Source organism: Pecten maximus, chromosome 18, assembly GCF_902652985.1.
Source record: "Pecten maximus chromosome 18, xPecMax1.1, whole genome shotgun sequence".
Classification (NCBI taxonomy): Eukaryota; Metazoa; Mollusca; class Bivalvia; order Pectinida; family Pectinidae; genus Pecten; species Pecten maximus.
In genome coordinates, this window is record NC_047032.1 from 3,496,621 (window position 1) to 3,568,709 (window position 72,089).

Here is a 72,089-nt window from a genome sequence, read left to right on the forward strand (position 1 = left end):
TCTTACAAGCGTTTAATTGTTATATTTACATTAAGATACGTTAAACTTCACTTTCTCTTTGCTAAATCTGGGGTTTAAGTTCAGCTATTCCCCTGTTTGTTCAGTTGAAAGAACGGCACATATGGAATCGATTTCATTGTAGTGCTTGGTTTGCATTCAAATTGATGTGAAATACAAAGCCTCGGCGTGACCATGATCAACAAAGCACCAAAATGACGTCATAATTACGCTATTGTTCTAAGTCGAAATCCTAGCTGGGTTTGATTCATCCGCAACGCGTTGCCAAACATTTTTTTTGACGCTGTCGGAAGTGACGTCATGTGATCTGGGCTGCATTTATACGATAATCAATACCATCTGGTTTAACACAGGAGTAATGGGAGACTGTCAAACAGAATGTAAATATCAATGCTTCAATGAAGCAAAGAGTTTGAACTTATCTGAATGTAAATATTGAAAGATAAACTGCAGAGTTTTTAATGCTGGTGGTTATAATGTAAAACTGCTGGTAAAAGAAAATCCCGAAATAATGCGTTTCAGCACGGATAACAAAATTATATCCGTTGAATATTTTTGGTGATAATAAGACTGCGTTTGAATCAGGAATATAATTGTATCAATGTCATTTGAAAAGATAATCTAATTATTCAGCTTGCATTCAATCTTTGTTTCGTTTTTAACTGCATATCTGTATTCACCGCTACATTGACCAATCACATACTTCATCTTGACCAGTAACGCCACCTGTCGCGTCATATCCAGGGCCAAAAGAATATTATACGGCAATGCCGAACAATATTAAATATTTGAATATGACATCTAAATCACCGAAGCTCCTTGTTTCCACGTCAGCATCCCCTGTATGTGTGACTCCCTGTATTACGAAACCTTAAACATCATTTTCAGATTGGTAAAAATAATAAACGTCAAGTTTCATATAGCAAAACCAGCTGGAAATAATTCACGTTTGGCATAACGACCACTATATTGATGCGATTTATTTGTACTGATTTTTGGTGGCGGGTAGAATTTCATTTTTACCTAAAATGGCTTAAAAGTCACCGCACAGGAAACGCGGCAGGAAAAAAGGCTGCGTGTGGGACTTTTTTCTTAAAATTAAACAGGCGCTTTTTATCCCTTACTTTCCCCATTCTTTCTTTGTCCTTTTTCGGCATTCTTTTGGCCCCGGATATGACGCGACAGGTGGCGTTACTGGTCAAGATGAAGTATGTGGTTGGTCAATGTAGCGGTCAATGCAAAATGCAGATATGCAGTTAAAAACGAAACAAAGTTAAGATTAAATGCAAGCTGAATAAGTGGATGTATCCTTTCAAATGACACCTTGATAAAATTGTATTCCTGATTCAAATGCAGTCTTATTAACCAACCAAAAATGATTCAAAAATGATATAAGTTTGTTATCTTTGCTTAAACACATAAGTTCGTTAATTTATTGCACCAGCAGTTTTACATTATAACCACCAGCATTAAAACTATGCCGTTTATCTTTTTCAAAGATATTTCTTGTTTCTATCTCCTCTCTATCATCTGCTGTCATCCCAGTGTCTGTGTCCTTAATATGATAATTCCCCGAAATTAGAAAACAGGTTAACTGCTGTAAAATAAATGACATTTTGGGACACATTTCAAAATGATTTGTGACGTTTTTAATTGAACGCTCTCATTAATATTGATATACCTGATATTATATATATATCATCTTTCCTACTATACCACATTACTCATTTCGAGTGTCATTGAGGTTCCCGAAGGGGGCGTGAAGATGATCAATTCGACCTTTACGCATTAGCACGCTGCGGTCGACGGAAGGTTAAAGTTGTCTCCTAAATTATGAAAACTAGATTTTTCTCTTTAAGATCTCTTCAGAGCATTGCATACACACATTATATGAAATAAAACCCCATTGTTGTGCAGTGCCGACTTTTACATCATACATTTATATATATATATATGGCTTAATTATTTCATCCCGCCAGACCCACACCTTATACTTTTAGGAAATTTCGAGCAAGAAAACGAAACTATTTGCCAATCCACCCAACGGTTTATTGAAAATACCATTAAATCTTAATTATCTTGCATGCTATTGCTAATTTATATCTAGAACGGGCTAAGTACATCTGTGTATAGACATGTATTTAATATGCAAATAAGCTCTGTTTAAATCAATATAATTCAACATATTTAACCCATGCGCCATGATTTAGGTACGTCGGTCCTTAATCAATAAGTTGTCACTTGTCCTGAGTAACAAACACATATGCATAATTAGAATTATGAAATAGAAGACCAAATGACAATTGCATAATTAATGATTTTTAATTGCTTATAGTGTCGACGAAGAACGACCCCTGCTTACATGCGTAAACTTATTTACTCTGAGAACCGTAGTTCTCCCTATTAACACACACCATGAGTCGACCAGAACATGTTAACTCCACAGATAGGAGAGGCAGGCATGATACCATCAAGAAATGGGAAATTAGCAATTGGGAAATTGAAATGATTACATTCCCTGATGGTTACTATGGAAATAAAGATCGATATGAACGGCTGATTTTTTAGGTTCTACAGAGTACATCCGATCGACTTGTTCAATAAAGATTTTTGTTTTATCATACGTCGTTAAGCCCCAGTCACACATGGGCGCGACCTTTGGCGAATGTTTTACGAACTACGATTCGCAGTCGATCGCGAAGTTGTCTCGGAATGTCGTATTTTTGTCTTAAAACATTCTCCAAGGTTCGCTCAATGATCGCCATGCTTTGCGATTTTTTTTGACTGCCAAAAAAATTCGTTAAATAATTTTTGTCGTAAAGTGTTCTCTAACGATTCTCCACTCTGTCGTATGTAATTGAAAAAGAGTTGTAACTTGTCTTAGCGATTCGCAAAGTATTCTCTTTGGCGATCATTTACAACAGATTTACGAATTGTTAACGAACCAAGTACGAACGACTTGCAAACTGTTAGCGACAATATACGACATGTTTGAGACATATGTCGATACAGACTTGGACATTTACAAACACATACGACCTTTTGGCGAATAATAACGATTACATTAGCGACCGTTTGGGACTCCTTTGCGTTATAATTACGACTGTCAACGACTTTTGCGAGGAGGGTATACATACGGTTAGCCTATGTGTAGGGTGCATCCAGTTTCTTTATTGTTCTTGAACAAGACAGACCCAAAATATGGCCAGGACTGTAGTCTATGATCTCGTTTGCTACTTCAAGGTCATCCCGTAGCATATCTTGGTCAGCTAAGAGAAGCTGTTGCAACTCTCTGAGTCTCCTTGGAGCCAGTAACATATTGTCCTTTGCTTCAGAATAAAGCTGACTGAATGTTAATTGCAAAACTACATCTGTATTTATACCAAAATCTCATGACATTCGTAATCATTCGCAATCAATCTCATCATAATCGCTAATTGTTGTAATTAATTGCAAACATGTCGCAATCTGTCTCAAACGATTGTAAGTGATCTTACACGCTGTCGCGTTCAGTTGTAAATGTGTCGTAAAAAAGTCGCGCCCGTGTCGCTAATAGGGTCGCTTACAATCACTATCTGTCGCAAAAGATCGCCATGTTCGCAAAATATTCCTGGTGTCAAATTGTTTTTTCGTAAGAAGTTCGTCTATTTGTCGTCAAAGTGTTGCTAATAATTCTCAAAGAGGTTGCAAACAATATTTTAATTTAAAAGTTTGCAAGAGTTCGCTGTCAAAATTGATCGCAAATGAGTCGCCTTGATTCGCCGTTATGTGTGACTGGGGCTTAAGCTTTTGTGTGAAATTGCAGGATTTTGAAAGGTCTCTGTTACTTGTTCTGATGAGCTCTTCAATATAATTAGCCTCGTACGGAAAGTTAAATAGTGTGCTTCTTGTAGTCTTTGATAAATAACTAACTCGAGTGAAATGAATACTAAATCCAACAAACAGGAGTTGTGTACCCCCCTCTCTGTCTGTCTGTCTCTCTCTGTCTCTCTCTGTCTCTCTCTCTGTCTCTCTCTGTCTCTCTCTCTGTGTGTCTCTCTCTCTCTCTGTCTCTCTGTCTGTCCCTCTCTGTCTCTCTCTCTCTGTCTCTCTCTCTGTCTCTCTCTCTGTGTCTGTCTCTGTCTGTCTCTGTCTCTCTGTCTCTCTCTCTCTCTCTCTCTCTCTCTCTCTCTCTCTCTCTCTCTCTCTCTCTCTCTCTCTCTCTCTCTCTCTCTCTCTGTATGTGAGGTATGTGTGTGTATGTGAGGTATGTATGTGTATGTGAGGTATGTGGGTGTATGTGAGGTATGTGTGTGTATGTCAGGTATGTATGTGTATGTGAGGTATGTGTTTAGGAGGTATGTATGTGTATGTGAGGTATGTGTTTAGTGAGGTATGTGTGTATGTGAGGTATGTATGTCTGTATGTGATGTGTGTGTATGTGAGGTCTGTGTGTGTATGTGAGGTATGTGTGTGTATGTGAGGTATGTGAGTGTATGTGAGGTATGTATGTGTATGTGAGGTATGTGGGTGTATGTGAGGTATGTGTATGTATGTGAGGTCTGTGTGTATGTGAGGTCTGTGTGTATGTGAGGTCTGTGTGTGTATGTGAGGTCTGTGTGTGTATGTGAGGTCTGTGTGTGTATGTGAGGTATGTGTGTATGTGAGGTCTGTGTGTGTATGTGAGGTATGTGTTTAGTGAGGTATGTATGTGTATGTGAGGTATGTGTTTAGTGAGGTATGTGTGTATGTCAGGTATGTATGTCTGTATGTGAGGTGTGTGTATATGAGGTCTGTGTGTATGTGAGGTCTGTGTATGTATGTGAGGTATGTGCGTGTATGTGAGGTCTGTGTGTGTATGTGAGGTATGTGTGTGTATGTGAGGTATGTGTGTGTATGTGAGGTATGTGGGTGTATGTGAGGTATGTGTGTGTATGTGAGGTATGTGTTTAGTGAGGTATGTCTGTATGTGAGGTCTGTATGTCTGTATGTGAGGTGTGTGTTTAGTGAGGTCTGTGTGTGTATGTGAGGTCTGTGTGTATGTGAGGTATGTGTGTGTATGTGAGGTATGTGAGTGTATGTGAGGTATGTATGTGTATGTGAGGTATGTGGGTGTATGTGAGGTATGTGTGTGTATGTGAGGTATGTGTGTGTATGTGAGGTATGTATGTGTATGTGAGGTATGTGTTTAGTGAGGTATGTATGTATGTGAGGTATGTATGTCTGTATGTCTGTATGTGAGGTGTGTGTTTAGTGAGGTCTGTGTGTGTATGTGAGGTATGTGTGTGTGAGGTATGTGTGTGTATGTGAGGTATGTGTGTGTGTATGTGAGGTCTGTGTGTGTATGTGAGGTATGTGTGTGTATGTGAGGTGTGTGTTTAGTGAGGTCTGTGTGTGTATGTGAGGTCTGTGTGTGTATGTGAGGTATGTGTGTGTATGTGAGGTATGTGTGTGTATGTGAGGTATGTGTGTGTATGTGAGGTATGTGTGCGTATGTGAGGTCTGTGTGTGTATATGAGGTCTGTGTGTATGTGAGGTATGTGTGTGTATGTGAGGTATGTGTGCGTATGTGAGGTCTGTGTGTGTATATGAGGTCTGTATGTGTATTTATAACTACTCTTTTCTATATTGTATTTAATTATATGTCATGTATATACTGTATATATTTATACTGATAAACCGTAAGGTTTAAGGAAATAAATGAATTGAATTGAAAATAGTCATGCTCAAAACCATAAATTATTTATTTATTTATATTGTAGGACATCAGTCGAGATGCCAAGAGACATGACGACAACTGGGATGGGGTAAAGGTTTTTTCCGTGATCGTCAAGGTAAACAGGTTTACATAATGCTCTTTATTTAATATCTAGAATTTATGATTTAACATTTGATGAAGATCATTTGAACCGTCTTCTCTTCTACACTATTACACATCCTTCCCCTACCATTACGAGTTTTACCTACACTGTACATAAAGATTCTATCGTGTTTTTTTCATGTTTCATAATCTGTTTGATGTACCGTTTTATTTAAATGATTTGGTTTCGGTTGATGAAATGTTCTTGTTTTTATTTAAAACCCCAAAAATACTTTATGTTTGTAAAAGATCAGATTATATATCGGGATTCTACAATTAAGAACCTTCCGAAACAACTATAAGGTCAGATACAGAAGATCAAAATTAAATCAAACTGCACCATACAGCTATATCGTCCTTCTAGAACTCGTCCGTGATATTAGGGACATCATACAGCTGTTTCGTCCTTCTAAAACTCGTCCGTGATATTAGGGACATCATACAGCTGTTTTGTCCTTCTAAAACTCGTCAGTGATGTTAGGGACATCATACAACTGTTACGTCCTTCTAGAACTCGTCAGTGATGTTAGGAACATCATACAGCTGTTTCGTCCTTCTAGGACTCGTCAGTGATGCTAGGGACATCATACAGCTGTTTCTTCCTTCTAGGACTCGTCAGTGATGTTAGGGACATCATACAACTGTTACGTCCTTCTAGGACTCGTCAGTGATGCTAGGGACATCATACAGCTGTTTCTTCCTTCTAGAACTCGTCAATGATGCTAGGGACATCATAATCTGTTTCGTCCTTTTATGACCCGTCCGTGATATTAGAGACATTACATTATACAGCTGTTTCGTCTTTCAAAGACTCGTCAGTGATGTTAGGGACATCATACAGATATTTCGTCTTTCAAGAACTATGAGGGGGGGGGGGGGGGGGGGGGAAGACCTTTTATCTTGATGGGAAGGAGCAAAGGACCAATAATCTTGATAAAGTCAATAATTTTCACTCTTGGATTATACAATTTTTTTTTGTATATAAGACATCGCAAATAAGATACATTCGAATGCTACAATACTATTTCCTGAAAATTGGGTCGGTGAAGACGACTTATAATTTATACGACATATTTCTCGTTAACTAAGTATAAATTATGGATAAAAGTATGGCCCAGATGTACTTAATCAGTCAACAATCATGCTTTGATATACGAATGTCACAGGTTCATACAAACATGTCAACAGGTGTGTGTATGTGTGTCTAGACTGTTGTACGGGTTATCTTAGAAGTCCCTTTAATTGTATTTATATGAACGTATCACATATACAGGTAGCTTATTTATGGGAAAGTAGGTCATAGACTAGGTAAGTTCGTCTGTACTAAAACATGGAATTGTATTTATAGGAAAGTAGGTCATGAACCAGGTAAGTTCGTCTGTTTTAGAACATATAATTGTATTTATAGAAAAGTAGGTCATAGACCAGGTAAGTTCATCTGTACTAGAACATATAATTGTATTGGTAGGAAAGTAGGTCATGAACCAGGTAAGTTCATCTGTACTAGAACATGGAATTGTATTTTTAGGAAATTAGGTCATGAACCAGGTAAGTTAAACTGTACTAGAACATATAATTGTATTGGCAGGAAAGTAGGTCATGAACCAGGTAAGTTCGTCTGTACTAGAACATAGAATTGCATTGGTAGGAAAGTAGGTCATGAACCATGTAAGTTAATCTGTACTAGAACATAGAATTGTATTGGCAGGAAAGTAGGTCATGAACCAGGTAAGTTCGTCTGTTCTAGAACATAGAATTGTATTTATAGGAAAGTAGGTCAGGAACCAGGTAAGTTCGTCTGTTTTAGAACATAGAATTGTATTTATAGAAAAGTAGGTCATGAACCAGGTAAGTTCGTCTGTTCTAGAACATAGAATTGTATTTATAGGAAAGTAGGTCATGAACCAGGTAAGTTCGTCTGTTTTAGAACATAAAATTGTATTTATAGAAAAGTAGGTCATAGACCAGGTAAGTTCGTCTGTACTAAAATATATAATTCTATTTATAGAAAAGTAGGTCATAGACCAGGTGGAGTTCATCTGTACTAGAATGAAGAATTGTATAGATAGTAAAGTAGTAGATTTTATGACTAAACATGTTTATTTCAGATATCAAAATGACGCCTCGGTTGTGGTTAACCCTCCTATTGCTATTCCTATACACACCTACCTTACACTCCGCCAATCACAGCCCATATACTAACCGGATACTTGACAGGATCGCAAACTTTATTGCAAGCAACGCATCTAACGAATCTAAAGCGAAACTGTTAGGAGTTATCATGAATGTAAGTATACATTACAATGGAACTTTTCAAATGCATTGTTATATAACTCAACGTATATATAATAACAATATTTACACTTGCGATGTCATTGTCAATAGATGAAGTTTATCAAGCACCAATTTTTTATAATTACGCACGGTGATTATGCTCGCGCATTGATATCGGGCGGCCTCATTACGCACTTGTCAAAGTATAACTGCGCAGTGGTAAATTATGAAATTATGAATATATGCAATAAGATCAAAGACATATATAATAATGATGAATTGTCTGTTTACAAAAATAAAAAAACAATGTGTTTGCTTAAATATTGTAAATCATGTTGATTGCACTGTTTTCCTTCCGAACTATTTTGTTTTACTGTCTTTCGTCAATGACACCACGGCTGCGCTATCTGGTATTTTCCGATTTATTTGGCTGTTCTATTAAGCTGACTGGTGTTCCAGCGATGTGTATAAAATGATTTTTTTTCATTGAAAAAGATGTCATAGTGATCAAGTGTAAATATAAGGATTGTTTATAATCATTATTATTTTATAATAATTTTTGAAGCTGCATCGAAATGTATTTACACTGGGGTAAGTATATGTTTAACTTGTTGTGCTTTCGCGCAACAAGCAATCCTTACATAAATATATATATATATACATGTAATATGTGGGCATACTGTGATTTGCCAAGTAATTGTTCTGTTTTAAGAGAGATAACTCTGTCGGTACTAAACAAAGGTCTATCTTACTTGCTTATGCGATTTGCATAATCGGAATCAGTCACGTGAACAATATGAATAATTACTAAGAAATCACGAGATTAATAACCTCCAGCCATAACATCTGTCATAGTTATGAAGTCATCTCAATCACTCAATGTTTTGTGTTCAATATTTGACAGCAATGATACCACTTATTAAAGTACTGAAACGTAGCTCCAAAACAAGAAATATCTTTAAAAAAGATAAACGGCATATTTTTAATACTGGTGGTTATAATGTAAAACTGCTGGTGAAATAAATTAACGATCTAATACGTTTCAGCACGGATAACAAAATTATATCAGTTTTAATAATTTTTATGATAATAAGACTGTATTTGAATCTGGAATATAATGTTATTGATGTGTCATTTGAATAGATACATCCACTTATTTAGCTTGCATTCAATCTTAACTTTGTTTCGTTTTTAACTGCATATCTGCATTTTGCATTGACCGCTACATTGACCAATCACATACTTCATCTTGACCAGTAACGCCACCTGTCGCGTCATATCCGGGGCCAAAAGAATATTATACGGCTTTGCCGAAAAAAAAATTTGTTAGTTCCTTAACCTCGCTCGATAACTATGATAGGTCAATATGGATTTGCAAGGCGGGTGTCTTCAATGAAGTTCAAAAAACTATCAATCTAACCGAACACATGGTCGTGTGTCCTTTTAAAATATGTCGATGTTTTGTCTTCCGTTTCTCAATTCTGAGTGGTGAGATTTTGCGTTGATGTTGTTCTATGATTTTTCGGCATTTCCGTATAATATTCTTTTGGCCCCGGATATGACGCGACAGGTGGCGTTACTGGTCAAGATGAAGTATGTGATTGGTCAATGTAGCGGAAAATGCAAAATGCAGATATGCAGTTAAAACGAAATAAAGTTAAGATTGCATTTAAGCTGAATAAGTGGATGTATCTTTTCAAATGAAACATTGATAAAATTATATTTCCGATTCAAATGCAGTCTTATTATCACCAAAAATGATTCAAACTAATCTAATTTTTTTTATCCTTCCTGAAACGCATTAGTTCGTTGATTTATTTCACCAGCAGATTTACCTTATAACCACCAACATTAAATCTATGTCTTGTTTATTCTGTAACCCTGTGTAATGAACCCCTGTGTAGTGAACCCCTGTGTAGTGAACCCCTGTGTAATAAACCCCTGTGTAATGAACCCCTGTGTAATAAACCCCTGTATAATGAACCCATGTTTAGTGAACCCCTGTATAATGAATCCCTGTGTTATGAACCCCTGTGTAGTGAACTACTGTGTAGTGAACCACTGTGTAATGAACCCCTGTGTAATGAACCCCTGTGTAATGAACCTCTGTGTAATTAACCCATGTTTAGTGAACCCCTGTATAATGAACCCCTGTGTAATGAACCCCTGTGTAATAAACCCCTGTGTAATGACCCACTGTGTAGTGAACCACTGTGTAGGGAACCCCTTTGTAATGAACCCCTGTGTAGTGAACCCCTGTGTAATGCAGCCGTGTATAATTAACCCCTGTGTAATGAACCCCTGTGTAGTGAACCCCTGTGTAATGAACCCCTGTGTAGTGAACCACTGTGTAGTGAACCACTGTGTAATGAACCCCTGTGTAGTGAACCCCTGTGTAATGAAGCCGTGTATAATTAACCCCTGTGTAATGAACCCCTGTGTAGTGAACCCCTGTGTAATGAACCCCTGTGTAATGAACCCCTGTGTAATAAACCCCTGTGTTATGACCCCCCCCCCCCCCTTTATAATGAACCCCTGTGTAGTGAACCCCTGTGTAATGAACCCCTGTGTAATAAACCCCTGTGTAGTGAACCCCTATGAAATGAACCCCTGTGTAATGAACCCCTGTGTAATAAACCCCTGTATAATGAACCCCTGTGTAGTGAACCCTTGTGTAATGAAGCCCTGTATAATGCACACCTGTGTAATAAACACCTGTGTAATGAGCCCCTGTGTAATGAACCCCTGTGTAGTGAACCCCTGTGTAATGAAGCCCTGTATAATGCACACCTGTGTAATGAGCCCCTGTGTAATGAGCCCCTGTGTAATGGACCCCTGTGTAGTGAACCCCTGTGTAATGAACCCCTGTGTAGTGAACCCCCGTGTAGTGAACCCCTGTGTAATGAACCCCTGTATGTGAACTCCTGTGTAATGAACCCCTGTGTAGTGAACCCCTGTGTAATGAACCCCTGTGTAGTGAACCCCTGTGTAATGAACCCCTGTATGTGAACCCCTGTATAATGAACCCCTGTGTAGTGAACTCCTGTGTTATGAACCCCTGTGTAGTGAACCCCTGTGTAGTGAACCCCCGTGTAGTGAACCCCTGTGTAGTGAACCCCTGTGTAGTGAACCCCTGTGTAATGAACCCCTGTATGTGAACTCCTGTGTAATAAACCCCTGTGTAATGAACTCCTGTGTAATGAACCCCTGTGTAATGAACCCCTGTGTAATGAACCTCTGTGTAATGAAACCCTGTGTAATGAACCCCTGTGTAGTGAACCCCTGTGTAATGAACCCCTGTGTAATAAACCCCTGTGTAATGAGCCCCTGTGCAATGAACCCCTGTGTAGTGAACTCCTGTGTAGTGAACTCCTGTGTAGTGAACCACTGTGTAGTGAACCCCTGTGTAATGAACCCCTGTGTAATGAACCACTGTATAGTGAACTCCTGTGTAATGAACCCCTGTGTAATGAACCCCTGTATAATGAACCCCTGTGTAGTGAACCCTGTGTAGTGAACCCCCGTGTAGTGAACCCCTGTGTAGTGAACCCCCGTGTAATGAACCCGTGTAGTGAACCTCTGTGTAGTGAACCCCTGTGTAGTGAACTCCTGTGTAATGAACCCCTGTGTAATAAACCCCTGTGTAATGACCCCCCCCCCCCCTTTGTAATGAACCCCTGTGTAGTGAACCCCTTTGTAATGAACCCCTGTGTAATAAACCCCTGTGTAGTGAACCCCTATGAAATGAACCCCTGTGTAATGAACCCCTGTGTAATAAACCCCTGTATAATGAACCCCTGTATAGTGAACCCTTGTGTAATGAAGCCCTGTATAATGCACACCTGTGTAATGAGCCCCTGTGTAATGAGCCCCTGTGTAATGGACCCCTGTGTAGTGAACCCCTGTGTAATGAACCCCTGTGTAGTGAACCCCCGTGTAGTGAACCCCTGTGTAATGAACCCCTGTATGTGAACTCCTGTGTAATGAACCCCTGTGTAGTGAACCCCTGTGTAATGAACCCCTGTGTAGTGAACCCCTGTGTAATGAACCCCTGTATGTGAACCCCTGTATAATGAACCCCTGTGTAGTGAACTCCTGTGTTATGAACCCCTGTGTAGTGAACCCCTGTGTAGTGAACCCCCGTGTAGTGAACCCCTGTGTAGTGAACCCCTGTGTAGTGAACCCCTGTGTAATGAACCCCTGTATGTGAACTCCTGTGTAATAAACCCCTGTGTAATGAACTCCTGTGTAATGAACCCCTGTGTAATGAACCCCTGTGTAATGAACCTCTGTGTAATGAAACCCTGTGTAATGAACCCCTGTGTAGTGAACCCCTGTGTAATGAACCCCTGTGTAATAAACCCCTGTGTAATGAGCCCCTGTGCAATGAACCCCTATGTAGTGAACTCCTGTGTAGTGAACTCCTGTGTAGTGAACCACTGTGTAGTGAACCCCTGTGTAATGAACCCCTGTGTAATGAACCACTGTATAGTGAACTCCTGTGTAATGAACCCCTGTGTAATGAACCCCTGTATAATGAACCCCTGTGTAGTGAACCCTGTGTAGTGAACCCCCGTGTAGTGAACCCCTGTGTAGTGAACCCCCGTGTAATGAACCCGTGTAGTGAGCCTCTGTGTAGTGAACCCCTGTGTAATGAACCCCTGTGTAATGAACCCTTGTGTAATAAACCCCTGTGTAATGACCCCCCCTTTGTAATGAACCCCTGTGTAGTGAACCCCTGTGTAATGAACCCCTGTGTAATAAACCCCTGTGTAGTGAACCCCTATGAAATGAACCCCTGTGTAATGAACCCCTGTGTAATAAACCCCTGTATAATGAACCCCTGTGTAGTGAACCCTTGTGTAATGAAGCCCTGTGTAATGAGCCCCTGTGTAATGAGCCCCTGTGTAATGAGCCCCTGTGTAATGGACCCCTGTGTAGTGAACCCCTATGTAATGAACCCCTGTGTAGTGAACCCCCGTGTAGTGAACCCCTGTGTAATGAACCCCTGTATGTGAACTCCTGTGTAATGGACCCCTGTGTAGTGAACCCCTGTTTAATGAACCCCTGTGTAGTGAACCCCTGTGTAGTGAACCCCTGTGTAATGAAACCCTGTGTAATGAACCCCTGTGTAATGAACTCCTGTGTAATGAACCCCTGTGTAGTGAACCCCTGTGTAATGAAACCATATGTAGTGAACTCCTGTGTAATGAACCCCTGTGTAATGAACCACTGTGTAATAGACCCCTATGTAGTGAACCCCTGTGTAATGAACCCCCGTATAATGAACCCATGTGTAGTGAACTCCTGTGTAATTAACCCCTGTGTAATGAAACCCTGTGTAATGGACCCCTGTGTAGTGAACCCCTGTGTAATGAACCCCTGTTTAATGAACTCCTGTGTAATAAACCCCTGTGTAATGACCCCCCCCCCCCCTTTGTAATGAACCCCTGTGTAGTGAACCCCTGTGTAATAAACCCCTGTGTAGTGAACCCCTATGAAATGAACCCCTGTGTAATGAACCCCTGTGTAATAAACCCCTGTATAATGAACCCCTGTGTAGTGAACCCCTGTGTAATGAAGCCCTGTATAATGCACACCTGTGTAATGAGCCCCTGTGTAATGAACCCCTGTGTAATGAACCCCTGTGTAATGAACCCCTGTGTAATAGACCCCTGTGTAGTGAACCCCTGTGTAATGAACCCCTGTATAATGAACCCCTGTGTAGTGAACTCCTGTGTAATGAACCCCTGTGTAATGAAACCCTGTGTAATGGACCCCTGTGTAGTGAACCCCTGTGTAATGAACCCTGTTTAATGAACTCCTGTGTAGTAAACCCCTGTGTAATGACCCCCCCCCCCCCTTTGTAATGAACCCCTGTGTAGTGTACCCCTGTGTAATAAACCCCTGTGTAGTGAACCCCTATGAAATGAACCCCTGTGTAATGAACCCCTGTGTAATAAACCCCTGTATAATGAACCCCTGTGTAGTGAACCCCTGTGTAATGAAGCCCTGTATAATGCACACCTGTGTAATGAACCCCTGTGTAATGAACCCCTGTGTAGTGAACCCCCGTGTAGTGAACCCCTGTGTAATGAACCCCTGTGTAATAAACCCCTGTGTAGTGAACCCCTATGAAATGAACCCCTGTGTAATGAACCCCTGTGTAATAAACCCCTGTATAATGAACCCCGGTGTAGTGAACCCCTGTGTAATGAAGCCCTGTATAATGCACACCTGTGTAATGCACACATGTGTAATGAGCCCCTGTGTAATGAACCCCTGTGTAGTGAACTCCTGTGTAGTGAACTCCTGTGTAGTGAACTCCTGTGTAATAAACTCCTGTGTAGTGAACTCCTGTGTAATGAACTCCTGTGTAGTGAACTCCTGTGTAATAAACCCATGTGTAGTGAACCCCTGTGTAATAAACCCCTGTGTAGTGAACCCCTGTGTAGTGAACCCCTGTGTAGTGAACCCCTGTGTAGTGAACTCCTGTGTAATGAACCCCTGTGTAGTGAACCCCTGTGTAATGAGCCCCTGTGTAATGAACTCCTGTGTAGTGAACCCCTGTGTAATGAACCCCTGTGTAGTGAACTCCTGTGTAATGAACCCCTGTGTAGTGAACCCCTGTGTAATGAGCCCCTGTGTTTTGAACCCCTGTGTAGTGAACTCCTGTGTAGTGAACCCCTGTGTAATGAACCCCTGTGTAGTGAACTCCTGTGTTATGAACCCCTGTGTAGTGAACTCCTGTGTAATGAACCCCTGTGTAACGAACCCCTGTGTAATGAACCCCTGTGTAGTGAACTCCTGTGTAGTGAACTCCTGTGTAGTGAACCCCTGTGTAGTGAACTCCTGTGTAATGAACCCCTGTGTAATGAACCCCTGTGTAATGAACCCCTGTGTAGTAAACCCCTGTGTAGTGAACCCCTGTGTAGTGAACCCCTGTGTAATGAACCCCTGTGTAGTGAACCCCTGTGTAGTGAACTCCTGTGTAATGAACCCCTGTGTAGTGAACCCCTGTGTAATGAGCCCCTGTGTAGTGAACCACTGTGTAATGAACTCCTGTGTAGTGAACCCCTGTGTAGTGAACCCCTGTGTAGTGAATCCCTGTGTAATGAACCCCTGTGTAATGAACCCCTATGTAGTGAACCCGTGTAGTGAACCCCTGTGTAATGAACCCCTGTGTAGTGAACCCCTGTGTAGTGAACCCCTGTGTAATGAACCCCTCTGTAGTGAACCCCTGTGTAGTGAACCCCTGTTTAATGAACCCCTGTGTAATGAACCCCTGTGTAGTGAACCCCTGTGTAGTGAACCCCTGTGTAATGAACCCCTGTATAATGAACCCCTGTGTAGTGAACTCCGGTGTAGTTTTTTTTTCTTCGGCGGCTTTTTTTATATCGGACTGTTTACTCAGCTTCTTTGTATAATGTTTACATCTGGAAGTTTATGTTTTGTCAGAATTTCATGAATTATCAAGATGTCGAATGAATTGTTTTACTTTTTTGTAGGTTACTGAAACGAATCCTCACTCCACAACAGCTCTTGTAAGTACATATATGAAATGAAAACGGGTAAAGTTAAAATTCGTTATGCGGTTTGTCTAATGCCATGTTTTCTAAAATACAGGAAAAAATACACAGTGATCAGGTAAAAGTTCAGGCGGGATGTCATATGTCTTTAGTTCAATCGCCGACATGTCTCGTTTAAATCTAAATATCAGGCTATCAACATGAAAAACAGAGAATCGAAAACGGACTAACCAACTATTTAAAAAGTTTTTCAAGCTCTTCAAACTACACTTCATATCTCGAAACACTTAATTCCTAGGATTATCAGACATCCGTCACTTACTTCGAATTCGTGATGTTTACAGTATTATAAATCATGGAATCTCCGAATAAACGATGACTGGTTAGAAACTTGGAAACTGAATTGTTCAGAAAATTAAAATTTTATCTCTCGTGTCTATCATTGAGTGCATGAAGAATAAAGTTAGAGATTAATGACTCGATTTCAGACCCAAAGTATGTTGAAAAGTGAAAATAAAGAAGCAAGCTCTTCCTTAAATTCGGATCCGGATAGAAATAAACGCCCAGGAGCAAGAAAATACTTTCTACAGTATATTGAAAGTAAACTTAAACCAGCACAAATTTAATTGATCATTACCGCCATTCGCCATTCGCTATTTCTGGAAAAGAATTTGCTCAAAATAAGATGCCAGTCTAAATTTGGTATTGATGGTGGGTAACGTGTGAAAAGTTAAACATTGTTTTTAATATTTATGTTTGACCAAGAAACTTCATGATCAGCATTCTACAATTCTGGAGGATATCCGAAACCCGACTTTAAAAGCATATGATGTTTGGTGAAAAAGTATGATTTTTTCCTTGAATATTAATTACTTAATAAAATTAAACAAAAATTGAATGTTGAAAATAGGTAGGTAATTATTATATTTTATGATAAAATTGAGTTGGCAGAAAATGATATATGCTTATTTACGATTGTGATGGTGAACACAGAACAATATTAGTTATTTTTAGAATTAATTTATCCCATAACTCCGCCCGGTTAACAACTGATATGTCATGTAATAAACTTCGTCCCAGTTTGATATTGTTTTTCGATTACACACCATGGTGTGTAACCACTTTCGAAGACTCTGATTGGTCGCTTCTGACCTCCAATCAATCTGATTGGCTAACCTCTGGCATTTGACCCACGGATTTGTGGGCGTCAATCGAAAACATCAACATGGCCATTCTGGATTTGCCGGAGGTCAACATTATTTTGTCATCACTTAATGAGAGGGGTGTCGTCACGGACAGATAGGATAATCAGGGGTTAAGTCGTCTGAAATAGAATTTGATGATGGTAAAATACGGAAGTGAGAGATCTCATTGATCATAACATTTATAATTAGTGTAGGTATTAACCAAAATTATATATTGTAATGTTGATAATTATGCAAATGTATAAGTCAGTATATTATATATTGTAATGTTAATAATTATACAATATGTATAAGTCAGTATATTATATATTGTAATGTTGATAATTATGCAATATGTATAAGTCAGTATACTATATATTGTAATTTTGTTATTTATACAATATGTATAAGTCAGTATAAACTATATATTGTAATGTTGATAATTATACAATATGTACAAGTCAGTATATCATATATCATAATGTTGATAATTGTACAATATGTACAAGTCAGTATATCATATATCATAATGTTGATAAATATATAATATGTACAAGTCAGTATATTATATATTGTAATGTTGATAATTATATAATATGTACAAGTCAGTATATTATATATTGTAATGTTGATAATTATATAATATGTATAAGTCAGTATATTATATATTGTAATGTTGATAATTATACAATATGTATAAGTCAGTATATTATATATTGTAATGTTGATAATTATATAATATGTATAAGTCAGTATAAACTATATTTTGTAATGTTGATAATTATATAATATGTACAAGTCAGTATATTATATATTGTAATGTTGATAATTATATAATATGTATAAGTCAGTATAAACTATATATTGTAATGTTGATAATTATATAATATGTACAAGTCAGTATATTATACATATGTATATTGTAATGTTGATAATTGTACAATATGTATATGTCAGTATATTATATATTGTAATGTTGATAATTATACAATATGTATAAGTCAGTATATTATATATTGTAATGTTGATAATTGTACAATATGTACAAGTCAGTATATTATATATTGTAATGTTGATAATTGTACAATATGTACAAGTCAGTATATTATATATTGTAATGTTTATAATTATATAATTCACAGAAGACTATCACTGCCCCAACTGAGGTGGTAAAGGATCTGACGACTAAAGCCACCAACGAAAACTTAATAGAACCGATAGATCAACTGTTAATGAATGCTGCTGGTACGTATGGTGATAAACTACAATGTATGGAAAACAGTGTATCTTTATATCATACACTGTGTGGAATACAGTGTATCTTTATATCATAAATTGTGTGGAATGCAGTGTATCTTTATATCATCAATTGTGTGGAATACAGTGTATCTTTACCATATCTTGTGTGGAATACAGTGTATCTTTATCGTAAATTGTGTGGAATACAGTGTATCTTTATATAATACATTGTGTGGAATACAGTGTATCTTTATCATATATGACATTGTGTGGAATACAGTGTATCTCTATCATAAATTGTGTGGACTACAGTTTATCTTTATCATACATTTTGTTTAATACATTGTATATTTATCATACACTGTGTGGAATACATTGTATCCTTATCATACATTGTGTGGAATACAGTGTATCTTTATCATACATTTTTTTGAATACAGTGTATCTTTATCATACATTGTATAGAATACAGTGTATCTTTATCATACACTGTGTGGACTACAGTGTATCATTATCATACATTGTATAGAATACAGTGTATCTTTATCATCATGTGTGTGGAATACAGTGTATCTTTATCATACATTTTGTTGAATACAGTGTATCTTTATCATACATTGTATAGAATACAGTGTATCTTTTTCATACACTGTGTGGACTACAGTGTATCATTATCATACACTGTGTGGAATACACTGTATCTTTATCATACACTTTGTGGAATACAGTGTATCATTATCATACATTGTGTAGAATACAGTGTATCTTTATCATACATTGTAAGTGGAATACAGTGTATCTTTATCATATATTGTGTAGAATACAGTGTATCTTTATCATACACTGTGTATAATACAGTGTATCATTATCATACATTGTGTGTAGAATACACTGTATCTTTATCATACACTGTGTGGAATACAATGTATCTTTACCATATCATACATTGTGTGGAATACAGTGTATCATTATCATACATTGTATAGAATACAGTGTATCTTTATCATACATTGTGTGGACTACAGTGTATCATTATCATACATTGTATAGAATACAGTGTATCTTTATCATACATTGTGTGGACTACAGTGTATCGTTATCATACATTGTATAGAATACAGTGTATCTTTATCATACACTGTGTGGACTACAGTGTATCATTATCATACATTTTGTTGAATACATTGTATCTTAATCATTAATCGTGTAGGATACAGTGTATCATTATCATACATTGTGTGGAATACAATGTATCTTTATCATACATTGTATAGAATACAGTGTATCTTTTTCATACACTGTGTGGACTACAGTGTATCTTTATCATACACTGTGTGGACTACAGTGTATCTTTATCATACATTGTGTAGAATACAGTGTATCATTATCATACATTGTATAGAATACAGTGTATCTTTATCATAAATTGTGTGGAATACACTGTATCTTTATCATACATTGTGTGTAGAATACAGTGTATCTTTATCATACATTGTATAGAATACAGTGTATCTTTATCATCAATTGTGTGGAATACAGTGTATTTTTATCATACATTTTGTTGAATACAGTGTATCTTTATCATACATTGTATAGAATACAGTGTATCTTTTTCATACACTGTGTGGACTACAGTGTATCATTATCATACACTGTGTGGAATACACTGTATCTTTATCATACATTTTGTGGAATACAGTGTATCATTATCATACATTGTGTAGAATACAGTGTATCTTTATCATACATTGTAAGTGGAATACAGTGTATCTTTATCATACATTGTATAGAATACATTGTATCTTTATCATACATTTTGTGGAATACAGTGTATCATTATCATACATTGTGTGTAGAATACACTGTATCTTTATCATACACTGTGTGGAATACAATGTATCTTTACCATATCATACATTGTGTGGAATACAGTGTATCATTATCATACATTGTATAGAATACAGTGTATCTTTATCATAAATTATGTAGACTACAGTGTATCATTATCATACATTGTATAGAATACAGTGTATCATTATCATACATTGTGGAATACAGTGTATCATTATAATACATTGTGTTGAATACAGTGTATATTTATCATAAATTGTGTGGACTACAGTGTATCATTATAATACATTGTGTTGAATACAGTGTATATTTATCATACATTGTGGAATACAGTGTATCATTATCATACATTGTGTGGACTACAGTGTATCATTATCATACATTGTATAGAATACAGTGTATCTTTATCATACACTGTGTGGACTACAGTGTATCATTATCATACATTGTATAGAATACAGTGTATCTTTATCATACACTGTGTGGACTACAGTGTATCATTATAATACATTGTGTTGAATACAGTGTATATTTATCATACATTGTGGAATACAGTGTATCATTATCATACATTGTGGAATACATTGTATAGAATACAGTGTATCTTTATCATATATTGTGTAGAATACACTGCATCTTTATCATACATTGTGTGTAGAATACAGTGTATCTTTATCATACGCTTTGTAGACTACAGTGTATCATTATCATACATTGTATAGAATACAGTGTATCTTTATCATCAATTGTGGAATACAGTGTATCTTTATCATGCATTGTGTGGAATACAGTGTATCTTTATCATATATTGTGTAGAATACAGTGTATCTTTATCATACACTGTGTGGACTACAGTGTATCATTATCATACATTGTATAGAATACAGTGTTTCTTTATCATACATTGTGTGGACTACAGTTTATCATTATCATACATTGTATATAATACAGTGTCTTGATCATAAATTGTGTGGACTACAGTGTGTTATTATCATAGATTGTATAGAATACAGTGTATCTTTATCATACATTGTATAGAATACAGTGTATCTTTACCATACATTATGTAGAATACACTGTATCTTTATCATACATTGTATAGAATACAGTGTATCTTTATCATACACTGTGTGGACTACAGTGTATCTTTATCATACATTTTGTAGACTACAGTGTATCATTATCATACATTGTGTTGAATACACTGTATCTTTATCATACATTGTGGAATACAGTGTATCATTATCATACACTGTGTGGAATACAGTGTATCTTCATCATACATTGTGGAATACAGTGTATCATTATCATACATTGTGTAGAATACAGTGTATCTTTATCATACATTGTGGAATACAGTGTATTATTATCATACATTGTATAGAATACCGTGTATCTTTATCATATATTGTGTAGAATACACTGCATCTTTATCATACATTGTGTGTAGAATACAGTGTATCTTTATCATACACTGTGTGGACTACAGTGTATCATTATCATACATTGTATAGAATACAGTGTATCTTTATCATATATGGTGTAGAATACAGTGTATCTTTATCATACATTGTGTGTAGAATACAGTGTATCTTTATCATACACTTTGTAGACTACAGTGTATCATTATCATACATTGTATAGAATACAGTGTATCATTATCATACATTGTATAGAATACAGTGTATCTTTATCATATATTGTGTGTAGAATACAGTGTATCTTTATCATATATGGTGTAGAATACACTGTATCTTTATCATACATTGTGTGTAGAATACAGTGCATCTTTATCATACACTGTGTGGACTACAGTGTATCATTATCATAGATTGTATATAATACAGTGTATCTTGATCATAAATTGTGTGGACTACAGTGTATTATTATCATAGATTTTATAGAATACAGTGTATCTTTATCATACATTATGTAGAATACAGTGTATCTTTATCATACATTGTATAGAATACAGTGTATCTTTATCATACATTATGTAGAATACACTGTATCTTTATCATACATTGTATAGAATAGTGTATCTTTATCATACATTATGTAGAATACGCTGTATCTTTATCATACACTGTGTAGAATACAGTGTATCTTTATCATACATTGTGTAGAATACAGTGTATCTTTATCATATATGGTGTAGAATACAGTGTATCATTATCATACATTTTGTCGAATACAGTGTATCATTATCATATATTGTGTGGAATACAATGTATCTTTATCATATTATCCAGTGTGTATAGTACAGTTTATCTTTATCATTAATCGTGTAGAATACAGTGTATCTTTATCATATATTGTGTGGAATACGGTGTATCTTTATATCATACATTGTCGGGAATACAGTGTATCTTTATATCACACATTGTGTGGACTACAGTGTATCTTTACCATATATTGTGTGGAATACAGTGTATCTTTATCATAAATTGTGTAGAATACATTGTATCTTTATCATACATTGTGTGGACTACAGTTCTCTTTATCATACATTTTGTGGTATACAGTGTATCTTTATCATATCATACATTGTTGTATATTGTTGTCATATTAAAATTTGCATTAAAAAATCAATGAAACTTTTTTTGAAATTAACATTTATTGATCAGAATCTTTCGATATACAAACTAAAACCAAACTAAATCCGACTTTCGATATAAACTATGATATATATTCTAAATATAAAAGAAGAGATGTCCAATAAATATGTTTGGGAGTGAAATATATTTCAATTTCATCAAACATTGCGTCTTTAAACATGGTATGATACAGCATTTGAACAAAGCAAAACGCATAATACCAACCCCATCACAATGATAATATTTGATATCACAACAGCAAAGCACATTTTTAGGCATTTTGTCAAACACAATAAATGACAATTATAACAAGCCCTAAAAAACTGCTGCATATCTCGATGTGGTCTTACAGTGTAGACCATCTCTTCGTAACTGACCCAGTCACACGTTCATCTTTAACTGTATGGCATATTTCAAAGGCTTCAAATTGACATTAATGAGTACACCGAGCTAAAATATCTTAACCACAGATTTAGATCACTATTGATTTTGCATATATTAGCTCAAAACCGGAAGTAAATGGGTAAAACTAAAATTCGTTTAACTTAAAATTCTTCCGGACATTGCTGATTTGATATGACGGTATAAAACTATTTATTTTTAACTGATATATAATATGCATTGTATATTGTTTAGTTCACTTTATATATTTCGTATTAACTGTTCAAAAACACAAATCGTATATACAGAAACATCAGTTCACAGAGATTAATAACCTTTGATTTTTATTATATTTATTACAGAGCCCGGAACAGCATTTAACGAGCCAGAGTTACTTCGGGACACAGACGTTGTGAAATTTGATGGAGATATTCTGATGCAGATAGAACAATTTTCCAAGATGCAGAGAAATGTGTAAATATTATCAATTTTTATAACAATTATGTATAAAATGTTATTCGTGATATGTAATAAGATACACTATTTTGTAGCCAGCACGCAGTTACATGTATATTCAGTAAGGTGAAGGTCATATTGGTGAGGATTTTGATAGTGTAAAACATATTAACAAATTTTCTTGCTAAATGGTATAACCATTTTTCATTGAAGGACTCTGGATTTATTTGAAGAAGCATTACAGAAGAATTTGGGACAGCGACAAAATAACCTGACGTTGTTAGGTTGGATAAAATCTCTGATGCCATTGTCTCGTAAGAAACGCGCAGCGAGGCGTGACATGCGCCGGCTTTGGAAGGATGGCATTGTTCCAATAAGGATTGACAGCGATGACTTCCGTAAGTAAAGATGGCGACCGATATGAGGTTTATACTCAAAGAACAGACTGTGATCAGAACAGTGTTAACATCTTAATCGTGCATTCTAGTAAAAATATCTCATTGCATGACGTTAATTACTTGAGCATGGTACCAGTTTAAAAAATATATCACGTAAAACATTTCCACTCAGAAATTGGCGCGTCATCATTTTATGTGGCGAACCGCGTCGAGAGCAAAACACGTCATCAATCTTTGCATACAAAATGACTATCAAGGACAGAAAATATGTCTAATATTCTTTGATGCGTAAGAAACTTGTTATTGACGCCTTGTCATGAAACAGAATAATTTTTTTAAACTTATCATAATATTCGCAGTTCATATCAAATTCATCTCTTTTTTTTTAGGTTTATACCACCGTCAAACTCAAAATAAGATCATAAAATCATTAAGAATAAACTATCTTTTTCAAGTATAGTTTCAAAGTTTTATACTTTCCCATAATATAAATTAAGACTGCTGTGCAATTTTGAATATTTGATGTTGTGGTATATTTTTACTGTAAAAATGTTTGTTACAGACTGCTGAAGATGAAATACATTTTTTTTTTATTATATTTATGTCCAGGAAGAAAGCAGAGGAGAAGAATAGCAAAATCCATGAACAGGATTTCAGAGAACACGTGCATCTGCTTCGATATAATTTCCAAGGCGGAAGCGATGGCACATAAGCCGCATATAAGGATAATCAACGGAAATGGGTAAGTCAGGGGTTAGGGGTCACGGAGTAATTACTAGTAACAAGGGGTTAGGGGTCACGGAGTAATTACTAGTAACAAGGGGTTAGGGATCACGGAGTAATTACTAGTAACAAGGGGTTAGGGGTCACGGAGTAATTACTAGTAACAAGGGGTTAGGGGTCACGGAGTAATTACTAGTAACAAGGGGTTAGGCGTCACGAAGTAATTACTAGTAACAAGGGGTTAGGGGTCACGGAGTAATTACTAGTAACAAGGGGTTAGGGGTCACGGAGTAATTACTAGTAACAAGGGGTTAGGGGTCACGAAGTAATTATTTGTTACAATAGGTTAGGGGTCGCGAAGTAATTACTTGTTACAAAGGTTAGGGGTCGCGAAGTTATAAATAGTAACAAGGAGTTAGGGGTCACGGAGTTATGAATATTATCAATGGGTTATGGGTCACAGATTTACATACGGAAACAAGGGTTTGGAGGTTACAGAGTTATAAATAGTAAAAAGGGGCTGGGGTCATGGAGTTATAAATAGCAACAAGGGTTTAGGTGTCACGGAGTTATGAATAGTAACAAGGGGCTAGGGTCATGCATTTATGAATAGTAACAAGGGGCTGGGGTCACGGAGTTATAAATAGTAACAAAGGGCTAGGGTCATGCATTTGTGAATAGTAACAAGGAGCTGGAGTCACGGAGTTATACAGAGTAACAAGGGCTTAGAGGTCACGGAGTTATAAAAGTAACCAGAGGCTGGGGTCACGGAGTTATAAATAGTAACAAGGGGCTGGGGTCACGGAGTTATAAATAGAAACAAGGGCTTAGAGGTCACGGAGTTATAAATAGTAACAATGGGATAGATAACACACTTAAATCATCACCAGAAGTAAGGAGTCAGGTTAGGGTTACAGTTAAGGCCATGGATTGTTTAGTATATGTTTTTCCATAGAAACAAAATAAATTTATGTTATTAATTTAATTAGATAAAATATAAAAAGAAATTAGGAATAAGAAAGTGAGAACCTATAGAGACAAACGCCAATTGAGCTGTGATATCTGCAACAATACTAATTTGTAATCTAATCTTTTAAACATTCGAGATATGCAATAAAACGCACATCTATGACTGTATCAATGTTATGCTTGTCCCGCCCAACACTTCAAACAAATTCAAAGAATAAATTGTAAAGTACACTATGTTAAGTATGAAGGTGTATAGAAAATTCATATGGGTTGTATTAATTAGATGGCAATATCTTAATTGCAAATATTTAAAAAGCAAAAATTTTAAAAACATAGTACGCCATTCATTATCAACCTACGTCCTCATCTATATACACGTCACACAATAATAACTCACACGTGTGTTGTATTTATAGATAGACACGTCACACAATAATAACTCACACGTGTGTTGTATTTATATACACGTCACACAATAATAACTCACACGTGTGTTGTATTTATATACACGTCACACAATAATGGCTCACACGTGTGTTGTATTTATAGATATACACGTCACACAATAATAACTCACACGTGTGTTGTATTTATAGATATACACGTCACACAAGAATAACTCACACGTGTGTTGTATTTATAGATAGACACGTCACACAATAATAACTCACACGTGTGTTGTATTTATAGATAGACACGTCACACAATAATAACTCACAGGTGTGTTGTATTTATAGATATACACGTCACACAATAATAACTCACACGTGTATTGTATTTATAGATAGACACGTCACACAATAATAACTCACAGGTGTGTTGTATTTATAGAGATACACGTCACACAATAATAACTCACACGTGTGTTGTATTTATATACACGTCACACAATAATAGCTCACACGTGTGTTGTATTTATAGATAGACACGTCACACAATAATAACTCACACGTGTGTTGTATCTATAGATAGACACGTCACACAGTAATAACTTACACGTGTGTTGTATTTATAGATATACACGTCACACAATAATAACTCACACGTGTGTTATATTTATATACACGTCACACAATAATGGCTCACACGTGTGTTGTATTTATAGATATACACGTCACACAATAATAGCTCACACGTGTGTTGTATTTATAGATAGACACGTCACACAATAATAACTCACACGTGTGTTGTATTTATAGATAGACACGTCACACAGTAATAACTTACACGTGTGTTGTATTTATAGATATACACGTCACACAATAATAACTCACACGTGTGTTATATTTATAGACACGTCACACAATAATAACTCACACGTGTGTTGTATTTATAGATAGACACGTCACACAATAATAACTCACACGTGTGTTGTATTTATAGATAGACACGTCACACAATAATGACTCATACGTGTGTTGTATTTATAGATAGACACGTCACACAATAATGACTCATACGTGTATTTATAGATGCCGATCGTACGTGGGTTATTCCGTACGATGGAATAATGGCTACCTAGCTCAGGATCTCACGCTTGGCCAGAAATGCAGAAAAGTGAGTATCATTAATCAGAATTAGCATACTTCTACTACATGAAGATTTCATTGTTCTTTCCCGTATTCCCATACACCCCCCTATATTGAATCATGCTCTCTTTTCTCGTCAACGCGACGACGTGATGTTTGATTACAGAGTACAATATTGTATATTTTTGTATATATTTGTATATCAGGGATGCTATTATAGTAATATAACAATCATGAATCATATTAGGATGACGTCATACCGGTTATCAACATGTCTTATTCTGTAAGTGACACCGCATTGTCGGAATACACCTACCATATATATTGAAACTTTTGGGAAAGGGCGTTGATAAGTTGCAAAACCTTGTGTCCAATCCCTTTGTACGCTTTGACAATAAATCATGTTTGAAGCAAACCATATATATTTTTGCCGCACGTGCGTCAAATCGACTGACTTACGTCCAAGTTGAATAACATTCAAAAGAAGAATATATTTGGTACATTGCTTATGTTTTTTGACTGTTGCATGATAAATAGAATACAAAAAAATATAAGCTGTATTTTTGGCTCGGGAGAGAAAGACAAAAGTTGCTCGCAAAGGCTCTCCACTTTTGTCTTTCTTTACCCTCGCTAAAACACAGCTTATCTCCTCAGACACTGATTATGTATTCTTTATGTATCCTTATAACTTCCATATAATTCGTATTAACATACATTTATAAGATTGACACGAACTCAAACTTTGATGAGTTCTTTGATGGACACTGTGTCCAATTTGTAACAACCTACATCGATTCCGTCATGACTTATTTGTGTCGAACTTGTTACAAACCTTTCCATAATACAAGCGAAATATAGGATAGTGTTGTTTGAATTTGGACCTGAAAGAGATCTGTGTAAACTGTACTAATCTTCAATTGCAACATTCTTGTAGATCTTGGTTTAAAAAAAAGGACATGTCATTTGTTTTTACTAAAATTGTGTTTTTCTTATGCAATTAAGACGCCATTAAGCAATGACTGTTATACAGGATTGATGACCCGGATGTAGCGTCTGCTACAATGTAGTATTATTACCCGGATGTAGAGTCTGTTACATGTAGTATTATAAATCAGTCTGCATCCTCCTCAAAACAAACGTATATAATTAACATTTGATGTTGTAGACACGAATTACTACCCATGAACTGTTGCACGCGCTGGGTTTATTCCACGAACAATCCAGACCAGACCGAGATGGATTTGTCGACATTCAGATCCAAAATATCATCCCCAGAAACCGAGGCAACTTTAATCGCTTTAGCAATTCAATTATAAACTCAAGAGGCATTCCGTATGACTTTACCAGCATAATGCACTATAGCAACCGGGTAAGTACGGTAAGATCGAGAATTTGTGATGTAATCATACTGATCTATAAGATTCTATCCCAAATTATACTATGATTTCCATGCCATGGCCAGCTGTCAGTCTAGGTTAAAAGTCTAATAAATGTTTTACATACGCTTATACACCAAACGACTGTGTTCTTGTCAAGAGCGTAGCAGCCATTTAAACACATCAACTCTTGCTTGCACATACTTTTCCTAAATAGGTGTACTTAACTCAAAGAACATTTGACGGTTATTCTCAATTCTTTTAAACTTTTGCATCAACTCTTGCTTGCTTGCACATAATTTTCCTAGATAGGTGTACTTAAGTCAAGACATTAGATACTGTAAAAGTGGAAATGTTCGCGGCGTGGAAATTTTCGCTTATTTCGCGACCGTTAAATCTCCGCGAAATTATCCATACGCGAACATAATAACACGTTGAAATATTGACACGCGAATATTTTACGTAAATGTATTAACATTGACTTATCAAGATAAATCTGATGTATCTGTTATTTGCATCGCCAAAACACGACTAATGGCACCATTTGAGGTTCGAATATCATTTTTTCTGATCCCCCTAGAACCTCCTAGAACGACTTCTTTCGCTTGGTCCTATGGCCAGTGTTTACACATCAAACATGGTCCATCTCCAATCCTGTTGTAGATATCATTGTTATATACTATAAACGTATAATTAATTTTCCATTGTTTGTACGCAGAAAATTGACGTTGCGTATTGATTTGAGAAAAATAATCCCATATAAAACCAGTAAAATTGTACATAAAACATGTTTTGAATTAGAAAATTATTTTCAAAAATTGATTATAAGCGTTAATGTCAATTTTTACGCGGATTTATACAGTTTGCAAAAACAAATTCATACCCCGATGAAACTAAAAAAATGACAACAATGCTTAAATATTTATCTTGATTATGTTCTACTTTCAGGCGTTCAGCTTGAATGGCGGCTACACAATCGTCCCTAAAGGTTCAAGCAACAGAGCCAAATACCTCAATAAGATAGGGAGGTCACGCTCCATGAGTCGGGGCGACAAACTGGCAATCAACTTTATGTACAAGTGCCCGAGGAGACCTCCGAAAACTACTCCAAAGTGTCCACATTATCCTTATGTGTTTAGATAATGAGACTTAATGTATATCTTTCTCCGAGATCTTCTAAAGCTCCTCAAAATGTCGCCACTAACCTATGTGTGTCTCCCATTAGATTAAATATGACTCCCCTCCCCGCGAGATCTTCTAAAGCTACTCCAAAATGTCCTCTCTACCCCTATTTGTCTTCCATTAAACTTAATTTAGCCCCCTCCCCGCGAGATCTTCTAAAGCTACTCCAAACTGTCCTCTCTTCCCCTATGTGCTTCCATTAAACTTAATTTAACCCCCTCACCTCGAGATCTTCTAAAGCTACTCCAAACTGTCCTCTCTACCCCTATGTGTCTACTCTTAAGTCCAGATAATGATTAACTCTCCGCCATACCTCCTTTGGTTTCCACCAAAGGTCTTCTCTAACCCCGATCAAATATGTCAACCCTTTATTTTTTCTTCTTGTCTTCATTCCTGTGTTTCGCTCATTAAGCATCATGATCTTGTGCAACAAAATAAAAGATTAAACGTTGTTTTGTTGATTCGCTGTAGTTGTGTTTTTAATCAATAACTCGTCAAATGAATTTGATGTGTAGATGATAGTTCCCCTATGGGCTTGTTTTGCTGTGTAGTCTGGGATCTGTGATTACCACTCAATCAAAACAGAAGAAAATGTGACAATTAAAACAACCAACCACCGTGAGTCACACAATAACTACCTACCATTATATGACCCGACTTTTGGCCTTTAGTTGAGCGTTCGCCGCTGTGAGGAAGGCTTTGGGTTCTGTCCCCTAGCCGAGACTACCAGAGTCTTTAAAAATGGTAGTTGCTACTCCTGCTTAGCGCTCAGCATATTAAGGAGTGGGACGACTGGTTCGCCCGTTGTCAGTATAATGTGACCGGGTGGGATTTGCTGCTGGGTGTCTTCGGCAGTATGCTTCAGTGAGGTAGCATTATAGATCGGCAAAATTTCTGGCCTATCACAAGGAGACTTAACACGAACAAACCACAGCCTTCCGAAGCACACATACGCACTCACCACACGCATGCATGTCGCACGCACGGGAGGCCGTCCTTAAATGATCTTGGCTGTTAAAGGACGTTAAACAAAATAAACCAAACTAAACCAAACCCGACTACAATAGTGTTTCTGCCAAGTTGCTAAGATGTCCACAAGTATGGTTCCCCTCTCTGCGCAATCCCTAAGGATTCCGATCATTTCTCGTTTAAATTAATATTCCTGATGTGTAATTAATTTCAAACGTTGTGTCCAGGACGAGATAACACAAGATAATATAAACTAATTATAATAATACTTCCCCAATACTTAAATAGGATTAAATAATACAAGATAATATATACTAATTATAGTAAGACTTCCCCAATACTTAAATAGGATTAAATAATACAAGATAATATATACTAATTATAATAATACTTCCCCAATACTTAAATAGGATTAAATAATACAAGATAATATATACTAATTATAGTAAGACTTCCCCAATACTTAAATAGGATTAAATAATACAAGATAATATATACTAATTATAGTAAGACTTCCCCAATACTTAAATAGGATTAAATAATACAAGATAATATATACTAATTATAGTAAGACTTCCCCAATACTTAAATAGGATTAAATAATACAAGATAATATATACTAATTATAGTAAGACTTCCCCAATACTTAAATAGGATTAAATAATACAAGATAATATATACTAATTATAGTAAGACTTCCCCAATACTTAAATAGGATTAAATAATACAAGATAATATATACTAATTATAGTAAGACTTCCCCAATACTTAAATAGGATTAAATAATACAAGATAATATATACTAATTATAATAATACTTCCCCAATACTTAAATAGGATTGAATAATACAAGAAAATATATACTAATTATAGTAAAACTTCCCCAATACTTAAGTAGGATTAAATAATACAAGATAATATGTACTAATTATAGTAAGACTTCCCCAACATTTATACAGGACGAGATAATACAAGATAATATATACTAATTATAGTAAGACTTCCCAACATTTATACAGCACGAGATAATACAAGATAATATATACTGATCTATAATAAGAGTTCCCCAACATTTATACAGGACGAGATAAGATAATATATACTGATCTATAATAAGAGTTCCCCAACATTTATACAGGACGAGATAATACAAGATAATATATACTAATTATAGTAAGACTTCCCCAACATTTATACAGGACGAGATAATACAAGATAATATATACTAATTATAGTAAGACTTCCCCAACATTTATACAGGACGAGATAATACAAGATAATATATACTAATTATAGTAAGACTTCCCCAACATTTATACAGGACGAGATAATACAAGATAATATATACTAATTATAGTAAGACTTCCCCAACATTGATACAGGACGAGATAATACAAGATAATATATACTAATTATAGTAAGACTTCCCAACATTTATACAGGACGAGATAATACAAGATAATATATACTAATTATAGTAAGACTTCCCCAACATTGATACAGGACGAGATAATACAAGATGATATATACTAAATATAGTAAGACTTCCCAACATTTATACAGGACGAGATAATACAAGATAATATATACTAATTATAGTAAGACTTCCCAACATTTATACAGGACGAGATAATACAAGATAATATATACTAATTACAGTAAGACTTCCCAACATTTATACAGGACGAGATAATACAAGATAATATATACTAATTATAGTAAGACTTCCCAACATTTATACAGGACGAGATACTACAAGATAATATATACTAATTATAGTAAGACTTCCCAACATTTATACAGGACGAGATAAGATAATATATACTAATCTATAATAAGAGTTCCCCAACATTTATACAGGACGAGATAAGATAATATATACTGATCTATAATAAGAGTTCCCCAACATTTATACAGGACGAGATAAGATAATATATACTGATCTATAATAAGAGTTCCCCAACATTTATACAGGACGAGATAAGATAATATATACTGATCTATAATAAGAGTTCCCCAACATTTATACAGGACGAGATAAGATAATATATACTAATCTATAATAAGAGTTCCCCAACATTTATACAGGACGAGATAAGATAATATATACTGATCTATAATAAGAGTTCCCAACATTTATACAGGACCAGATAATACAAGATAATATATACTAATTATAGTAAGACTTCCCCAACATTTACACAGGACGAGATAATACAAGATAATATATACTAATTATAGTAAGACTCCCAACATTTATACAGGACGAGATAATACAAGATAATATATACTAATTATAGTAAGACTTCCCCAACATTTATACAGGACGAGATAATACAAGATAATATATACTAATTATAGTAAGACGTCCCCAACATTTATACAGGACGAGATAATACAAGATAATATATACTAATTATAGTAAGACGTCCCCAACATTTATACAGGACGAGATAATACAAGATAATATATACTCATTATAGTAAGACTTCCCAACATTTATACAGGACGAGATACTACAAGATAATATATACTAATTATAGTAAGACTTCCCAACATTTATACAGGACTAGATACTACAAGATAATATATACTCATTATAGTAAGACTTCCCAACATTTATACAGGACGAGATACTACAAGATAATATATACTAATTATAGTAAAGACTTCCCCAACATTGATACAGGACGAGATAATACAAGATAATATATACTAATTATAGTAAGACTTCCCCAACATTGATACAGGACGAGATAATACAAGGTAATATATACTAATTATGGTAAGACTTCCCAACATTTATACAGGACGAGATAAGATAATATATCCTGATCTATAATAAGAGTTCCCCAACATTTATACAGGACGAGATAAGATAACATATACTGATCAATAATAAGAGTTCCCCAACATTTATACAGGACGAGATAAGATAATATATACTGATCTATAATAAGAGTTCCCCAACATTTATACAGGACGAGATAAGATAATATATACTGATATATAATAAGAGTTCCCCAACATTTATACAGGACGAGATAATACAAGATAATATATACTAATTACAGTAAGACTTCCCAACATTTATACAGGACGAGATAATACAAGATAATATATACTAATTATAGTAAGACTTCCCAACATTTATACAGGACGAGATACTACAAGATAATATATACTAATTATAGTAAGACTTCCCAACATTTATACAGGACGAGATAAGATAATATATACTAATCTATAATAAGAGTTCCCCAACATTTATACAGGACGAGATAAGATAATATATACTGATCTATAATAAGAGTTCCCCAACATTTATACAGGACGAGATAAGATAATATATACTGATCTATAATAAGAGTTCCCCAACATTTATACAGGACGAGATAAGATAATATATACTGATCTATAATAAGAGTTCCCCAACATTTATACAGGACGAGATAAGATAATATATACTAATCTATAATAAGAGTTCCCCAACATTTATACAGGACGAGATAAGATAATATATACTGATCTATAATAAGAGTTCCCAACATTTATACAGGACCAGATAATACAAGATAATATATACTAATTATAGTAAGACTTCCCCAACATTTACACAGGACGAGATAATACAAGATAATATATACTAATTATAGTAAGACTCCCAACATTTATACAGGACGAGATAATACAAGATAATATATACTAATTATAGTAAGACTTCCCCAACATTTATACAGGACGAGATAATACAAGATAATATATACTAATTATAGTAAGACGTCCCCAACATTTATACAGGACGAGATAATACAAGATAATATATACTCATTATAGTAAGACTTCCCAACATTTATACAGGACGAGATACTACAAGATAATATATACTAATTATAGTAAGACTTCCCAACATTTATACAGGACGAGATACTACAAGATAATATATACTCATTATAGTAAGACTTCCCAACATTTATACAGGACGAGATACTACAAGATAATATATACTAATTATAGTAAAGACTTCCCCAACATTGATACAGGACGAGATAATACAAGATAATATATACTAATTATAGTAAGACTTCCCCAACATTGATACAGGACGAGATAATACAAGGTAATATATACTAATTATGGTAAGACTTCCCAACATTTATACAGGACGAGATAAGATAATATATCCTGATCTATAATAAGAGTTCCCCAACATTTATACAGGACGAGATAAGATAACATATACTGATCAATAATAAGAGTTCCCCAACATTTATACAGGACGAGATAAGATAATATATACTGATCTATAATAAGAGTTCCCCAACATTTATACAGGACGAGATAAGATAATATATACTGATCTATAATAAGAGTTCCCCAACATTTATACAGGACGAGATAAGATAATATATACTGATCTATAATAAGAGTTCCCCAACATTTATACAGGACGAGATAAGATAATATATACTGATCTATAATAAGAGTTCCCCAACATTTATACAGGACGAGATAAGATAATATATACTGATCTATAATAAGAGTTCCCCAACATTTATACAGGACGAGATAAGATAATATATACTGATCTATAATAAGAGTTCCCCAACATTTATACAGGACGAGATAAGATAATATATACTGATCTATAATAAGAGTTCCCCAACATTTATACAGGACGAGATAAGATAATATATACTGATCTATAATAAGAGTTCCCCAACATTTATACAGGACGAGATAAGATAATATATACTGATCTATAATAAGAGTTCCCCAACATTTATACAGGACGAGATAAGATAATATATACTGATCTATAATAAGAGTTCCCCAACATTTATACAGGACGAGATAAGATAATATATACTGATCTATAATAAGAGTTCCCCAACATTTATACAGGACGAGATAAGATAATATATACTGATCTATAATAAGAGTTCCCCAACATTTATACAGGACGAGATAAGATAATATACACTGATCTATAATAAGAGTTCCCCAACATTTATACAGGACGAGATAAGATAATATACACTGATCTATAATAAGAGTTCCCCAACATTTATACAGGACGAGATAAGATAATATATACTGATCTATAATAAGAGTTCCCCAACATTTATACAGGACGAGATAAGATAATATATACTGATCTATAATAAGAGTTCCCCAACACCTATACCGGACTAGATAATAAGTGTGCCATGGCTTGGATCTAGAGGAATTACAACTATGTTAGCAATTATCAATTAGACAAACTTAATATTTGATAAAATGTTATCATAAATGACTTCCGTGCGTTCAGAGACGATTTCCATATCGACATATCTTTTTATTAGTAATTTTGAAACCAAATTGTATTTTTTTTACGAAAAGTAAGAAGGTATTGAAACGAAAAAAAAGATAATAATACACAAATAAAAATAAATAAATAGGTAAATAAATAAATATAATAATTAAGGAGTCATCATAACGGCAGGTATAAAAGTTGACACATTGTGTCATTATTCAAGAAAGAATTAAAACTTATCGATAGAACGAGAATTTTTATTCAAAATCAAGCTTGAAATCTGTGTTACTGGACGAGTGCATCAATGTTATAGATTTATAATATTCGGAGAAAAAATACTTTGTCAGACGTTCACAGTAACTTATTTTTAATTTCTATTTTTTTTATTACTTTTATTTTATTTATTTATTTATTTGTTTATTAGTTTATTATTTATTTATTTATTTTATAATATAATATATATATATATATATTACTTTTCAGAATGTGTTCTATAATAAATAAATAAACGAGGGAGATTGTACTATCTTAAAGTTATATTAATCGAGAAACACAGCTCGTATGCATTTTACAAGTCATAATATGAACGTGTTCAGTATTTATCAAGCATGGATTGATATAATACAAATAAAATGCATTCCACCCTTACTACACATTAAAAGAATATATTCAGCTGCAGTACTTTAGACTGCATACATACAGACAAATCTTGTGGAGAAATAGATTTAACCCAGTCATTATTTAAATTATACATACATAAGTAAACAATAAATAGCTAGGGATATGTATGTTTGTGTTTGTTTCACAAATAAAATATCAAGCCATTTTTTCATAATTCACGATCAAATAAGACAAATTACAGTGGATTGCGTTAAAGAAAACATTTTTTTTACCTAGATGGTTCCGATATAGTATATTATATGTTATCTTGAAATAACGAAAACTTCATTTACCATGTCGATTGGATAAACCCCGTAAAGATTTAAATCAAGGACACTACAGACTCTTCAACATCAGACGCTTACCTCGATCTTTACTTACAACGTAACAAGGACACTACAGGCTCTTCAACATCAGCCGCTTACCTCGATCTTTACTTACAACGTAACAAGGACACTACAGGCTCTTCAACATCAGCCGCTTACCTCGATCTTTACTTACAACGTAACAAGGACACTACAGACCCTTCAACATCAGCCGCTTACCTCGATCTTTACTTACAACGTAACAAGGACACTACAGACCCTTCAACATCAGCCGCTTACCTCGATCTTTACTTACAACGTAACAACGACACTACAGACCCTTCAACATCAGCCGCTTACCTCGATCTTTACTTATAACGTAACCAGCAGGGACAACTTACAACTACGTCGTATTTATTAAGCTGGACGATCTCAATGTCGCAACTATTAATTTTCCATTTCTCGATAGTAACATCCTTGCTTCCCCTGCCGACCATGCTTCATGTCCCAGTCCGTTTGATATTCAAGGAGTTGTTGCCATTATCGCAATTTCCCTGGCTGATGATCTGGTCAAAAATTTAGTGTTGATATCATTACCTCAGTCGGACATCGTTTATTTCTGTGTGCGAGGTGAAGTAATTGAAAATTTTTTGACCCCATTTCACCGATATGGAGTTAGAATTATTAGCCTGCATGTATGCAATATTCTCAGTATGGTTTTGGAAAGAATATTGATCTTGCTAGAAAAAGTTTATTGATCAAAAATAATAGTTTACAGCAATGCAGTATATAAAATGTCTTATTTGTGATACATTTATAAAATACAGGATATAATTGTTTGAAGTAAAATGCTACATCTATAAATAGCGTATTACTTCACCAGTCATAACAATGAAGAGGAATATATTAGCGGAAATATGTGTAGAAGAGATCAAATGAGGCACGGACGATAGCTGATACAATCGGGAACTTTCTGCACTTTCCGTAAACGAGAATTTTCTCATTTACGGAAAGTGCCGACGGTTCTCCGATTGTAGATGATATAGTAGTCTACAAGGAATCGCTGACACTTAATTAATGAAACGGATCACCTTTATTTAGTTTGGTGTATAATTTTGCTGTAAATAATAATGTTTTTGCATACCACTCTTTAAATATGTATTCTGTTTAAGTATGACCTGCTAATTGATCTTTTATACAGGCTACGCAAAATTAAAATGTATGTGAGGGATGTATATATATATAGAGAAAAGCAGCGACCATGTTTAATTATTTCATATTAATTCCGGATATTTTTTATTTTATTTTCGGCATAGCCGTATAATATTCTTTTGGTCCCGGATATGACGCGACAGGTGGCGTTACTGGTCAAAATGAAGTATGTGATTGGTCAATGTAGCGGTAGATGCAAAATGCAGATATGCAGTTAAAAACGAAACAAAGTTAAGAATGCAAGCTGAATAAGTGGATGCATCTTTTCAAATGACACATTAGTAAAATTAGATTCCTGATTCAAAAGCAGTCTTATTATCACCAAATATGATTCAAACCGATATAATTCTGTTATCCGTGCTGAAACGCATTAGTTCGTTGATTTATTTCACCCGCAGTTTTAAATTATAACCACCAGCATTAAAACTATGCCGTTTATCTGTTTAAAAGATATTTCTTGTTTATTTTAGTGACTCGCTCCAGATAACTTGTGTTCTACTAATTTCGGATTATTTTCTATTTTACTGATCCTGAGATGACTTGTGTTTACTAATTCCGGATTTTTGTCAATTCTAGTGACAAATTCTGAAGATTTGAGTCAGAGCTTACAACACACCTGGATGACGTATAGATGTTGGAGACAATTGATAATGACAGCATTAATTACCTCGCGGGACATTGATGACAATGTCACCATTATTACCTGGTAGTTTCATTGACGGTTATAATGTCAAAGTCAAATTAGTGCACCTTCATTCGAGGTCTCAACGTATCCCGTTAAATCAACTTATTCATGTTAAGCTGATCGACAATTCCTCCCTTTAATGACAACTATATGGAATAGAAATACTTATACGATTTGATACATGGATACCAATTTACATAATTCATTTGACGTACTGACAAATGTGTTCGTAAAAGCTCATCCATAACGATGCTTGAGCTATAATTACATGGTTTAATTCTTACTTTGAGATCAGTATCTGTAGTTCGTGGTTGTAGAAGAATCAGTAATTTGATGACGGTATTCAATAGAGAAAATGTCTAGTCAAAACGGCGGGGTCTTCTGGGCCATGTCCCATATCGGGATAGCTATACTACTGTTGGCCGGTAGCTGTTCAACCCAAACAGGAACAACGTCTTCATTGATTGACAGATTGGTTCAAATGACCGGCACGCGATATCTGGACGTATTGACAAATGTAAGTATTTCTATTATCTGGTGTCAATCTCGGAAGATGATCTGTAAGTTTGATATTGAAGAGACAATCTCGTGATTTTGATGTCCACGAGATAATCTCGTGATTTTGATGTCCACGAGATAATCTGGTGACTTGATGTCTCAGATAATCTGGTGACTTTATGTCCACGAGATAATCTCGTGATTTTGATGTCCACGAGATAATCTCGTGACTGTGATGTCCTGAGATACCGTCTGAAATCTAGATGTCCACGCAGATTACACAGTACGTTAATCAATATATCCGCAAGATAATCCAATGGTTAGAGGTAGGCGATCAGTTAGTCTAGTCTGATTCTAATTATGATGTTGGATGATATACCTGTACTGATGTAGTAAATATCGATGGAGATGAGGTTTACACAACAAGGGGCCGCGGTGGCCGAGTGGTTCAGGTGTTCCGACACTTTATCACTAGCCCTCCACCTCTGGGTTGCGAGTTCGAAACCTACGTGGGGCAGTTGCCAGGTACTGACTGTAGGTCGGTGGTTTTTCACCGGGTACTCCGGCTTTCCTCCACCTCCAAAACCTGGCACGTCCTTAAATGACCCTGGCTGTTATAGGACGTTAAACAAAATAAATCAAACCAAATGCACAACATACCTATCTAGATATATACCCAAAGAGACGTTTTCTATTATATCATATATAATACGAACAAATAGAAATAATAATAATAATAATAATAAATATTTTATTAGCGTGTCACACATTTTAAAATACATACATAATAGTTTTAACTAAAACAATGCATGATTTATAAAATGCCCAGCCAGTATTTGGCTTACGAGACACATAAATTAATATACAACATTAACACAAATCAATCATGATTAACAGAACGACGTTTTCTCATACATAAAAACACTGCTCTAGCTATAAAACACTGCAGAGATGCCTCATTCATTAAAAATATAAATTTATCTTTCGAACACATATCTAAAAAATCTGATGAGATGTCATTAGCCTTTATAAAAAGAGGTTCCCGGAATTCATTATAATAATCACACTCGCATAAAAAATGAATTTCAGATTCAACAGATTTAGATTTACAATATGTACACAGTCTATCACATAATTGTATTGCAGGTTTAAAATAGCGACCAGTCTCTATACATAGTGGCAAACTTCCACATCGTAGTTTAGCTAAGACGCTCCTGTGTGATCTAGGCATAATACTGGTTACATAAGTTTCAGGTATTAAATCTTTCTTAAACAATCTATAAGTTCTCAGCTTATTACCATTTTGTTGCCCACTATCTGTCCAGACCCTTGTAAACCATGACTGTTCATCTAACTTAAAAACTTTTTTAGAAATATCGCGCATGACCGCTTTCGTAGCTCCGGTAGCCCTCGTGATGATTTGGTCGACTTGGTAATGTTTTGCTAGTTTATTTGCGTTAGCATCCCAGGACTTTCCCTTCCTCTCTGACCACTTATGGACTTTATACGAAAGTCTATCACAATCCACTGATTTCAGTCTACAGCACAGTCTAAAAACCTCTATCCGCTGTTTGGCTAGACACGATATCCAACCCATATCCCCGATTTTACCCGCGTTAGAAGTATTTCTGGACACACCTAAATAAATCCCCATAGCTCGGTTCTGAATATTATTTATTAGCCTATGTTCAGTCTGTCCCCATATGGCTGAACAGTAAAACAGTATTGGTTCAACAATAGTCTCGTATAGCTTGGTAAATACTATATACGACTTCCCACCGGAAGCAATACATTTGGAAGTTAGTGCTCCTAACGCTCTTCCGGCCGATTTAGAAAGCTCCCGTATGGCGAGTTTCATGTCTAAATGCTCGTCGAACCAGAGTCCTAGGTATTTGTATTCCTTTACGATTTCTAACTCGGTACCGCCACAATGGAATGTAGAATCTGTCACAGGAAATGATCTGGGCCGGAAGTGAACCACATTAGTTTTTTCCCGGTTAATATTTAACCTCCATTTATAACACCAATCTGTTACAATGTCGAGTAGCTTCTGAAGCTTATCGGGGTCAGACGCTATAAGCGCGATATCATCCGCATATAGTAATGAAGTAATGTCTGTCCCGTCCAAATGTATCCCGAGGTTGGAATCTCGTAGCTCAGTTATAAGATCGTTTATGTACATAGAGAAAATGGCGGGCGACGTCAAACATCCCTGTTTCAAACCGCGATCAACGTTGAACCCCGCTGTCAATACATCATTCACTCTAACGTAGCATTTTAAATCTTGATATAACGATTGTATGGCTGTAAGGATTAGATGATATTATAACGAAATATTTTTCAGCACTAGCCAAATCATTATATTAAGAAAGGCACTAGAGTTAAACATAGGATGTTTTAACTGATTCTGCATTGTATTGTTTGCAATTTCTTCAAAAGACAACTTTGGTTTAATAGCCATCGTGTCTCATGGGAGAGTGACTATAAAATGCTATTTTCACCGGTAAAGTCTATTGCTGGGGGAAATTACACAAATTTAAATATTGTTGATAATCACTGCCTATTTTCTAAAACAGTATTTTCAGCACCTAAAAAACAGAGTGTCTCCCAGTAACACGCCTGTCAATCTGGGAACTCAGGAGGAACCCATTGAAAATCTGCTAACAATATCAGAACCAGGTGTGTATGACAGGTGTGTATGACAGGTATGTATGACCAGGTGTGTATGACAGGTATGTATGACCAGATGTGTATGACAGGTATGTGTGACAGGTGTGTATGACAGGTATGTATGACAGGTGTGTATGACAGGTGTGTATGATCCGGTGTGTATGACAGGTGTGTATGACAGGTATGTATGACAGGTGTGTATGACAGGTGTGTATGACCAGGTGTGCATGACAGGTATGTATGACCAGGTGTGTATGACAGGTATGTATGACCAGGTGTGTATGATCCGGTGTGTATGATCAGGTGTGTATGACAGGTGTGTATGACCAGGTATGTAAGACAGGTGTGTATGACCAGGTGTGTATGACCAGGTATGTATGACCAGGTGTGTATGACAGGTGTGTATGACAGGTGTGTATGACAGGTATGTATGACCAGGTATGTATGACCAGGTATGTAAGACAGGTGTGTATGACCAGGTGTGTATGACCAGGTATGTATGACCAGGTGTGTATGACAGGTGTGTATGACAGGTATGTATGACAGGTGTGTATGACCAGGTATGTATGACCAGGTATGTATGACCAGGTGTGTATGACCAGGTGTGTATGACCAGGTGTGTATGACCAGGTGTGTATGACAGGTATGTATGACCAGGTATGTATGACAGGTGTGTATGACAGGTGTGTATGACCAGGTATGTAAGACCAGGTGTGTATGACCAGGTATGTATGACAGGTGTGTATGACCAGGTATGTATGACAGGTATATATGACCAGGTATGTATGACAGGTGTGTATGACCAGGTATGTATGACCAGGTATGTATGACAGGTATGTATCACAGGTGTGTATGACCAGGTATGTAAGACCAGGTGTGTATGACCAGGTATGTATGACAGGTATGTATGACCAGGTGTATATGACAGGTATGTATGACAGGTGTGTATGACAGGTGTGTATGACAGGTGTGTATGACAGGTGTGTATGACAGGTGTGTATGACAGGTATGTATGACAGGTATGTACATTGTATGACAGGTGTGTATGACAGGTGTTTATGACCAGGTGTATATGACCAGGTATCTATGACAGGTGTGCATGACAGGTGTGTATGACAGGTGTGTATGACAGGTATGTATGACAGGTGTGTATGACAGGTGTGTATGACAGGTGTGTATGACCAGGTGTGTATGGACAGGTATGTATGACAGCCGTGTATTACAGGTATGTATGACAGGTGTGTATGACAGGTATTTATGACAGGTGTGTATGACAGGTATGTATGACAGGTGTGTATGACCAGGTATGTATGACAGGTATGTACATTGTATGACAGGTGTGTATGACAGGTGTGTATGACCAAGTATGTATGACCAGGTATGTATGACAGGTGTGTATGACAGGTGTGTATGACAGGTGTGTAAGACAGTAGTGTATGACAGGTGTGTATGACAGGTGTGTATGACAGGTATGTATGACCAGGTGTGTATGACAGGTATGTATGACAGGTATGTATGACAGGTATGTATGACAGGTATGTATGACAGGTATGTATGACCAGGTATGTATGACAGGTATGTATGACCAGGTATGTATGACAGGTGTGTATGACCAGGTGTGTATGACAGGTGTGTATGACCAGGTGTGTATGCCAGGTATGTATGACAGGTGTGTATGACAGGTGTGTATGACAGGTGTGTATGACAGGTGTGTATGACCAGGTGTGTATGACCAGGTGTGTATGCCAGGTGTGTATGACAGGTGTGTATGACAGGTGTGTATGACAGGTATGTATGACAGGTATGTACATTGTATGACAGGTGTGTATGACAGGTGTTTATGACCAGGTGTATATGACCAGGTATCTATGACAGGTGTATATGACAGGTATGTATGACAGGTATGTATGACAGGTGTGTATGACAGGTATGTATGACAGGTGTGTATGACAGGTGTGTATGACAGGTATGTTTGACAGGTGTGTATGACAGGTGTGTATGACAGGTATGTATGACAGGTGTGTATGACAGGTGTGTATGACAGGTGTGTATGACAGGTGTGTATGACCAGGTGTGTATGGACATGTATGTATGACAGCCGTGTATTACAGGTATGTATGACAGGTGTGTATGACAGGTGTGTATGACAGGTGTGTATGACAGGTATGTATGACAGGTGTGTATGACAGGTATGTATGACAGGTATGTACATTGTATGACAGGTATGTATGACAGGTGTGTATGACAGGTGTGTATGACCAGGTGTGTATGGACAGGTATGTATGACAGCCGTGTATTACAGGTATGTATGACAGGTGTGTGTGACAGTTATGTATGACAGGTGTGTATGACCAGGTATGTATGACAGGTATGTACATTGTATGACAGGTGTGTATGAGACCAGTTGTGTATGACCAGGTATGTATGACAGGTGTGTATGAGAGGTATGTATGACCAGGTGTGTATGACAAGTATGTATGACAGGTATGTACATTGTATGACAGGTGTGTATGACAGGTATGTATGACAGGTGTGTATGACAGGTGTGTATGACCAGGTATGTATGACCAGGTATGTATGACAGGTGTGTATGACCAGGTATGTATGACAGGTGTGTATGACAGGTATGTATGACAGGTATGTGTGACATGTGTGTATGACAGGTATGTATGACAGGTATGTGTGACAGGTGTGTATGACAGGTATGTATGACAGGTGTGTATGACAGGTATGTATGACAGGTGTGTATGACAGGTATGTATGACAGGTGTGTATGACAGGTGTGTATGACAGGTGTGTATGACCAGGTGTGTATGACAGGTATGTATGACAGGTGTGTATGACCAGGTGTGTATGACCAGGTATGTATGACAGGTGTGTATAACAGGTGTGTAAGACAGGTATGTATGACAGGTATGTACATTGTATGACAGGTATGTATGACAGGTGTGTATGACAGGTATGTATGACAGGTATGTGTATGAAGGTGTGTATGACCAGGTATGTGTATGACAGGTGTGTATGACAGGTGTGTATGACAGGTATGTATGACAGGTATGTATGACAGGTGTGTATGACAGGTATGTATGACAGGTGTGTATGACAGGTGTATGACCAGGTGTGTATGACAGGTATGTATGACAGGTGTGTATGACAGGTATGTATGACAGGTGTGTATGACAGGTATGTATGACCAGGTGTGTATGACAGGTATGTATGACAGGTGTGTATGACAGGTGTGTATGACAGGTATGTATGACAGGTATGTATGACAGGTGTGTATGACAGGTATTTATGACAGGTGTGTATGACCAGGTATGTATGACAGGTGTGTATGACAGGTAGTGTATGACAGGTATGTATGACAGGTGTGTATGACAGGTATGTATGACAGGTATGTATGACAGGTGTGTATGACAGGTGTGTATGACAGTAGTGTATGACAGGTGTTTATGACCAGGTGTTTATGACCAGGTGTTTATGACCAGGTGTGTATGACAGGTGTGTATGACAGGTATGTATGACAGGTGTGTATGACAGGTGTGTATGACAGGTATGTATGACAGGTGTGTTTGACAGGTGTGTATAACCAGGTGTGTATGGACAGGTGTGTATGACAGGTATGGATGACAGGTATGTATGACATGTATGTATGACAGGTGTGTATGACATGTATGTATGACAGGTGTGTATGACAGGTATGTATGACAGGTGTGTATGACAGGTATGTATGACAGGTGTGTATGACAGGTGTGTATGACAGGTATGTATGACCGGTGTGTATGACAGGTGTGTATGACCAGGTGTGTATGGACAGGTGTGTATGACAGGTGTGGATGACAGGTATGTATGACATGTATGTATGACAGGAGTGTATGACAGGTATGTATGACAGGTGTGTATGACAGGTATGTATGACAAGTGTTTATGACAGGTGTGTATGACAGGTGTGTATGACCAGGTGGTAGGGATCGTATTGTATTTAATTATTTTATTGGAATATCTTCTACCAATACTGAATGTTCAGGAAAGTTTTTTTTTGACAGTGGATATTTTATTCAGTTAAACGAACCACTAATCATGAAAAATTAAAGCTAGATTTGTAACACGTGCCTGAAATTTGAACATGACACTGTGAAGAAATTAGCTGAAGGGGATCCTTGTGTAACGGAGATATTTGCCTTGATATTGATAGCGGTACCCGTTTCAAAACCTTTTGTCGTGTGAACCCTTGTGGCGATGTATATTTCAGAGTCACAGGGCCTCTTCATGTTCCCGGAAGCAGCCATAACTGGTATAGTCAAACACGATATTGACATCTTAATGCCGATTCACGAGTTTCAGGAACTACAGCAAAATGCGTAAGTTGTTCACCTGAAGTGGTGAAATGCTTACTAGTTAATGTACAAACCTGAAAATTTGATGGAACGAAGAGTTACAAAGCATGATATGTAACATAGATTGTTTCTGTTTCACTGATGATAAATTATACTCTTAATAAAAGTTGGTATTACGATAACATGTCATTTTTGAAAATACAAATTCGGTATTGAAGATTTTTCTGAATTTCCAATAATAATATATCATTTTTAATGGAATGATTTTTTTCCATTAGTAAATATACTTGATTTAAACCGATGGATTACCTCCCTTCCGACCTTTTCGTTGTGGTACACTCCTAGGCTCCTGGAGAAAGCGATCCAACGACAAAGTTTCCAGTCCAGCCGTTCCAAAAGCAAGTTTAACCGACACGCTGCTCTCAGAGTCCTGCTACGGAGAAGAAGACTTAAAATTCGAAGGAAACGAGCGGCTCTGAGGGCGGAGAATGTATACTGGCCGAATGGAGTCGTTCCCGTCCGGATAGATTCGGCTATATTCTGTACGTATATCACATATTCAGATGAACCTCTAGCAATGTTTGAAACTTTGAAACGAGTTTCGGAGTTTTGTATGGAATATAAATAAAATTTGTTCAAGATAGAAAATTTTTGAACTTTACTAAAACAGAATATATCCAATCGAATTGTTTGTTAGAATTTATCCTGTATCTCCATGCAGGATAAAACCGATTTCTAGGATGGGTTGGACTTATTTTCCACCCTTGTGTCATAAAAGTAGCTATGTTTCTATTACCAGAGTCAGCCACAGGGACTTGAGAATTAGGTATGTATGACAGGTGTGTATGACAGGTGTGTATGACCAGGTGTGTATGACAGGTGTGTATGACAGGTGTGTATGACAGGTGTGTATGACCAGGTGTGTATGACCAGGTGTGTAAGACCAGGTGTGTATGACAGGTGTGTATGACCAGGTGTGTATGACAGGTGTGTATGACAGGTGTGTATGACAGGTGTGTAAGACCAGGTGTGTATGACAGGTGTGTATGACCAGGTGTGTAAGACCAGGTGTGTATGACAGGTGTGTATGACAGGTATGTATGACCAGGTGTATATGACCAGGTGTGTATGACAGGTGTGTATGACAGGTATGTATGACCAGGTGTGTATGACAGGTGTGTATGACAGGTGTGTACGACCTGGTGTGTATGACAGGTATGTATGACAGGTATGTATGACAGGTATGTATGACAGGTGTGTATGACCAGGTGTGTATGACAGGTATGTATGACAGGTGTGTATGACAGGTGTGTATGACAGGTGTGTATAACAGGTGTGTATGATCAGGTATGTATGACCAGGTGTGTATGACCAGGTGTGTAAGACCAGGTGTGTATGACAGGTGTGTATGACAGGTATGTATGACAGGTGTGTACGACCAGGTGTGTATGACAGGTATGTATGACAGGTGTGTATGACCAGTTATGTATGAACAGTTATGTATGACCAGGTGTGTATGACCAGGTGTGTATGACAGGTATGTATGACAGGTGTGTATGACAGGTGTGTATGACAGGTATGTATGACAGGTGTGTATGACAGGTATGTATGACAGGTGTGTATGACAGGTGTGTATGACAGGTGTGTATGACAGGTGTGTATGACAGGTATGTATGACAGGTGTGTATGACAGGTGTGTATGACCAGGTGTGTATGGACAGGTGTGTATGACAGGTATGGATGACAGGTATGTATGACATGTATGTATGACAGGTGTGTATGACAGGTATGTATGACAGGTGTGTATGACAGGTGTGTATGACCAGGTGTGTATGACCAGGTGTGTATGACCAGGTATGTATGACAGGTATGTATGACAGGTGTGTATGACAGGTGTGTATGACCAGGTGTGTATGACAGGTGTGTATGACAGGTGTGTATGACCAGGTATGTATGACAGGTGTGTATGACAGGTGTGTATGACCAGGTGTGTATGACAGGTATGTATGACCAGGTGTGTATGACAGGTGTGTATGACCAGGTGTGTATGACCAGGTGTGTATGACCAGGTGTGTATGACAGGTGTGTATGACAGGTATGTATGACAGGTGTGTATGACAGGTATGTATGACAGGTTTGTATGACCAGGTGTGTATGACAGGTGTGTATGACCAGGTGTATAAGACAGGTATGTATGACAGGTGTATATGACAGGTGTGTATGACATGTATGTATGACAGGTGTGTATGACAGGTATGTATGACAGGTGTGTATGACAGGTGTGTATGACAGGTGTGTATGACAGGTGTGTATGACAGGTATGTATGACAGGTGTGTATGACAGGTGTGTATGACAGGTGTGTATGATCAGGTATGTATGACCAGGTGTGTATGACCAGGTGTGTAAGACCAGGTGTGTATGACAGGTGTGTATGACAGGTATGTATGACAGGTGTGTACGACCAGGTGTGTATGACAGGTATGTATGACAGGTGTGTATGACCAGTTATGTATGAACAGTTATGTATGACCAGGTGTGTATGATCAGGTGTGTATGACAGGTATGTATGACCAGGTGTGTATGACATGTATGTATGACAGGTGTGTATGACAGGTGTGTATGACCAGGTGTGTATGACCAGGTGTGTATGACCAGGTATGTATGACAGGTATGTATGACAGGTGTGTATGACAGGTGTGTATGACCAGGTGTGTATGACAGGTGTGTATGACAGGTGTGTATGACCAGGTATGTATGACAGGTGTGTATGACAGGTGTGTATGACCAGGTGTGTATGACAGGTATGTATGACCAGGTGTGTATGACAGGTGTGTATGACCAGGTGTGTATGACCAGGTGTGTATGACCAGGTGTGTATGACAGGTGTGTATGACAGGTATGTATGACAGGTGTGTATGACAGGTATGTATGACAGGTATGTATGACCAGGTGTGTATGACAGGTGTGTATGACCAGGTGTATAAGACAGGTATGTATGACAGGTGTATATGACAGGTGTGTATGACATGTATGTATGACCAGGTGTGTATGACAGGTATGTATGACAGGTGTGTATGACAGGTGTGTATGACAGGTGTGTATGACAGGTGTGTATGACAGGTATGTATGACAGGTGTGTATGACAGGTGTGTATAACAGGTGTGTATGACAGGTATGTATGACCAGGTGTGTATGACAGGTATCTATGACAGGTATATATGACAGGTGTGTATGACAGGTGTGTATGACAGGTATATATGACAGGTGTGTACGACAGGTGTGTATGACAGGTGTACAGGTATGTATGACCAGGTATGTATGGCCAGGTGTGTATGACAGGTGTGTATGACAGGTGTGTATGACAGGTATGTATGACAGGTGTGTATGACAGGTGTGTATGACAGGTGTGTATGACAGGTGTGTATGACAGGTATGTATGACAGGTATGTACATTGTATGACAGGTGTGTATTACTGGTGTTTATGACCAGGTGTGTATGACCAGGTATGTATGACAGGTATGTATGACAGGTGTGTATGACCAGGTATGTATGACAGGTGTGTATGACAGGTGTGTATGACAGGTGTGTATGACAGGTGTGTATGACAGGTATGTATGACAGGTATGTACATTGTATGACAGGTGTGTATTACTGGTGTTTATGACCAGGTGTGTATGACCAGGTATGTATGACCAGGTATGTATGACAGGTGTGTATGACAGGTGTGTATGACAGGTATGTATGACAGGTGTGTATGACCAGGTGTGTATGACCAGGTGTGTATGACCAGGTATGTATGACAGGTATGTATGACAGGTGTGTTTGACCAGGTATGTATGACAGGTGTGTATGACAGGTGTGTATGACAGGTGTGTATGACCAGGTGTGTATGACCAGGTGTGTATGACCAGGTGTGTATGACCAGGTGTGTATGACCAGGTGTGTATGACCAGGTGTGTATGACCAGGTATGTATGACAGGTATGTATGACAGGTATGTATGACCAGGTATGTATGACAGGTATGTATGACAGGTGTGTTTGACCAGGTATGTATGACAGGTATGTATGACAGGTGTGTATGACAGGTATGTATGACCAGGTGTGTATGACAGGTGTGTATGACAGGTGTGTATGACCAGGTGTGTATGACCAGGTGTGTATGACAGGTATGTATGACAGGTGTGTATGACAGGTGTGTATGACAGGTATGTATGACAGGTGTGTATGACCAGGTATGTATGACCAGGTGTGTATTACTGGTGTTTATGACCAGGTGTGTATGACCAGGTATGTATGACAGTATGAGAATTAGTTACAGTCTACATGTATTTGGACCTTCCCTAGTATGTATCACAGGGACCTGAGAATTAGTTACAGTCTACATGTATTTGGACCTTCCCTAGTATGTATCACAGGGACCTGAGAATTAGTTACAGTCTACACGTATTTGGACCTTCCCTAGTGTGTATCACAGGGACCTGAGAATTAGTTACAGTCTACATGTATTTGGACCTTCCCTAGTGTGTATCACAGGGACTTGAGAATTATTTACAGTCTACATGTATTTGGACCTTCCCTAGTGTGTATCACAGGGACCTGAGAATTTGTTACAGTCTACGTGTATTTGGACCTTCCCTAGTGTGTATCACAGGGACCTGAGAATTTGTTACAGTCTATGTGTATTTAGACCTTCCCTGGTGTGTATCACAGGGACCTGAGAATTTGTTACAATCTACATGTATTTGGACCTTCCCTAGTGTGTATCACAGGGACCTGATAATTTGTTACAGTCTACATGTATTTGGACCTTCCCTAGTGTGTATCACAGGGACCTGAGAATTTGTTACAGTCTACATGTATTTGGACCTTCCCTAGTGTGTATCACAGGGACTTGAGAATTTGTTACAGTCTACATGTATTTGGACCTTCCCTAGTGTCTATCACAGGGACTTGAGAATTAGTTACAGTCTTCATGTATTTGGACCTTCCCTAGTGTGTATCACAGGGACTTGAGAATTTGTTACAGTCTACATGTATTTGGACCTTCCCTAGTGTGTATCACAGGGACTTGAGAATTTGTTACAGTCTACATGTATTTGGACCTTCCCTAGTGTGTATCACAGGGACTTGAGAATTTGTTACAGTCTACATGTATTTGGACCTTCCCTAGTGTGTATCACAGGGACTTGAGAATTTGTTACAGTCTACATGTATTTGGATCTTCCCTAGTGTGTATCACAGGGACTTGAGAATTTGTTACAGTCCACGTGTATTTGGATCTTCCCTAATGTGTATCACAGGGACCTGAGAATTCGTTACAGTCTACGTGTATTTGGACCTTCCCTAGTGTGTATCATAGGGACCTGAGAATTTGTTACAGTCTACGTGTATTTGGACCTTTCCTAGTGTGTATAGCACTTTTTTGGTTTTTCTCCGGGTACTCCGGCTTTCCTCCACCTCCAAAATCTGGCACGTCCTTAGATGACCCTGGCTGTAAATAGGACGTTTAACAAAAACAAACAAACAAACAAAAAGGTCAGTCAACGTTTCACCAACTACGGACAAAGAGCCGGAAATGACGTCACTCTCCACTGCATAGCGGACAGTTGTCACCACTGTACAGCGTTGAAGCAATTCACACGCCCGCCGAAAGTAGTTAGCGGAATGTCAAATCGCGGCCTATGTAATCAAACGTAGCAGACAGACATATAAGTATACGTAAGTATGTCACATTCTTCAGATCTAAATTGCTCCCGAGAAATGAGCACAAGGAATGAAGGGCTGATTAGACTACGTATCGGACATTTCCCGCTAGAAGGTCCATTTGAACATCATGAAAACTGATCCGGAAACGGAATTAAAGGCACTGATCAATGATGAAACGTTGGTTTAATTCTGCGATGCAAAAATATCAACAAATCCCCATCCATCGTAGAAAGGGTTTTTCAAGTTATCCCGCTTAGACCTCATGTGTCTTATCTACACATATCATAAGTTACTGCTTGGTTAAAACGCGCACGTGGACGAGGATGAGCATATCTCGAGATGATGACCCAAAGGGATTAGTTTTTTTTAAACACGCGAATTCCTGCAGTAGATCCTTCAATAGAACAGTTCTCGTCTTGGGAACCACCATCCAGCCGCCATCTTGCTTCCTACCGATACCAGGTGATTCATTCGGCCTGCACGGTGATCATAAAAACCCAAGCCACGAAATCGGTATTTAGTTAAACGTGTTGACGATTTGTCCCTCGTGTAAAAAATGTAGTTTCTCCTCACAGACCAGTATTTTCTCCATTTTTACAGACGATGTTCATGTATATAACTGGACTGTTGAGTGATACAAACCCTTTGGTGTCTACTGATGATGCTAACGTTATGTTATAGCTATGAAAAGTAGTGATATATACATATCTATCTTACCGCTATAGTTTACCCACTTGACAACTCTTAGATCATATAGGATAAAATGTTAACATCCCAGCTGATGGACAAAAAATATGTATTTTTGTTAAATATTCAAAATTGGATTATTTTGGGAGTAGGGCAAATCTTTTTCAATATTTATTAAGTTAAGATGATATTTACTCGCCATTTATGTATTAAATGTCCTTCTTTATAATTGCTGTATATAAAAATAACAAAATGTAGGCAAGAAATATATAATTATTTTTGTCTTTAAGGTTTTTTCACATAAACGAAACCAATTCTTAGCAAAAAAATATGACATATTTTCCCTTTTTTAAGTGATTTCATCATGTTTATTCTCTTTTAGCACCACCAAAGTTAATATCATGTTTCCCTAAAGCATATATTGTATAATAAAAGATAAAATTATAAAAAAAATCTTCTGAATCGACCGATTTATACGAGTTAACGAAAAATTATGTATGAAACTTAACCACCAAATGTTGATGACGTCATAAAAAACCCCAGTCGCGGGTTTAGGAGGCAAGGCATACTTTTTCTTCAATGCCATCACATATATATTAGATTGCACATAGTCTCTTTCTTTCTTCAAAAAATGCACACGGATGTCCCTAAGGCCCCGGACTATCTACATATTTGTATATATTTCGTTACGCTAATAGGATCTTTCGACCACATTTCTGTTTGGTTTTTAATGCCTAAATTATACCCTTCTACACAATTACATTTATATTATTTAAATATTTATTCAATTTCGTTAAAACGAACTAATTTTAACATGGGATTTGCCACGGGAGCCTGAAGTTGGTTCCGAGTTCCGAGTTCCGAGTTCCGTTTAAGTAAAACTGAAATACTATGTATTAGCTTTATTGGTTTTGGTCCCAGTTCCGAGTTCCGTTTAAGTAAAACTGAAATACTATGTATTAGCTTTATTGGTTTTGGTCCCAGTTCCGAGTTCCGTTTAAGATAAACGGAACTAGGAATAAGTTTCCAAATTCACTAAAGAAAATATCCTACGTACTTTATCTCATTACAAGACCCGAATATGAAAAGAAATGAGATGTCAATGAGTGTAGGGACACTTATCAGTTAGGTATAAACTTTACGGGACTTGGTCTTTGCTCCCAGTTCCGTTTAAAATAAATGAAACTAGAAACTATTTCCGAGTTCCGTTTAAGTAAAACGAACTACTATGTGTAAACTTTACTGGACTTGGTCCCAGTTCCGAGTTCCGTTTAACCAATTCCGAGTTCCGTTTAAAGTAATGTAGGTATGTAGAAGATTTACGGGTTTTGATCCCAGTTCCGAGATCCGTTTAAGATAAACGTATATGGGTTATATTTTTGTATTTTACTATGCGGAAAAACTTGAAAAATAAAATAAATACAAAAAAAAAAAAAAAAAAAAAATGGAGACGATTTGTTAACAAGAATACAAGTTATCGCACGGAAACAAACGTATGAATAAATTTAATATTTTCAATAGCAGATCATGTGAGCTCTGACTTACAAAACTCAAATGCAATCCCAAGCATCCCCTCCTCGCGGGAACAAAGCAATATGTCTCTCCGAAACTTACGGGGGAGACAAAATTAATGGTTATCATTTATTCGATTTATTTATATGAATAATTCCATTATTGATATCATTAATTCAAGGAATAAAGTGATATCAATACGAATTGTTGATATAATTTATTCATTAAATGATATCATAAATTAGAATTCATGATATCGTTAAATCATTTAATGATACCATATATTCGAATTAGTGATATCACAAATTGCAGATTTAATCTAATCATTTAGTCTAATCATTGACAGCGAATAACAAGGAAGGCCTTTGGCAACAGCTCCTTAGAAGTTTCCTGCTACCCCGCGTATTTCTATGTTTCCAGGTGCCAATGAAAGAACTGTTCAATATTATTCAATGAAATTGTATTTTTTTTATTTGTATTGAATAAAACTTCAGTAATACCAATTAAAGATTTTTTCCCAGTCGTCATATAGACATTTCACCTCAACAGTAGAAGCCATATTGAAAAACAAAATGGTGTATGAAATATACTTTGCAGTTATTGCTTTGTTTGTGTACTTTAACTTCACACATATAGATACATTAACTACAAATAAAAACTCATATCTCCCTCCATGGACCCACATTTCGCGATATCTAGAAAGCTGCTTTAACAAGCTACTTGTAATTTACGAAAGGGTAAAAAAAAGAAATGTACCATGAACGAAAACTGCGTTGTAACATTCTCTCTTGGAGGTTACAACACAACAATGTCTCGTAATTTAACAACACCAGTCGTGTTGTTATCCTTTTCCCCAGAAGTTACATTGCATGCAATATTTTCTAAAACGGAACTCGGAACAGGGACCAAAACCCGTAAATCTTTTACATAGTAGTTCCGTTTTTCTTAAACGGAACTCGGAACTGGTTCCTAGTTACGTTTATCTTAAACTGAACTCGGAACTGGGACCAAAACCCGTAAAGCTTATACATAGTAATTCTGTTTTTTCTTAAACGGAACTCGGAACTGGGACCAAAACTCGTAAAGCTAATACATTGCAGTTCCGTTTTTCTTAAACGGAACTCGGAACTGGGAACAAAACCCGTAAAGCTAATACTTTGAAGTTCCATTTTTCTTAAACGGAACTCGGAACTGGGACCAAAACCAATAAAGCTAATACATAATCAGTTTTTCTTAAACGGAACTTGGAACTGGTTCCTAGTTCCGTTTATCTTAAACGGAACTCGGAACTCGGAACCAACTTCAGGCTCATTTGCTTCTCGATATTGTCACTGCTACCCGCTGTTTGGACCGAGATTTGCGAGACGAAATGTACATACCACGTAGAAAAACAAAAAACAAAAACATTTAAACCGTCGTTATTACTTACTAGACCCTATCTATCTATATATATTTATATATCATTTTCAGCTAAAACGGACAAAGAGAAAATCGCTGAGGCCATGAACGAGATATCGAACAAAACCTGTATCTGTTTTAAACCAATCAGAAAATACCAGGCTCGCCATCATCATATTCCCCATCTGCGATTTGTCAATTCAACGGGGTAAATATAACGTGGAATCTAGTGTTCTTACTGCATTCGAATGATTTTAGGTGATCGGAGTGGAGTTTTAATTTTTGGCCTTATATTGGGAGATGTACAGTGTGCATCAGTACCAGAGGCCATTGTAGAGCTGTGTTTATTTAATTATTTACCAACATATCCGTTGTCTACATACAGTATTAGGCTGAATAAACCGATCTCCGCCAGTCTTCAACATATATTACTCCAAAACATCCATCATAATACAACAATTCTACTTTTTTCGGCAGAGCCGTATAAAATTCCTTTGGCCCCGGATGTGACGCGACAGGTGGCGTTACTGGTCAAGATGAAGTATGTGATTGGTCAATGTAGCGGTAAATGCAAAATGCAAAAATGCAGTTAAAAACGAAACAAACTTAAGATTGAATGCAAGCTAAATAAGTGGATGTATATTTTCAAATGACATTAATAAGATTATATTCCTGATTCAAATGCAGTCTTATTATCACCAAAAATGATTAAATCTGATATAATATAATTCTGTTATCTGTCTTGAAACGCATTAGTTCGTTAATTTATTTCACCAGCAGTTTTACATTATAACCACCAGTATAAAAACTATGCCGTTTATCTTTTTAAAAGATATTTCTTGTTTATTTTATGGAAAGGAAGAATATCTGCTTGATATGAAAGTCGCCTATTTACTAGAGCTGTTCCCTCAGTTAGTTCCGATAAAATCTACGCATGCCAGTCGTATTGTAATACTACAAGCATATTTTATCCGTACGCCTGTACAATGTAAATATCAGGGATCTGTCTGACTAAAATTAGCTATTACTTCCGAAATCCTGGACATATCGTTACTCGTGGAAATAAATTTAACCGGATTTCAAGGATGTATTTATTTCAATGTCACACAAGTTTTCTATTCTAATATCGATAATGTTTTGTTATTTCAATATCGTACAAATTTACTGTTTTGATATAGATAATGTTGTAATCATTTCAATTTCGTAAATTTTACTGTTTTAGTATCGATAATGTTGTAATCATTTCAATTTCGTAAATTTTACTATTCCAATATCGATAATGTTCTGTTTATTTCAATATCGTACAATTTTACTATTTTGATATCGATGTTTTATTGATTTCAATATCATACAGTTATACAATTTTATTTTTTAAATATCAATAATATATATAAATATATATTTTTAAGTATATAATATTGTTGTTGTTTTTTCTAGATGTGCATCATATGTAGGTTTACGACTTCGGAATCAGAATGGATCATTTTCCCAAGATCTTTTCCTCCATCCACTGTGTAGAACTGTAGGTATTTCTGTATAACACTCCCATTATGTAGTTAGACCATCAATACACTGACGATACACCATCAATTCACTGATGATACACCATCCATACACTGATGATACACCATCAATACACTGACGATACACCATCAATACACTGACTGATACACCGTCAATACACTGATGATACACCATCAATACACTGATGATACACCGTCAATACACTGATGATACACCATCAATACACCGACGATACACCGTCAATACACTGATGATACACCATCAATACACTGATGATACACCATCCATACACTGATGATACACCATCAATACACTGATGATACACCATCAATACACTGACGATACACCGTCAATACACTGACGATACACCGTCAATACACTGACGATACACCATCAATTCACTGATGATACACCATCAATACACTGATGATACACCATCAATTCACTGATGATACACCATCAATACACTGATGATACACCATCAATACACTGACGATACACCGTCAATACACTTATGATACACCATCAATACATTGATGATACACCATCAATACACTGACGATACACCGTCAATACACTGACGATACACCGTCAATACACTGACGATACACCGTCAATACACTGACGATACACCATCCATACACTGATGATACACCATCAATACACTGACGATACACCATCAATTCACTGACGATACACCATCAATACACTGATGATACACCATCAATTCACTGATGATACACCATCCATACACTGATGATACACCATCAATACACTGACGATACACCATCAATACACTGACGATACACCATCAATACACTGATGATACACCATCAATACACTGACGATACACCGTCAATACACTTATGATACACCATCAATACATTGATGATACACCATCAATACACTGACGATACACCGTCAATACACTGACGATACACCGTCAATACACTGACGATACACCATCAATTCACTGATGATACACCATCAATACACTGATGATACACCATCAATTCACTGATGATATACCATCAATTCACTGATGATACACCATCAATACACTGATGATACACCGTCAATACACTGGCGATACACCGTCAATACACTGACGATACACCATCCATACACTGATGATACACCATCAATACACTGACGATACACCATCTATACACTGATGATACACCGTCAATACACTGACGATACACCATCAATACACTGACGATACACCATCAATACACTAACGATACACCATCAATACACTGGTTATACACCATCAATACACAGACGATACACCATCAATACACTGATGATACACCATCAATACACTGATGATACACCATCAATACACTGACGATACACCATCAATACACTGACGATACACCGTCAATACACTGACGATACACCATCAATACACTGACGATACACCATCAATACACTGACGATACACCATCAATACACTGACGATACACCATCAATACACTAACTATACACCATCAATACACTGATGATACACCATCAATACACTGACGATACACCATCGATACACTGACGATACACCATCAATACACTGGTTATACACCATCAATACACTGACGATACACCATCAATTCACTGACGATACACCATCAATACACTGACGATACACCATCAATACACTGGTTATACTCCATCAATACACTAACGATACACCGTCAATACACTGACGATACACCATCAATACACTGGTTAAACACCATCAATACACTGACGATACACAATCAATTCACTGACGATACACCATCAATACACTGATGATACACCATCAATACACTGGTTATACACCATCAATACACTGATGATACACAATCAATTCACTGATGATACACCATCAATACACTGACGATACACCGTCAATACACTGACGATACACCGTCAATACACTGACGATACACCATCAATACACTGACGATACACCATCAATACACTGACGATACACCATCAATACACTGACGATACACCATCAATACACTGACGATACACCATCAATACACTGACGATACACCATCAATACACTGATGATACACCATCAATACACTGACGATACACCATCAATACACTGGTTATACACCATCAATACACTGATGATACACCATCAATACACTGGTTATACACCATCAATACACTGACGATGCACCATCAATACACTGATGATACACCATCAATACACTGACGATACACAATCAATACACTGGTTATACACCATCGATACACTGACGATACACCATCAATACACTGGTTATACACCATCAATACACTGACGATACACAATCAATTCACTGATGATACACCATCAATGCACTGACGATACACCATCAATACACTGATGATACACCATCAATTCACTGATGATACACCATCCATACACTGATGATACACCATCAATACACTGACGATACACCATCAATACACTGACGATACACCATCAATACACTGATGATACACCATCAATACACTGACGATACACCGTCAATACACTTATGATACACCATCAATACATTGATGATACACCATCAATACACTGACGATACACCGTCAATACACTGACGATACACCGTCAATACACTGACGATACACCATCAATTCACTGATGATACACCATCAATACACTGATGATACACCATCAATTCACTGATGATATACCATCAATTCACTGATGATACACCATCAATACACTGATGATACACCGTCAATACACTGGCGATACACCGTCAATACACTGACGATACACCGTCAATACACTGATGATACACCATCAATACACTGACGATACACCATCAATACACTGATGATACACCGTCAATACACTGACGATACACCATCAATACACTGACGATACACCATCAATACACTAACGATACACCATCAATACACTGGTTATACACCATCAATACACCTGACGATACACCATCAATACACTGATGATACACCATCAATACACTGATGATACACCATCAATACACTGACGATACACCATCAATACACTGACGATACACCGTCAATACACTGACGATACACCATCAATACACTGACGATACACCATCAATACACTGACGATACACCATCAATAAACTGACGATACACCATCAATACACTAACTATACACCATCAATACACTGATGATACACCATCAATACACTGACGATACACCATCGATACACTGACGATACACCATCAATACACTGGTTATACACCATCAATACACTGACGATACACAATCAATTCACTGACGATACACCATCAATACACTGACGATACACCATCAATACACTGGTTATACTCCATCAATACACTAACGATACACCGTCAATACACTGACGATACACCATCAATACACTGGTTAAACACCATCAATACACTGACGATACACAATCAATTCACTGACGATACACCATCAATACACTGATGATACACCATCAATACACTGGTTATACACCATCAATACACTGATGATACACAATCAATTCACTGATGATACACCATCAATACACTGACGATACACCATCAATACACTGACGATACACCATCAATAAACTGACGATACACCATCAATACACTGACGATACACCATCAATACACTGACGATACACCATCAATACACTGATGATACACCATCAATACACTGACGATACACCATCAATACACTGGTTATACACCATCAATACACTGATGATACACCATCAATACACTGGTTATACACCATCAATACACTGACGATGCACCATCAATACACTGATGATACACCATCAATACACTGACGATACACAATCAATACACTGGTTATACACCATCGATACACTGACGATACACCATCAATACACTGGTTATACACCATCAATACACTGACGATACACAATCAATTCACTGATGATACACCATCAATGCACTGACGATACACCATCAATGCACTGACAATACACCATCAATACACTGATGATACACCATCAATACACTGATTATACACCATCAATACACTGACGATACACCATCAATACACTGACGATACACTATCAATACACTGATGATACACCATCAATACACTGGTTATACTCCATCAATACACCGATGATACACCATCAATACACTGACGATACACCATCAATACACTGACGATACACCATCAATACACTGATGATACACCGTCAATACACTGACGATACACCATCAATACACTGAATATACAACATTAATACACTAAGATACACCATGAATGCGTTGATGCTATATGTGGTCCTTATTACAGAAACGTGTCGTCATCCATGAACTGTTACACGCACTGGGAATTCATCATGAACAGTCACGCCCTGACCGAGATAAATACGTCACCATCAACATTGACAATGTCAACGAAACTTCAAGACATAACTTCGATAAAATCGGAAACGACACAATTAATTCACGAGGACTCATGTACGATTATCTAAGCATAATGCACTACAGCAGTAGAGTAAGTATATAGTACGTCTATCACCATAGCAACAGTCTAAACAACTGTCTCCAAAGCAACCATGTGAGTATGATACGTCACTATAGCAACAGTCTAAACAACTGTCTCCATAGCAACCATGTGAGTATGATACGTCACTATAGCAACAGTCTAAACAACTGTCCCCATAGCAACCATGTGAGTATTTTACGTCACTATAGCAACAGTCTAAGTAACTGTCTCCATAGCAACCATGTGTATGTAACACCACAGGCGTCTGCTTATGATTAGCATAAAAAGAAAAAAAATGTTAGTCCCTACTTCTTCTGTATAGTAGGAGAAGGGGCTATATTTTTTATATACTAACCAGAAACAGATGCCTGTGGCAATATGTCACTTTAGCAAAAGTCTGAACAACTGTCCCCATAGTAACAATGTGAGTGTAAAACGTCATCACTTTAACAAAAGTCTGAACAACTGTCCCCATAGTAACAATGTGAGTGTAAAACGTCATCACTTTAACAAAAGTCTGAACAACTGTCCCCATAGTAACAATGTGAGTGTAAAACGTCATTTTAACAACAGTCTGAACAATGTCTCCATGGTAACAATATGAATATAATGCGTCACCATAGCAACAGTTTATGTCACTATGACACATATAATGTTGACGTAGGGAAGACATGAGTGAAAAAAAAACTGTAAAAATGTTGTTATATCTACTTTGTGAACGTCGGAAAATATTACTACAGTACTTTGAAAATGTACATTATTACGGTACTTTGAAAAGGTACATTACTACAATACTTTGAAAATGTACATTATTACGGTACTTTGAAAATTTAAATGTACATAACTACAATACTTTGAAAATGTACATTACAATACTTTGAAAATGTACATTACTACAGTACTTTGACAATGTACGTTATTACGGTACTTTGAAAATGTACATTACTACAGTACTTTGAAAATGTACATTACTACAATACTTTGAAAAGGTACATTATTACGGTACTTTGAAAAGGTACATGTCGAAAACTTTTACAACTGTAAGTTGAAAAGATTACCATCGAAAATTATTACTTCAGTTATTTAAGACTTATTTAAAACAAGCAAATTGAATGTGAATTATATAATAAGTTAGTAGTCAACACAGTTTATGTAGAACAGTGCATATATACCAGTACCATACAGTTGTTCCGTCCTTCTGAGAGTGTTGAAATCCGGGGAGGCAAATGATTAAGTCCGTCAAAATTTTACAATGAAAAAAGCATAGAATGTATACTAACACCTTGTTTTAATTAAATTGGAAGGTTTGGAAATTAGATTTTTTAAAACACAAATATGCCAATTCTTTGACATTGATAAGTTTTCCGCAGTGAGTTACAATCCCTCTCGTATTTTTTTGACAGGCGTTTAGTAACAATGGAAATTATACGATTGAGCCAGTAGCTGCCAACAGGGAGGAATATCTCGAAAAGATGGGTCGAGTTACAGCCATGAGTGAGGGGGATGTTTCTGTTGTGAACGCAATGTATAAATGCCCTAAACATTACAAGACATGTAAAGGCTTCCCTTACTCGGCATACTCGTTTCCATGATAAATTAATCAATTAATTTTATTTGATTACAATGCCTAATTAAATGTTTTGTATAATAATTAATTAATTTTATTTGATAACAATGCCTAATAAAATGTTTTGTATAATTAATCAATTAATTTTATTTGATTACAATGCCTAATTAAATGTTTTGTATAATAATAAATTAATTTTGTTTGATAACAATGCCTAAGTAAATGTTTTCTATAATAATTAATTATTTTTATTTGATTACAATGCCTAATTAAATGTTCTGTATAATTAATTAACTACTTTTATTTGATTACAATGCCTAATTAAATTTTGTATAATTAATTAATTACTTTTATTTGATAATAATGCCTAATTAAATGTTTTGTTTACAACTTCATTGTATTTAAATACATGTAATTGTTTTCTCCTAGAAATGTGGAGGATTTAAGATATTTTCCCATAAAAAAAAATTGTCTGGTCTAGGAGATGTATATTTATATGAGTAATTGAAACAAAAAGAAAAAATAGCATGACGCTATCTTGAATCTTGAATATTACGCGATACAAGCTGTAATTTAAGCAGTGTTTGTAAGTTTTGACATTAAACAATGGCTCACGTTCAAATTGATATGTGCTTTGTTTTTCTATTGTGGTGATTACGTAACGCCAATACGCCATGTATATGAATTGCTATTTTTAACATATTAGATGGGTTCATAGTTCTAGTATACCATTAGTATACGATTTTATCATATCATCATATTATAATTAATTGTCCAGTGTTTGTACGCAGAATGCAGCTTTCTGATTGGTTGATTTTTTTTTCATACCTCTATGAAAAGAATCCGAAAATGGCGCGAAATCAATGACGTCACAATACGGCCATGACATTGAGTATTGATTTGAGAAAAATAATCCCTTACCAGATCAGTTCAATTGTACATAAAACACGTTTTAATTATGAAAATCAATTTCAAAAATTGATTATAAGCGTTGATCTTAATTACTATTTAGCTTCATAGGGTTATCATTAATTTTTCTTTGTTTCCATGGTAAATACTCAAATCTGAAAAATTCTTTTCATTCTTCTATGAAAGAAATTCCGAGAATGGCGCGAAAAATGTGGTGTCACAATACGACAATTGACGTTGCGTATTGATTTGAGAAAAAGAATCCCATTTAAAACCAGTAAAATTGTACATAAAACATGTTTTAAATTAGAAAATCGTTTTCAAAAATTAATTACATGTATAAGCGTTGATGTCAATTATTTTTTAGTTTCATCGGGATATGAAACAAATTTTGTTTGCAAACTTCTGTAAGAATCCGCTACGCGATCATACCCCGATGAAACTTAAAAAAATGACATCAATGCTTAAATGAAAAAAGTATGTTTGCAAACTTTTGTAAGAATCCACGGATTCCTACAGTTTACATGTTAAGTTTTGTTTTCATACCCCAATGAAACTAAAAAAAAATACATTAATGCTTAAATTTGATGGCATCATTCACTTTCTTCATTTTCCAGTAGGATAAACAATATAAATACATCAACTGTATTTAGTTTAAATTGTATTTTATTTGTGATTCGATACATGTAGTACAGCAACATAAATGAAAATGATCGGATTCAGAAACAAGTACAGTGTACTTATAATATGAAACAGGCAATGCCTGAAAAGAGCGAAGCTAGCTAGTATGCCAATGTATAACATAAAAATACAGTGATAAACGTTTCGCCGTTTAATAACGAGAAAGTAATAATAACCGGAAACCAGAAAGACTTTTCTGAAGATGCTATTTCTCAGAAACTTGTGAAATGCTTTTGCATTATGTATGGTCAATATCAGCATGCAAAGGATTTTTTGTGAATTGGTTATCTCCATTGCTTTGTGCTGACTTTCAAAACCCATCATTTTTTTTTCCTGTTTGGGGTTGACCATTTGGAATTGTTGTCGCCTTTGGTTTTGCATAGTACAGTATGTGTGATCATTACCAGAGACATATGAATGATTTATTGCATATAATGTGTTTATATACCAGACATATATTTCTGTATATACCTAAAATGAGAGTTTTCTAAACAGCAGTTCAACTGTAGGTATATGGCCCCATGTAGTTGAAGGATCAAAGCATGACATTGAATACATGCCAATTATTTCCATTGCTTCCTTTCAACCATACTTTTATGTGAATGTCCAAATGAATTGCTGCTGCTTTCACTTCAGAAAGTGTAGCCCAACCATTATTGAATAGCGTATGTGTCCTGTATGTGGAATTAGAAATTGATGTGTTTTGAACCAATTTTAATTTTTTTTTAAATCTTCCTAGAAAATCCAGTTTTTATACATATCTGTACAGATGTGCTTTCTCAGTCTTTGAGAAAAATCATCATGTAATGATCATGTAATGATAAACATAAAATTGCATCACTTCAACACCAATGGTGAACATGTAAACTTGATTCACAGGGGCATGTCTAGTCCTATATTTAAAAATAAATACATTTTGTAGCCAGAAATAGCTATATGTTAATTTATATAGGTATTTCTAGCTATTTTTTAATATAAGACAAGACATGTCCCTGTGGTTGATTAGAGGAACAATTGTAATGTTCCAATGTAGACAGAGCTATAACCAAGACACTGGACTGTTAATTGTCTTTGATTATTTTCCCCTTATTAGCCTTGATACAAAGTAGAATAATCAGTGAGCTTAAATGAGTAATTTAAAATATGTAATACCCAAACCTGTACAGTAATTAAAACTATAAAGTGCAGTACAGTACAATACAGGTCTAACAATGTTATTTCTAGTTATAACCAGAAGTGGATCCAGGATGGATAAAAAATCTAGACAACAGTTACAATTCAGGATGTCAATCGATTTTATTTCTGCTTAATTTCACTGTCAATATAACACTTGAGAAAGATGTAGTATTTTGTTGTTCATGGTGCAAATTCAGCAGCTCATATCTATGTAGTTGTTGTTCTAGCCTCTTTATTTAAGCTGCTGCTGACAAAACTTCCAAAAAAAACCCAATAGTTACAAATGTTTTTTTCTTCATATTTTTCATTTAATGACAACACTCTTAAGCTAAAGCTTTCATTTTTCTACATGTCCGGAGTGTGCTTTACAATATCTCAACAAATCGGATGTATATATTCTATGTATGTGCTATTCCCACCCTATACATGAAGTCTTTTGACATGCTTGCTGTTTACTTTATAGACAAGAAAATAGAAAACATATGTACATACATTTTACATGTATTTTAATTGGTAAATTAGAAAGCTCAGGATTAATATCAGGCAAGGTCATGGATGTTAGAATACTCAGGGGGTGGGGTCGGATAAGATATGTTTACTGATGGTGGTAAGGTCATGGATTAATAACACTCAGGGATTAGATCAGACAGTTTCAAAATTTCACTTGTATTATATTGTAGTTACCGACGTTTATTATAGAGGAAGGAAAATCAAATGCATACAATTAGTCAAGCTGTCACACCATTATGTTTGACTGGTTTATAGATTCAAATGTGGTTTATTAAATATTTAGTTATAGAATATTTTCATTTTCACTCAATGCCAATATGATAATCAACAGGAAAGTGTTCCATTAAAAAAAGTATCACATTATCATTAGATATCCCAAATATTAATGCCAAATGTAAGCATTCCAGTAATATACACATTTCATGTGGCAGTACATTTAGTAATTTGTGAGGGGAAAAAAGGTTAAGTGTGAATCAGATGTAATTTTGCAACATTGATATTGTTGGTAACAGTAACATAGCTGGTAACTACAATGTAAACTTAATGTCTCTACCAACCTTATGTATATACTGTGTTCTGTAGTAGAATTAGAAATACAGTAAGATTTGAGAGATTATCATCTTTTTAATTAAAACTGGTATTGGGCACCATTGAAAATTAATAGCTAATGCATTTGATATAACCACATGGACATGTCTCGTCATATATTTTAAAAATAGCCAGAAATACTTATATATAAAGTCTTTATATGGGTATATCTGGCTATTTTTTAAAAATAAGGCTAGACATGCCCCTGTGGTATAAGTTAACAGTAATAAAAGCATGCATACATGATGAGTGTGTTTCAAATGGTATCAGATAGCCCGAGTTTCCTCTGGCCCTAACACTACACCAGACATACATATCAGACTGCAGTATAACGTTAGGCAAACCTTGCCACGAGAAAGTGAAAGTACACTGTTGATGACTAAATACATGAAGACAAGATTCCAAACTTTCGCAGTAAATACATGTACTACACATACATGTACTTCGTTACACTACTCTTGCTGTACAGTACACAGCGGTGACATTACCTTGTAGCTTCTACTTTCGTTTTGACATGGTTATCACATTTGCACACAACACAAACCACGTTTTTACGGTTGACTGCACAAACTTTATTGCAGCATCCTGATTGGTCAATTTTACATAATTTTTATGGCTGCACTAAATGCGGTCAGGACTGATCCGGATTACATAATAATACATACAATAATGGGAGATAACTCCAATGAGCTTATAGCTAAGTATTATGACATCTCCTTTTTTAAAGAAAGAATATACATATTATTATCACTTGCTTGAGCTTTAAGTAAATTTGCAGAAAACTGAAATTTGGCACATGAAAAATGTTTTTTCAATTATACTCTTAGTTCACAAGTGTCCATTGTGAAGTTTGTAATATATTTCAAATTGATTATTACCTTTATGAAACTGACAAAGACTAGTAATTTTAACTCAGCAAATTAACTGTCAATTATAAAAAACACTTGAACTGTCAAAACAATATAACACAGTTGGGGACAGCGGTTGCTAGCACTTGACCCACCGTTGGGACCAGGTCTTTACCACCTGTCCATACACAAAGTATCAATGTCTCAATGTCACATTACTTTACGTAATCCTTGAAACGACCAGGCTCCTTCACGACTCTTCCGCTAGATGTTGTCTTGACATCTGGTAGTGCATTCTGAGTGTTCATGGTACTTGTCACTGCAGGATTAGTAGTTGGCTTACAATTTGGCGTCACAGTTGGTTTGACGTCATCGTCTACATCAGGTCCAATGATGACTGGGGGTTCTTCCGGTGTTTTCAGAAGATGGTTCCGGTTCCTTCTATATGATCTACCATTGGGTGTCTGGACAACATATGATCTTGGTGTGGTATGTCTTTGCTGTACCACAGCCGGTTCCCATGTTTTCTGTACTCTCATCCTGACAGCATCTCCTGGCATCAGAGATGGTAGACATTGTGCATGTTTATCATAATGGAACTTTTGGTGTTCCTGTCGAGTAGTTAGTTGTTCCCGGGCATTTTCAGCAACTTTTGGCATTAACATAGTGTTCTTTACGGGAATCTTTGACCTGAGACTTCTGCTCATGAGAAGTTCAGCTGGAGAGTAGCTCAGACCTGACAGCGGTGTGTTCCTATACTCGAGTAGTGCTGTATAAGGATCACTCTCCTCCTCACCTGACTTCCTCAGCATGTTTTTGACTGTCTGGACCATTCTTTCACTTAGTCCGTTGGACTTTGGATAAGTTGGACTGGATGTGACCAAGTCAATGTCCCACGCATTGGCAAATCCTTTGAACTCCTTCGAATTGAAGGGCATATTGTCAGACATTATAGTTTCTGGTATACCATGTCGGGCTAGGATGGATTTAAGGTGCATGATAACTGTACTTGCTGTCTTGTTCTCAAGCAAACAGATTTCCGGATACCTTGAGAAGTAGTCCACCACAACAAGGTAGTCTCTTGAGCCGTATTCAAACAAATCCATGCCCAACTTCTGCCAAGGGCGTTCTGGTATTTCGTGAGGTATTAAGGGTTCTTTCTGTTGCTTCCTTTTGAAACGATTGCACATTGGACACTTTGAGATGTAGTCAGCTATTTCCGCGGACATACTGGGCCAATAAAGAGTAGACCGTGCTCGTGCCTTACACTTTTCAATACCAAGGTGGCATTCATGAATTGTGCTCAGCATGTCTCTACGCATTTCCCGCGGAATTATTAGACGGTCTCCACAAAACAATAGTCCTTCTACCTCATGTATTTCATCTTTCAGGTGGAAATACTGACGGACTGATTTGGGTGTGTCACATTTCACTGCTGGCCATCCTGACAAAACCACATCGAGGAGGTCCTGTAGCTCAGAATCTGTAGATGTTGCTTGTTTTAGTTGTTCGCGTTTTCCATCGCTGGCAGATAAGTTGGCGACAACCCCATGGACCATGACTTCCATGTCCTCGTTTAATTCTCGGTCATGCTCAGTTTGCTCTGTATTCAGGTATGCGCGTGACAGCGTGTCCGCAATAAACATGTATTTCCCTGGTGTATAGTTGATTCCAACATCGTATTTTTGGAGTCTAAGCAACATACGCTGGAGTCTTGGCGTAGCTTTTGACAGTGGCTTCTTTATGATGGCCTCCAATGGTTTATGGTCTGACTGGACGTCCACCCGTTTTCCATAAATGTATTGATGGAACTTGTCGCACGCGAAAACGATTGCCAGCAGTTCCTTTTCTATCTGCGCATAGTTCTTTTCAGCATCAGTAAGGGAACGTGACGCATACGCTATTGGCTGTTTTTCCTGGAGTAGACAGGCTCCCAAACCGCTCTGTGAGGCATCAGCTTGAATGGTGATTCGTTTCTCAGGGTCGAAAAACCTTAGTACAGGGCTATTAGTCAATGCATCCTTTATCTCCTGGATTGCTCGATCTTGGTTTGAATCCCATACCCACTCACTGTCATTCTTGAGAAGACTGCGTAGCGGTGCTGTGATTGCTGACATGCGCGGTATGAATTTTGAAAGGTAGTTGACCATGCCCAGCAGCCTCTGTAGTGCTGGCTTGTCTTCTGGAACAGGCATGTCCAGAATAGCTTTGATCTTCTTGTCGTCAGCCTGAAGACCTCTCTGAGTAATGACATGACCCATGTATTCGACGGTGTCGACATTGAACTGTATTTTGTTTGGGTTGAACCTTACGTTTTGCTCACGGGCTCTCTGCATGACTTTACGTACGATTCTGTCGTGTTCTTCGTTGTCCACGGCAGCAATTATCATGTCATCTGCAATCATGTGTACTCCTTTAATATCACCAAATATCTGCTGGTTTTTCTTTTGGAAGACCTCAGACGCAGAACTTATGCCAAAGGGCATTCTCTTGAACCTGTAGCGTCCGAAGGGTGTGTTAAAAGTGCAGAGGATAGATGAGGCGTAATCGAGTTGAACCTGCCAGTACCCATCTTTCTCGTCGAGTATGGAAAACACTTTCTTCCCGTGAAGCTCAGCAGCGACATCTTCAGGTGTTGGTATCTTAAAGTGTTCTCTCTTGATTGCTGTATTTAAATCTCGAGGGTCTAAACAGAGTCTCAGTGAACCATTTTTCTTTTCAACAACCACTATACTGTTTACCCATTCAGTGGGCTCTTCCACTGCGGCAACAACGCCTTCCCTTTCCAGCCTCTCCAACGTTTCCTTAAGTTTAGGCTGAAGGCTAAATGGCACTTTTCTTGGGGAATGTACCACTGGTCTCACACTGCTGTCAACTTCTATCTTATATTCACCTTTAAAGCATCCTAGGCCTGTGAACACATCGCTGAACTCTGTGACTAGGGAATCTTTCGTCAAAGGTTTTGATGTCTCGAAATTTCTGTCAACAGTGTCCACCCTTTCAATGAGACGTAAGTCGCGACATGTATCAAGTCCCAAAATGGCTGGTGACTGAACATCGACAACATACAAAGGCACTCTAGTGTTGTTGATTTCAGTAATAATTTGTCCACTTGGTTTTATCCTCTGGCCTCCATAGGCCGATAGCACTGCAGTAGTTTTTGCAAGGCTAGGCTTGTTCGGGATCTTGTTATATAGTCTCTGAGGCAGTACGTTTGCTTCGGCCCCTGTGTCAAGCTTGAACTTGATTGGTGTGGTTGAACAACTGAGCTTCAAGTCAGCATACCAGGCATTGTGTTTTGATTCAAGCTCACCAATTTGAAGCTCACCAATAAACAGTGTTTGAAATGCTGGGTCCACCTCTTCTACAAGCGTGTGTACTTTCCCATGTTTGTTCTCATAGTTGGCACTTCTACACATTTTGGCGAAATGGTTTTTCTTACTGCATTTCATACAAACTTTCCCAAAAGCTGGACATTCGCGTTTACCATGCGTGTTTCCACAGTTCCTACACTGAAAGTGTGTCGTGCTAGCGGTACTAGGGGTGGTTTTGGACGATTTTGCGTTTTTTTGCATTGTAGTTTTTCTTGTATTTTGGTTTAATGGCATGAACACTTGCGGTTTGTGCTGTAGCACCGAGTTGTTGAAGTTGGCGGGAACTCGCCTCTGCTGCTCTGCAAAGTTCGACAACTCTGTCTAGTTTTGGATCAGCGGAATCGCGTAGAAGACGTTCCTTTAATCGCGTGTCCCTTACACCGAATATAATTCTGTCTCTTATCATGAGATCTTTTTGTTCACCAAAATCACAGTTTTTAGCATGGTTCTTTAATGCAGTAACGAATTGATCGATAGTCTCACCTTCATGTTGGACTTTCTCCCAGAATGTGTAACGCTCCATCACGGTATTTTTACGTGGATTACAATATTCATGGAACTTGTCAATTACTGGCTTGAGTTTACTTTCATCGCCCGCAGTAAAGTTGAACGTGTTGAAGATTTCAAGACCTTCATCACCGATCGTGTGTAACAAGATGGCGACCTGGGCTGCCTCATCTTTCGTGCTGGCACCCGACGCTAATAGGTATAACTCATACTTTTGTACCCACCGTCTCCAGTTCTCGGAGAGATTGCCGTCAAAGTTGAGTGTTCCGGGAGGCTTGAAATGCTCCATTTCTCTAATGTGGCGTGAAATTCTTGAGTTTCACCCAATGTTCTGACACCATATCACATTTGCACACAACACAAACCACGTTTTTACGGTTGACTGCACAAACTTTATTGCAGCATCCTGATTGGTCAATTTTACATAATTTTTATGGCTGCACTAAAT

The 72,089-nt window shown here is 36.7% G+C and overlaps 1 protein-coding gene across 1 annotated transcript; it reads left to right on the forward strand.

Moving 5' to 3' along the window:
* The first annotated feature begins 5,757 nt into the window (after positions 1-5,757).
* LOC117316416 (zinc metalloproteinase nas-15-like) lies at positions 5,758-30,006 on the forward strand. Its single transcript, XM_033870978.1, has 10 exons — positions 5,758-5,831; positions 7,966-8,144; positions 15,640-15,675; positions 17,987-18,089; positions 23,275-23,386; positions 23,582-23,766; positions 24,376-24,508; positions 26,931-27,015; positions 28,153-28,356; positions 29,312-30,006. The coding sequence occupies exons 2-10, from the start codon at positions 7,974-7,976 to the stop codon at positions 29,504-29,506; spliced, it is 1,224 nt and encodes a 407-aa protein (XP_033726869.1). The 5' UTR covers positions 5,758-5,831; positions 7,966-7,973; the 3' UTR covers positions 29,507-30,006.
* The last annotated feature ends 42,083 nt before the right edge of the window (positions 30,007-72,089 follow it).

Bases quoted from the DNA above. Each gene is read 5' to 3' on its own strand.
- LOC117316416 (XM_033870978.1), top strand. From the start codon at position 7,974: ATGACGCCTCGGTTGTGGTTAACCCTCCTATTGCTATTCCTATACACA. The intron at 15,676-17,986 runs GTAAGTACATAT...TATAATTCACAG, and splicing joins CTCACTCCACAACAGCTCTT to AAGACTATCACTGCCCCAAC. The intron at 27,016-28,152 runs GTGAGTATCATT...TTGATGTTGTAG, and splicing joins TTGGCCAGAAATGCAGAAAA to ACACGAATTACTACCCATGA.